Below are 72,089 nucleotides of genomic sequence, written 5' to 3' on the forward strand. Positions count from 1 at the left end.
CTGGTGTGGTAGACCTGGGATCTTGTCTGGTGTTGTAGACCTGGGATCTTGTCTGGTGTTGTAGACCTGGGATGTTGTCTGGTGTGGTAGACCTGGGATCTTGTCTGGTGTGGTACGTCTGGGATCTTGTCTGGTTTGGTAGACCTGGGATCTTGTCTGGTGTTGTAGACCTGGGATCTTGCCTGGTGTTTTTAGACCTGGGATCTTGTCTGGTGTTTTTAGACCTGGGATCTTGTGTAGTATGGTAGATCTGGGATCCTCATGACTTTGAGGAGGAAGAGAGGACGCAGCTTCTAACAACCATCAATAATTGATGGGAAAAGTAACAGGTTTCTTCTTTTAAACACGGCTGAACACACCTCTGAGGATGCTGAATGGACCCTAAACACGTCCCTCAATTCAAGGAAAGTTTAGAAGAGGCTTTTCTTTGAAATGAACCTCGAGAAAGACAAACAGAAAGAAGCAGCTGTTGCTGTTTACTCGATGCATCACAGACAGTGCTGACATATGCAATCAGTCTGGTACGGAAGCTGAAACAGGACATCTTTACACATCATAAGAACAGTATTATCACAGTCAATCTATCAGGAGAGCACTCAGCATCATCCAGGACCCCTCTCATCCTCCAGTACTGCTCTCCAGACCATGTCACCCAACAATTTAAACAAGAAGCAGATGAAAAAATGGCTTTTATCTGACTAGATATCAGAAGTTTTTATAACACTTGCAGTTTTTATACTACTGTATATGTTTTAGATTTGTGCTGCTTTATTCAGTATGACAGAGGTTGTCAACCTTCTTTCATTTGCCGTACTTCACACGAATGTCCTACACAATGAATGTCGGTATTGGACTTTATGTTGTATCACTGAGCCTTTTTACCTGAATGTTAATCAGTTTTAAGCTGTTATTTTTTCTTTAGAAAACAGAGTTTTTCTCACTTAATTTTATGTATATGTAATGACAGATAAATCTGATTCTGGTGTATTTATGCTAAAATCATGATGATTGTTGCTGGATCTGCGCTCATGTCACACTCAGAAACAGAGAATTTATGAATAACAACTTACAGATCAGCAGCTAGCTTAACCCAGCTTCAGGTTTCTGGTCCACTGAGGGCTACCAGTACCAGCAAATAACTTTAAAAGGCTGATATTTTTGTTCAGGCTGCTTTCCTGTGTGTTTTCCATCATGAAAGGAAAGAGTTAACAGTTGGTGCGTTCACACTCGCCGTCCTTACTTTATTGTGTGTGTATGTGTGTGTGTGTCTGTGCGTGTGTGTGTGTGTGTGTGTGTGTAACGGTACATGCAAGCTAATCCAGTCTGTCTGAAACTATTGTGAAATTGGCTCAGCATTCTTTTAAAATGAAGAAGTGAAAGAGGAGCACACACACACACACACACACACACACACACACACACACACACACACACACACACATGCAGGGTGTTTATTAAAACTGCAGCTATCCACCCTGGGGACATGTGTGGTCTTAGATTGCCTGTTGTTTTTCAACAGGAGAACATGTGCAGCTACTGATAAGCAAATCCTCTCAATGCTATCACAGACTTCTTACAGCTGTAGAGAAGCAGCTTCCACGCCATTCAACAGGCATGGGGTCAGGGGTCAGTTTGAAGAAACTACACTGCATAAAAAAAAATCAAGGACCACGGATTTATAAACTCATCTTCAGTCTTATACTTCAGTCAGCAGTCAGACATTGAACTGACCTGCATCACAACAATGAAAAGTCCTTTTTTTTTTTTTTTACATTCAATCAATTTAGTGACCATTATAAATGGCATTATTACATTGGCATTATTTTGATTCATACATTTCTCCCATTAACATCTGGTCATTACTCATCACACAGCTTTTGGGCAGCATGGCGGCGTAGTGGTTAGCACTGTGCCCTCACAGCAAGAAGGTCCCTGGTTTGCACTGCGGCTGGGGGTGTAGAACAGTGTGGAGTTTGCATGTTCTCACCGTGGGTTCTCTCCAGGTACTCTGGAGACGTGTGTGTGTTAGGTTAATTAAAAAGATCACTTCTCACATGTAAGTCGCTTTGGATAAAAGCCTCTGCCAAAAAGAACTAGAATAGCTCAGAAGATGCAAGCAAAACACTAAAGCACATAAAAAGTTCAGACTCGTTGGGAGAAGAGAAGAGTGCTGCACGCCGTTTACAAAAGTTGGAAAAGAATTCCACTTAATTTCGCCCATGAATGGTGTTTGAAACTCATGAATCAAGCCCACGTTGGAGCCCAAACTCAGGCACGACTTCATGGAGAAATTTCATTCCAAGTTTAAATATGTCATGAAACATAAAACTTTTACTTACTGAGGAGACATTTTTATATCTTTTACAGTTTTGACACAGTTGGCGTTGTAGGCTCATATCACTGTGGGAGAACATTCACCTCACAAAGGTCAACCTCCTCGACTCCAGATGTTTACTGTTGGTAAAAGAAGAGGATAATGCATGTGGGCTACAGTGGGACAAGTTTCCAGCCCCAAAGATCAGTTTCCAAAAACCATTCATTCAACTGCATTCAGTTCTGTTTGATTGGCTTTAGACAAACCCTGGATCACTTCCATGGATAGTAAGGATACATTCACGCTGTGAACTGTGAATGCACAACCAAGCTCTGATTCGGATCAGACAAGCAGACCCGGCCTTCCGACAAACATCTCAGTCTGCTTCAAATGGAACAAATACAGGAAGCAGACTACAAAGCAAAGTGTATTGTTGGTTCAGTGCATCATGGGTAGACACAACTGAAATAGGCGGCTCTAGACAGGAGAAATATCTTGCAGTCAGATGTGTAAGAACTGGGTCGAAATTCTGATAGAAACCTGATCAACCCCAGACCACTGATCCATTTAACTCTGATGGAAACACAAGTTATTCTGCATAAACCAACAGATGTACCAGTTTTCTACTTCATTTGTGCAAGCCTCTTCTGGTGGAGAGTGGAACTTGCTATTGTCTGGTGTGGTAGACCTGGGATCTTGTCTGGTGTGGTAGACCTGGGATCTTGTCTGGTGTTGTAGACCTTGGATCTTGTCTGGTGTGGTAGACCTGGGATCTTGTCTGGTGTGGTAGACCTTGGATCTTGTCTGGTGTGGTAGACCTGGGATCTTGTCTGGTGTGGTAGACCTGGGATCTTGTCTGGTGTTGTAGACCTGGGATCTTGTCTGGTGTGGTAGACTTGGGATCTTGTCTGGTTTGGTAGACCTGGGATCTTGTCTGGTTTGGTAGACCTGGAATCAGGTCTGGTGTTGTAGACCTGGGATCTTGTCTGGTGTGGTAGACCTTGGATCTTGTCTGGTGTGGTAGACCTGGAATCAGGTCTGGTGTTGTAGACCTGGGATCTTGTCTGGTGTGGTAGACCTGGAATCGGGTCTGGTGTGGTAGACCTGGGATCTTGTCTGGTGTGGTAGACCTGGGATCTTGTCTAGTTTGGTAGACCTGGGATCTTGTCTAGTGTGGTAGACCTGGGATCTTGTCTGGTGTGGTAGACCTTGGATCTTGTCTAGTTTGGTAGACCTGGGATCTTGTCTGGTGTGGTAGACCGTGGATCTTGTCTAGTTTGGTAGACCTGGGATCTTGTCTGGTGTTGTAGACCTGGGATCTTGTCTGGTGTGGTAGACTTGGGATCTTGTCTGGTTTGGTAGACCTGGGATCTTGTCTGGTTTGGTAGACCTGGAATCAGGTCTGGTGTTGTAGACCTGGGATCTTGTCTGGTGTGGTAGACCTTGGATCTTGTCTGGTGTGGTAGACCTGGAATCAGGTCTGGTGTTGTAGACCTGGGATCTTGTCTGGTGTGGTAGACCTGGAATCGGGTCTGGTGTGGTAGACCTGGGATCTTGTCTGGTGTGGTAGACCTGGGATCTTGTCTAGTTTGGTAGACCTGGGATCTTGTCTGGTGTGGTAGACCTGGGATCTTGTCTGGTGTGGTAGACCTTGGATCTTGTCTAGTTTGGTAGACCTGGGATCTTGTCTGGTGTGGTAGACCGTGGATCTTGTCTAGTTTGGTAGACCTGGGATCTTGTCTGGTGTGGTAGACCTGGGATCTTGTCTGGTGTGGTAGACCTGGGATCTTGTCTGGTGTTGTAGACCTTGGATCTTGTCTGGTGTTGTAGACCTGGGATCTTGTCTGGTGTTGTAGACCTGGGATCTTGTCTGGTGTGGTAGACCTGGGACCTTGTCTGGTGTGGTAGACCTGGAATCGGGTCTGGTGTGGTAGACCTGCGAACTTGTCTGGTGTGGTAGACCTGGGATCTTGTCTGGTGTGGTAGACCTGGGATCTTGTCTGGTGTTGTAGACCTTGGATCTTGTCTGGTGTTGTAGACCTTGGATCTTGTCTGGTGTGGTAGACCTGGGATCTTGTCTGGTGTGGTAGACCTGGGATCTTGCCTGGTGTGGTAGACCTGGGATCTTGTCTGGTGTGGTAGACCTTGGATCTTGTCTGGTGTTGTAGACCTTGGATCTTGTCTGGTGTTGTAGACCTGGGATCTTGTCTGGTGTGGTAGACCTGGGATCTTGTCTGGTGTGGTAGACCTGGGATCTTGTCTGGTGATGTAGACCTGGGATCTTGTCTGGTGTTGTAGACCTGGGATCTTGTCTGGTGTGGTAGACCTGGGATCTTGTCTGGTGTGGTAGACCTGGGATCTTGCCTGGTGTCTCACACTTTGGACGCATTCTGGTAAAAATCTTGTCAGGTCTAAAACCAGAAACCAGGTCTGAGAGAATGAGCTACAGAGGAGCTTTTCTGTCTGTAAAACTACCGACGTGAATTCTTAGTGAAAATACTTATGTTTAACTCGGGTCTATTTCCATTTAATGTGAGCTCATCATGACATCAGATGATTCCTTCTGTCTTAAATGCTCTTTTTCCTCCATCTGACATGTGGAATTTTCTTTATTATCCCTGTATGAATATGAGGATGTGTTGCCAACGTGCTGCCTTTGAACTTTTATCCTTGTCCAACATCCTCCACATATCCCAGAAACCCCCCCCAGCATTCTTCACCTATTAATGTCCTTTCCTGTCTGTGTGGCCATCGCTGTTTTCACAGTCCTGCAGCGGAAACCAAACAAATTAACGCTGCATTGTTCTGGCCAGTCACATTAAAGCTGGAAACATCAGCACAGCAATAGCTTCCTGAAATCCTGTATTAACATCCAAAGCCCAGCAATCAGTCGAGTGTGCGCGTGTGTGTCCAGTTTCAGCTCAGATTGAAACATGCTTTGAAATGGGTGTGGAATTGCAGACCTGAAACCTCATCAGTTCTTTTCTTAATCCTGAACTAAGAATGAGCGTATAAGATGGATCTGGTTAACTGGACTTATTCTGAACATAAAAGATTTAATTTTGTGTCAGACATTTTATTGAAATGACTAAAGCCGTCCAGTGATTTTAATTCACTTTACAAACATTTTCTCAAATAAATGTAGGATTAAATTTAAACATTGAATGTGGAATTGAATTTTTAGAACAAAAATAAAAACAAAAAACCTTTCAGCTTGAACAGATCAGGTCATGAAAACTGTGGGGTGAGTGAATTTCTTTATAACTCATTCCTTTAGAAGTAATTTAATTTTGAAATTTAGCATAATTAGGGGCGTGTCCTTTTGATTGACAGGTATATGATATCCTGCTGCAAGAGTGTAGTACATCTGAGGTTTTCAGCCGGCTAACAGGATGACTTAGCTTTAAACCGCCTAGGTGTGTTAGCTGGTTAGCTCCCGTTGGCGCCAGGTTAGCTCTGTTAGCTCTTAGCTTATAGCATAGAAGTTCACTTCTATGCTTCCAAGCATGTACTTTGTATGATAAGAGTCTGACACTAAATATTGTCGTATCAGCTGTGTTTTAACCTCTGATCTGTTCCTGTCAGTCACATGGCAACAATACAGTGAAAATGACAATGTTTGCCACTTCCAGGCAGGGTTCACATTGCTAAGTTGAGGGTAGAGAATCATCATCTTAGGACTCAAACGGGACTGTTTGGTAAAACCTGATCTCTGCTGCCACAGCAACCACACGCTTAACTGGTAGAGGTACCGATGGATAGCATACGTAACAGTAGCTGCGTTTCCCTTACAGTTTTTTGCTAAATAAAAGTGACTAAAGTTTCGACAAACTACAGTTGTAATCTGCAGGTTTTAGGGTTGAATGGTCTTTAGCACATCAGCAGCGGTTCTCATGAGATCTTTGCCAGGTTGCCATGTTGTAGTGTTGTTTCACGGTTTTCCAGTTGTTGTGGAGGATTTTCTACAGCTTATCAAAGCCCTTCGCCCTCATTTTTCTTTGTAATTCATCATAAAATTCTGCATTTTGCTGTTGCTTTCTACCAAGGATGGACGTTATATTTTTCTTTTCAATCATTTCTGAAAATATTCCATCTCCTCCTACGTTCATACATACCATGAACTGGTCACATGACCCCGACGTCACATCCAGGGATATATGAATGTGAAAAACTGTTTATTTTACGTTTTAGCGATATATTTCTATGCAAAACGTCTAACAAAACCGCACTTCTTTAGAGCGTAAAAACTCTTTTGGGATATTTGAGGTTTTTTTGCAAATGTAGTTGTTTCCATTACTTTTTAATTGTGATATCTACATTTTGCACAGATGTAGTGATAGTGAAGCTAGCTAATGTGACTTAAACCGGCACAACCAACACCTTCCTTTTAATTTAAGTATAGAATGTGACCCAGTACCAGAGGCGGACAGTAGTTCAAATGTCTTCTTTTATCTTGTCACATGACTTTTACGTCAATAAATCTAACATATATTTAAACATGGAGCTGTTCCTGCTTTTTTCTTCACAGAAAATGATGATTCTTTCAACTAATCAGTGGGTTGCAGTGTGTCAAGCGCCAACCTTTAGGTGGGATTTCTTAGATTAGTACCCCAGTGGAAAGATCCCAAAAAAGTAGGATGGGTCACATGAATTATTCTGACATCCTTCTTAATTTCCGCCTGTACTGACCTGTCCTGTAACCAGCCGGATCCATTGGTGAAAACGGGATAGTCTAAACAGATAAAATGAAATCTTTTGTACGTTGTTCATGACTGACACAGACAGCAGCCAACAGGAAAAAACCAGAAGGAGGGTGCAAGGAAAGTTCATATAAAACCCAGTGTACCATAATATGTCTGATTATGTCTGCAAAAAAAGAAGCATCCAACAGCAGGAACTCTGGAAGTCAGGTGACATCCTGTATTAAACTTCCCTTGATGCAGAGTTTTTGTGGAGTTTTTACAGTTGCATGCAGGCAGTTGCTGGTCTGGAAAAGTCTTCAATTTCAGGATCAGCAATTAAATTGATGTAATGACTAGATGTTCATGTTGTCATGTTGCCTTATTATTATCACACATTGAAATATCATACAATATCATACTGGCAGCTGCAGCCCCGAGGAGGATTGTTTTCTGAGGGCTGGTCCCAAGCCCAGGTAAATGCAGAAGGTTGCATCAGGAAGGGCACAAAAACATGTGACAATTTAACCGAGCAATGATTCGCTGTGGCGACCCTTCAGAGCGACAAGCCTAAAGGGAAACAACAATATCATCCTGGCAACTTTAAGAACTCTACTTAGCTTTGTTGTTTTTTTTTCTTTTTTTATGAAAAACATTTTACAATATTAATTTCTTTGTATGTTATTTGATTTAGTCACCAATAAAATCAATTTAAATATATATATATACATATATATATATATGTGTGTGTGTGTGTGTGTGTGTGTGTGTGTGTGTGTGTGTGTGTGTGTGTGTGTGTGTGTGGATGTTATTTGATTTAGTCACCAATAAAATCAATTTAAACATATATATATATATATATATATATATATGTGTGTGTGTGTGTGTGTGTGTGTGTGTGTGTGTGTGTGTGTGTGTGTGTGTGTGTGTAGTTTTAAAAAGAAGAAAAAGCCGAGGATGTACTTGTTCATGAGAATGGAAAAATCTACTGCAGCTTGACCTGCAGCCAGCCTTTCACAGTGTTCCTGAAATGTCACTTGTCCTCTAATAGCCCCTTAATTCATTTGGCCAATAACTATTTATTATGGGTGGATGTGCTCTGCCGGGGCAGCTTGTTTGAGCAGCTAATTGTTCAGATGGACTCCGTCTAAATTGGATGGTGAGGCAGAAAATCCTGTACTCTTTAAACTATCATGGGAATACTTTTAAAACCTCCCTATCTCCCATTTGGTTATGGCCTAATTGAAAAGCAAATAGCACACTTGACTGCACCCATGAATCAGTGAGCAACATCTCCTTAGCTGCCAGAGGAATGAGTCTCTCAGAAAGCCTCCTTGTGCCGTTGCTGTTTTCCATTGCTTCAGATGGCGTCTCTCACACATCATCTATTGGATTATTGTTTGGGAGAATTAATGTCGGGACGTTGATCCTTTTCACACACAGTAAGTGGTTTCTGGGACAACTCCAGACCTCAACAGATGGGATCAGGACCCAGATGAGTTTACAGCTACAGGTGAATGTGAAGTCATTCTTTAGTTGGAAATCTCTTCTAAATGTGGTTAATGTGGTTGTGATAGGGGGCTAATTCAGTAGAAGGTGTTTGTTTTAGATGAGCAGCGTGTTACAGTATGTTCTCGATGTTTTCCTGGAGCCAAGGCCAGATGTATGACAAAACTGAAATAAAGAAACTGCAGACTGTAGATATTACAAATAAATCCTTTTCAAGTTTAAAAACAACCAGAAATGTGATGGTTTTCTGATAAAAGAGATGATGATTTTATGACAAAGGTCTAGTAAATAGTGTGCAACAAGATAAAATGTCATTTATTATTAAAGCTCTTTTTCTGTTGTTATCTAAAGACTTTACTTAGGTAACTAATGTTAGCATGCAAGTGTTTGTCCTGATGTTTCACTTCTTTATTTTCAGCCCCGGTCAGCACTGACTTCTTCAGAAGTTTGTCCACTCAGCTTTCAGTCAAACTGTTTCACATTTACACATATAAAGAGTATTACCCACTTTGTGAAATGGCTTTGTATCCTTTAATGCGGTCATTAGATGACATCAGCGTTACTGTAACTCAGCGTCAGCTATCAGACAAAATCAGTAACGCTGGAGGAAGTTGGAGAATGTGGACACTTTTCAGGCACAAAGACAAAGGAAGCTTATATATATATATATATATATATATATATATATATATATATATATATATATATATATATATATATATATATATATATATATATATATATATATATATATATAAATGTATGTATGGTTTTAGAAACATGTTAATCCCAGATTTACAATGATGTGGTAATATGGAGCAACATCAGATCAATAACATGGCTGCCAGGGATCAGATTATGGAAAAAGGTGTAAAAATTGTCCATAAATCACTGAGCCTGAATCTGAATAAGTAAAAACTGAATAACCCAGAGGGGGGAAAGGTGCTCCCTTTGGAATAAACACAATCTGTCCACATAGTCAAACTGCATTTAAAGCTTAGAATTACAATGAGTTTTTTCAGAGACCGGGATCCAGAGAGTGTTGGTTTGACACAGCGATCCTGCTCCGTACGCTCCACTGATGCTCCTTGTAAACTGGGTTTATACTGGTGTGGCGTCTTGTAGGGCTGGCTGACATGAGCTCCTGCATAATTACCATGCCATGACGGCGTGCACATGGAGCCGAGGCGGGCCTACACTCACCATACGGCTGTGACTGACCTTACAGAGGCTGCGTGAGGATGACCAGCTTTACTCCATATTTGTTTTTAATGATTTGCATCATGTAAACAACAGTAATTCAACACTGACTTCTTGGTGTCTGACCAGCAGCATGACCTACAAACAACACGGCTGGTGCTGACGGCGTTTTTTCACCATGGAAGGGGTTTGACAGGAAGTTGGCCTCGCCTGGTGGACTGGTTTCCGTCCGACCAAAGGGAGGTTGTAAATACTCCAGGTCTGTTGAACTGAACTGGTACACGCAGACTGGAGCATGCTGACTGACACATGAGAACCGGACTGAGTCGCGTTGAAGGGTTTTCACCAACAGAGACGTAAAACTTTTACTCCGATGACGGGGTGGCTCACACATCGAGACCAGATCCACCTCATCTGGTTCCTCTGGATGTGAACGTGGTCCAGTCCGGCTGAACGTGGTCCAGTCCGGCTGAAGGTGGTCCAGTCCGGCTGAAGGTGGTCCAGTCCGGCTGAAGGTGGTCCAGTCCGGCTGAAGGTGGTCCAGTCCGGCTGAACGTGGTCCAGTCCGGCTGAAGGTGGTCCAGTCCGGCTGAAGGTGGTCCAGTCCGGCTGAACGTGGTCCAGTCCGGCTGAACGTGGTCCAGTCCGGCTGAACGTGGTCCAGTCCGACTGAAGGTGGTCCAGTCCGGCTGAACGTGGTCCAGTCCGGCTGAAGGTGGTCCAGTCCGGCTGAACGTGGTCCAGTCCGGCTGAAGGTGGTCCAGTCCGGCTGAAGGTGGTCCAGTCCAGCTGAACGTGGTCCAGTCCGGCTGAAGGTGGTCCAGTCCGGCTGAACGTGGTCCAGTCCGGCTGAAGGTGGTCCAGTCCAGCTGAACGTGGTCCAGTCCGGCTGAAGGTGGTCCAGTCCGGCTGAAGGTGGTCCAGTCCGGCTGAAGGTGGTCCAGTCCAGCTGAACGTGGTCCAGTCCGACTGAAGGTGGTCCAGTCCGGCTGAACGTGGTCCAGTCCGGCTGAACGTGGTCCAGTCCGGCTGAACGTGGTCCAGTCCGGCTGAAGGTGGTCCAGTCCGGCTGAACGTGGTCCAGTCCGGCTGAAGGTGGTCCAGTCTGACTGAATGTGGTCCAGTCCGGCTGAGTCCAGATTAACTTTGGTTTCGACCTGGAGGAAAGATGAATTAGAACAACAAGGGCTCGACAAGCTTTTGCTTCTTCTTCCTTTTCCGACAGGAATAAAAAACCTAAAACACCATCACTGAAATCATACAATCACTAGAATCATACACTTCCCAATTTCTCTGGAAGAATAAACCACCCCGGATTAGTTTAAAAACATTACAAAAACCTAAAGATCAGGGAGGCTTAGACTTCCCTAACTTTCACCGTTATTTCTTAACAAATAGGCTGCAATATATCTTAAAATGGCTTAAACGGAGTCCATTAGATGAACCATGGACAGACTTAGAACAAACATTCTGTGGAAATCTCTAATCTTCCATTCTTCAGCTTCAGTGTAAAAAAGTTAAAGTGCTTCAAAAGCGTCAACATTAGCACCTCTCTGACAGCTTGGTGGGAATTTCTTAAAAAAAACAATTCATCAATAATCCCATGTAAACTCACACCTATCTGGAACAACCCTGACATTCTTCTAAACAAAAATATGATCAACTTTAAACAATGGATTAATAAAGGAATTAATTATTTAGAGCAAATTATCCATAACAGAAGAATTTTATCTTTTGACACTCTATCATCACAATATGGAATTAATAGTAGCAGATTTCTAGAATATCAGCAACTCAAATCCATTATACTTACGAAATTCCCCCTTCATCAAATAGACTTGGAACTTCCTCCCACAGTAGCAGAATTTATGGAACTTTGTAGCCTTTCAAAAATATACAGGTCGATGTCAAAAAAATGGGAGGCAGACCTATCTATCAGTCTCAGTCAACCTTCTTGGCTGCAAATATGTCTAAATGCTTTTAATATGACAGACAGTTCAAATCTACAACTCATCCAATACAAAATTCTTCATAGAACACATTACACAGGACAAAGAATGTTCAAGATGGGTCTAAATCACTCAGAGATCTGCACACAGTGCACATGTAACGCAGTAGATAATTATTTACATGCTCTATGGCTCTGTCCACCTGTTCAAAATGTCTGGAATAAGGTTTGTGGGGAATTATCAACATGGCTCAGATGCAGCATTCCTGCATGCCCCAAACTTTGCTGACTGGGAGACCTTAGTGACATCAACATGGACCCCAACAACACACACACTATCCTTGTGGCCCTATGTATAGCAAAAAAAAAACTATCCTATTAAACTGGAAGTCCAAAAGAAGTCTAAGTATTAATCACTACAAAAATCTCCTCTTGGAACACATAAGTCTCCAGATCACATCTGCTTCCATCAAAAATTAATCGGCCAATGCTCGCAATGGGCGGGGTGGCCGGGTTGCTGTTCTGCAGGCTGAGTGGGAGGCCAGGGCCCCTGGGTTTCGGGGCTGCCTTCCTGGGACTGGGCCTGGGGGGGCCTTGGTCGCCTGGAGTATGCCCTCGGGGACGTGCTACTATGGTACCCGGCGGGTTCCCTGGGTATTATGATGTGTCCATAGAGGAATGGGGTTTGGTGCGGGTTGGAAGGGAGAGGGACGGGAGGAGGGGGGGTGGGCAGCAGAGGAGGGGGTGGACGGAGGGATGGTTGGGAATGGGTGGGGTAGGAATAGGGTCCAAAGGGATCCTCCCTCTGGCTCTGTCTCCTCCCGTCGGCGGCAGTCTTGGCGTTGCTGGTGGCACCGGGCCCCGGACCTGGATGGATGTCTGGGTGGGAGCCGGGGACTCTCCGGCCCCTGGAGTGCTGGCACTGGGCCGCCGGGGATGGGGGGACGACCGAGGTGCTGCCTCCTTCAACGCCTGGCGGGCTGGGACTTGCCCCTCTGCCCAGGGATCGTCCCGGTGAGGTGGGGGCACCTACTGCAACCAGCTGAGGAGTTGGTCGCTCAGGGGAGCAGTCCTTCTCCCCTGGTTGTGCCCCTCCCCATGCCCCCCTCCTCTTTCCGCCACCCGACATCATACATACAGCATATAGGGCACGGTGGGTCGGGGGAAGTCGGTGGTCCCGGGAACCCTAAGGGGCATTTTCCGATGGACCCCTGCGGCCACCTGCCCCACTAAATTTTAATTGCAACATAGACACCAATATGGGAAGGGGGGGATGGGAAGCAGAGGGAGGTTTGTGGGGAGGGGTTGTTGGGGGGATGGTCTACGGACGTGTCCTTGTCCTTGGGGATCCCGCCCCTGGTATCGTGGTGGCGCCGGCCCGCGATGGTTTTGCTCTGGGTGGGCGGGGCCCGCTGGGTCTTGGCCGGGGCTCTGCCGGGGGGTACGGGTGGTCCTGGGGCCTGTAGGCTGCCGGCTCTCTGTGCGGCCCGCGCTTCAGCACCCGGCGCCCGCCGGGCCGGCTTGCCGTCGCCCTGTGCTACCCGGTGCCCCTGCCTCGTGGAGCCGGGTGGCGCCTGCCTGGGGGCTTCCACTGCTCTGGGCTCGGGGGACGGAGGCTCTCTCTGCTTTGCCTGCCCGGGCTCTGTGTGCGGTGGGCTTTCCGGGCCCTGGGGGCCTTGGCTTCCTCCTCTACACCTCGGGTCGTGGTCGTGCTCCCCTACAAGCACTCAGCTGATCTTTGATTGCATGATCACAGGTTGAACACTCACACGTGCACGCCCACAAAGCGCTCATCTTCCCATCTGCTTCCTACTAAATGTTGCTGATGACTCTCTGTAGGTATGTTTAATAACGGTTGGTATTGTAATTGTTATTTTATTAATTCATTTACTTTTTTTACTTTTTACTTTTTTTTTTGGGTCTATTTTTGAATATTGTCATTATCCTACTTATGTCTTGTTGTATTTTTTCAGTACTTTATATTGTTTTGCAAATACTGTAACTTTAGCAGCTTAGACACGCCTTTCTTTTCTCTCTCTCTTTTTCTCCCTTCATCTTCTTTTTTCCTCTTCCCCTGCCAGGTCCAGTTCGGCCATATCAAGACTGACGATGACTGCAAAATAAAAAAAGAAAAAAATTTAAATAATTATCATAATAATAAAAATATTCAGATTATCAACGGCAGCTATATACATGAGATGTCTCCCTTGACAGAGCAAATCTGCCTGGCAAAAATATGACACGCAGATTGTTGTTCTGTACGCTGAGATGCTGGACAGGACAGGTTAAAAAAAAAAGAAAAAGGAATAAAACGTCAGGTCAGGAATAAAAGATCTGGTCAGGAATAAGACATCAGGTCAGGAATAAAACATCTGGTCAGGAATAAAACATCAGGTCGGGAATAAAAGACCTGGTCAGGAATAAAACATCAGGTCATGAATAAAACATCTGGTCAGGAATAAAACATCTGGTCAGGAATAAAACACCTGGTCAGGAATAAAACATCTGGTCAGGAATAAAACATCAGGTCAGGAATAAAACACCTGGTCAGGAATAAAACACATGGTCAGGAATGAAACATCTGGTCAGGAATAAAACATCTGGTCAGGAATAAAACACATGGTCAGGAATGAAACATCTGGTCAGGAATAAAACATCAGGCCAGGAATAAAAGATCTGGTCAGGAATAAAACAGCAGGTCAGGAATAAAAGATCTGGTCAGGAATAAAAGATCTGGTCAGGAATAAAACAGCAGGTTAGGAATAAAAGATCTGGTCAGGAATGAAAGATCTGGTCAGGAATAAAACACCTGGTCAGGAATAAAACAGCAGGTCAGGAATAAAAGATCTGGTCAGGAATAAAACATCTGGTCAGGAATAAAACAGCAGGTCAGGAATAAAAGATCTGGTCAGGAATAAAAGATCTGGTCAGGAATAAAACACCTGGTCAGGAATAAAACATCTGGTCAGGAATAAAACATCAGGTCATGAATAAAACATCTGGTCATGAATAAAACATCTGGTCAGGAATAAAACATCAGGCCAGGAATAAAAGATCTGGTCAGGAATAAAACAGCAGGTCAGGAATGAAAAGATCTGGTCAGGAATAAAAGATCTGGTCAGGAATAAAACAGCAGGTTAGGAATAAAAGATCTGGTCAGGAATGAAAGATCTGGTCAGGAATAAAACACCTGGTCAGGAATAAAACAGCAGGTCAGGAATAAAAGATCTGGTCAGGAATAAAACATCTGGTCAGGAATAAAACAGCAGGTCAGGAATAAAAGATCTGGTCAGGAATAAAAGATCTGGTCAGGAATAAAACACCTGGTCAGGAATAAAACATCTGGTCAGGAATAAAACATCAGGTCATGAATAAAACATCTGGTCAGGAATAAAAGACCTGGTCAGGAATAAAACATCTGGTCAGGAATAAAACACCTGGTCAGGAATAAAACATCAGGTCATGAATAAAACATCTGGTCAGGAATAAAACATCTGGTCATGAATAAAACACCTGGTCAGGAATAAAACATCTGGTCAGGAATAAAACATCAGGTCATGAATAAAACACCTGGTCAGGAATAAAACATCTGGTCAGGAATAAAACATCAGGTCATGAATAAAACATCTGGTCAGGAATAAAACATCAGGTCATGAATAAAACATCTGGTCAGGAATAAAACACCTGGTCAGGAATAAAACAGCAGGTCAGGAATAAAAGATCTGGTCAGGAATAAAACATCAGGCCAGGAATAAAACATCAGGTCAGGAATAAAACAGCAGGTCATGAATAAAACATCAGATCATGAATAAAACATCTGGTCAGGAATAAAACATCTGGTCAGGAATAAAACATCTGGTCAGGAATAAAACATCTGGTCATGAATAAAACATCAGGTCATGAATAAAACATCAGGTCAGGAATAAAACATCAGGTCATGAATAAAACATTAGGTCATGAATAAAACATCAGGTCATGAATAAAACATCTGGTCAGGAATAAAACACCTGGTCAGGAATAAAACATCAGGTCATGAATAAAACATTAGGTCATGAATAAAACATCTGGTCAGGAATAAAACACCTGGTCAGGAATAAAACATCAGGTCATGAATAAAACATTAGGTCATGAATGAAACATCTGGTCAGGAATAAAACATCTGGTCAGGAATAAAGCACGTGGTCAGGAATAAAACACCTGGTCATGAATAAAACATCAGGTCATGAATAAAACATCAAGTCAGGAATAAAACATCTGGTCAGGAATAAAACATCTGGTCAGGAATAAAACACCTGGTCAGGAATAAAACATCAGGTCATGAATAAAACATCTGGTCAGGAATAAAACACCTGGTCAGGAATAAAACATCAGGTCATGAATAAAACACCTGGTCAGGAATAAAAGATCTGGTCAGGAATAAAACATCAGGTCATGAATAAAACACCTGGTCATGAATAAAATACCTGGTCAGGAATAAAACATCAGGTCATGAATAAAACATCTGGTCAGGAATAAAACATCTGGTCAGGAATAAAACACCTGGTCAGGAATAAAACATCAGGTCATGAATAAAACATTAGGTCAGGAATAAAACATCTGGTCAGGAATAAAACACCTGGTCAGGAATAAAACATCAGGTCATGAATAAAACATTAGGTCATGAATAAAACATCTGGTCAGGAATAAAACATCAGGTCATGAATAAAACATCTGGTCAGGAATAAAACATCAGGTCATGAATAAAACACCTGGTCAGGGATAAAACATCAGGTCATGAATAAAACATTAGGTCATGAATAAAACATCTGGTCAGGAATAAAACATCTGGTCAGGAATAAAACACCTGGTCAGGAATAAAACATCTGGTCAGGAATAAAACATCAGGTCAGGAATAAAACACCTGGTCAGGAATAAAACACATGGTCAGGAATAAAACACATGGTCAGGAATGAAACATCTGGTCAGGAATAAAACATCTGGTCAGGAATAAAACACATGGTCAGGAATGAAACATCTGGTCAGGAATAAAACATCAGGCCAGGAATAAAACATCTGGTCAGGAATAAAACAGCAGGTCAGGAATAAAAGATCTGGTCAGGAATAAAACACCTGGTCAGGAATAAAACAGCAGGTCAGGAATAAAAGATCTGGTCAGGAATGAAAGATCTGGTCAGGAATAAAACACCTGGTCAGGAATAAAACAGCAGGTCAGGAATAAAACATCTGGTCAGGAATAAAACATCTGGTCAGGAATAAAACAGCAGGTCAGGAATAAAAGATCTGGTCAGGAATAAAAGATCTGGTCAGGAATAAAACACCTGGTCAGGAATAAAACATCTGGTCAGGAATAAAACATCAGGTCATGAATAAAACATCTGGTCAGGAATAAAAGACCTGGTCAGGAATAAAACATCTGGTCAGGAATAAAACACCTGGTCAGGAATAAAACATCAGGTCATGAATAAAACATCTGGTCAGGAATAAAACATCTGGTCATGAATAAAACACCTGGTCAGGAATAAAACATCTGGTCAGGAGTAAAACATCAGGTCATGAATAAAACATCTGGTCAGGAATAAAACACCTGGTCAGGAATAAAACATCTGGTCAGGAATAAAACATCAGGTCATGAATAAAACATCTGGTCAGGAATAAAACACCTGGTCAGGAATAAAACAGCAGGTCAGGAATAAAAGATCTGGTCAGGAATAAAACATCAGGCCAGGAATAAAACATCAGGTCAGGAATAAAACAGCAGGTCATGAATAAAACATCAGGTCATGAATAAAACACCTGGTCAGGAATAAAACATCTGGTCAGGAATGAAAGATCTGGTCATGAATAAAACATCAGGTCATGAATAAAACATCAGGTCAGGAATAAAACATCAGGTCATGAATAAAACATTAGGTCATGAATAAAACATCAGGTCATGAATAAAACATCTGGTCAGGAATAAAACACCTGGTCAGGAATAAAACATCAGGTCATGAATAAAACATTAGGTCATGAATAAAACATCTGGTCAGGAATAAAACATCTGGTCAGGAATAAAGCACGTGGTCAGGAATAAAACACCTGGTCATGAATAAAACATCAGGTCATGAATAAAACATCAGGTCATGAATAAAACATCAAGTCAGGAATAAAACATCTGGTCAGGAATAAAACATCTGGTCAGGAATAAAACACCTGGTCAGGAATAAAACATCAGGTCAGGAATAAAACATCTGGTCAGGAATAAAACACCTGGTCAGGAATAAAACATCAGGTCATGAATAAAACACCTGGTCAGGAATAAAACATCTGGTCAGGAATAAAACATCAGGTCATGATTAAAACACCTGGTCATGAATAAAATACCTGGTCAGGAATAAAACATCAGGTCATGAATAAAACATCTGGTCAGGAATAAAACATCTGGTCAGGAATAAAACACCTGGTCAGGAATAAAACATTAGGTCATGAATAAAACATCTGGTCAGGAATAAAACATCTGGTCAGGAATAAAGCACCTGGTCAGGAATAAAACACCTGGTCATGAATAAAACATCAGGTCATGAATAAAACATCAGGTCATGAATAAAACATCTGATCAGGAATAAAACATCTGGTCAGGAATAAAACACCTGGTCAGGAATAAAACATCAGGTCAGGAATAAAACATCTGGTCAGGAATAAAACACCTGGTCAGGAATAAAACATCAGGTCATGAATAAAACACCTGGTCATGAATAAAACACCTGGTCAGGAATAAAACATCAGGTCATGAATAAAACACCTGGTCATGAATAAAATACCTGGTCAGGAATAAAACATCAGGTCATGAATAAAACATCTGGTCAGGAATAAAACATCTGGTCAGGAATAAAACACCTGGTCAGGAATAAAACATCAGGTCATGAATAAAACATTAGGTCATGAATAAAACATTAGGTCATGAATAAAACATCTGGTCAGGAATAAAACATCAGGTCATGAATAAAACATTAGGTCATGAATAAAACATTAGGTCATGAATAAAACATCAGGTCATGAATAAAACACCTGGTCAGGGATAAAACATCAGGTCATGAATAAAACACCTGGTCAGGAATAAAACACCTGGTCAGTCATATTGTTGCCTCTGGATCGTGTCCACAGAGGATTATCTGTAGAATCAGGCAGAGCCGTGCTGCTCTGATCGTGTGCCTGACTTTGTGTTTGGTTGGTCTGACTTCCTTCCTTTGTCTTCATCAGTTGAAGGGCAACTCCTCGGTTTGGTGTTCCAGACCTCTTCCTCGGTGTTCCGGTTTGGGGTCCATTCCTCTAGGAAATCTCAGATGTTCCCGCTTTTGTTTATTCATTTGGTCTGATCTGGTTTTTTTTTATCCATTTTCATGCCAGTTATCTGATCTTTGTTTATTATAAAACTTTCTTCTTGAGTAACGTCAGATTTATTATTCAGTGTTTTTCATACTGAAACAGCTGATGCAGAAATGTTGGAGTAAATAAACAAAGCTGTTGTTCTTCATGTCACTTGTTTGAGTCTCAGCAGTGAGTTTGTTTCACTAATATTCGCGTCTCCTCCCTCCATGTCTCCGCTGGCGACACCAGTATCGATGCAAGTAATGTCCTCTCTCATTAATTTATCAGCTTTGCAGAGGAGGTGGGCTTCAGCAGGGGAGATAATGACTTCCATTTGGCCAAGGTCAACAGTCAACACATTCCTCAGTCGTTCAAATATAGCCACACATTAACTCGTGTCCATCAATACCACGCGCACACACACACACACACACACACACACACACACACACACACACACACACACACACACACACAGAGCTCACAGATTATTGGTGTGCTGCAGTAAGATTGTACTGTTCTTTGTTTCTCTCTCTGATATGACTCACATGACTGTTTCCACCCTGGAAAAGCTTTTTTTTTCAGGACGAAGACTTTTCACTTCAGAGTTAGCATTTAGCAACACGCCGCCATGTCTGCCACTTCCTGGTTGACTTCACTGTTCAGCTGGAATAAATCTGGTCAACGTTAACGTGCATCTTTCCTGGCTTTCCTGCCAAAACACCAACTTTTCCTGCTTGTGTTTAGATGATTAAATAACTCGTTTCTGCTTGGTTTTTGTTTAAATGGAACAGATCCCGCCATGCCACCGTGTCATTCACTGCATGTGCTGTTGATTTAGGCAACATACAAACAGATACGTTAAAATAAGTAAATAAATATAAAGTCAGGGCTTTGTTAGTGCCTATGACCAGGGCCGGAGCTAGAGGAGGGGGTGGGGTGCCAGGTCTGAATCAGATTGGATGCCTCGGATGGAGGAAACGCTGTTCCAGACCTGCAGGGTTCACCTAAAGCATGAAAGTAGTTTTCATATCTAAAAATATCACCATTTGTCTGCTTACATGGTCATTTTTCATCTCTTTAAAGTGGATTTAACTTCATTTGGAATTAAAACTCTGATGTAAACAAGGCCATGGAGACCTGAACATGAAGGCGGTAACAGAGCTCTACCTGATCTGCTTGTTTCTGCTCTGTTTAGTTGTTTTTCCAGTGAGAAACTCTCCCAGTCTCCCTGTGCTCGCCGCCCTCTCCACATACATGTGAGAACACACACATCTCAAATCCGTGCACGATTCTCCAGTGGAAACTCACGTCTTCCAGTGAATTTGGGGTGAAATGGGGTGGGATTAAATCAGTTTTCTTCCTCCACACCTTTTAGGCAAAAACATTTTTTTCTTTTTTCTCCCTGTTTTTTTTTTTTTCATTAATTGTTTGAAAAAATTACTTGCACGCTTTCGCTGTAAATACTAGAAGAAATTAAAAAAAATTTTTTTTAAATGTGCAAAACTACAGTTTAGTTTGCAGGTAAATGACTTTTTTTCTATTAAATCCTAGCTTTCCCTTTTTACAAGACCTGTCATACATGTCATTACCCTGAGACAGCAATTAGCAGAGAAGCTACTTAGCATTAGCATTTATTCATTTTCCGAACCGCTTAGTCCAGTTCAGGGAAGCTGCAGTCCATCCCAGCAATCGTTTGGCGAGAGGCAGGTTCACCTGGACAGGTCACCAGTCCATCACAGGTACTTAGTATTAGCAGCTTCCCCAAACTAAAAAGGCCAGGACTCTACATTATAGAGCCAGACTTCCGCCACACTTACTCAATTGTCTTGGTGACATCAAGGCCTGGTTTGCTCAAAACTTTTTGAAATTAAATGAGGAAAAGTCTGAGATCCTGCTGGTGGGAAACTCCCCCGTTGACTTGAGACCACTTCAAAATTTTGAGCGTCTGAAGGTCACCAGGTCACCGTCACAATGGACGGTGATTGATAAACAGGTCAATGCCGTTTAAAATCAAGTTTTTATCACCTTCGTCTTTTATCAAAAGTGAAAGCTTTTTTATCTTTTCATGTTCTGGAACAAGTTGTGCTTTTATTTCATCTCGACTGGACGACTGCATCGGTCCTCATGTAGGAATCGGCCAACACGCTCTTTCACGCTCCCAGTTAGTCCAGAATGCTGCTGCACGACTTTTAACTGGGACCAGAAAACATGAAGACATCACAGCAGTTTCAGCTTCTCTCCACCGGCTGCCTGGACGTTTTCTGGACGTTTTAGAATTGGTTTAAGATCTTATTGTTTGTTTTTAAAGCTTCACATGGACTGGGCCCTCAATACATGACCGAATGCCTCCAAATTTACTCCCCAGTTTGCACCTTGAGGTCTCAGGACCAGTCCCAGCTTGTGGTGCCGAAGACGAGACTTAAGGCCAGAGGGGACGGGGTTCTCTGTAGGCGGTCCGGGACTCTGGACTCTGCCCCTCCATGTCCCAGCTGCCTCCACAGTGGAGTCTCGTCTAAAGGCCCACTTTTATTCTTTGGCTTTTAACACTATGTGAGTTGTGTGTCTTTTATTTTTCCTTTTAATTATTCTATTAGGTATTTATTTATTTTTATTTGTCCATCCATCCATCCATCTTCAGCCGCTTATCCGGGGTCGGGTCGCGGGGGCAGCAGCCTAAGCAGGGAAGCCCAGACTTCCCTCTCCCCAGACACATTTGCCAACTCTGCGGGGGGATCCCGGGGCGTTCCCAGGCCAGCCGAGAGATATAATCCCTCCAGCGTGTCCTGGGTCTTCCCTGGGGTCTCCTCCCCGAGGGACGTGCCTGGAACACCTCACCAGGGAGGCGTCCAGGAGGCATCCTGACCAGATGCCCGAGCCACCTCAACTGGTTCCTCTCGATGTGGAGGAGCAGCGGCTCTACTCTGATCTCCTCCCGGATGACTGAGCTCCTCACCCTATCTCTAAGGGAGAGCCCGGCCACCCTGCGGAGGAAACTCATTTCAGCCGCCTGTATACGAGATCTCCTTCTTTCGGTCACGACCCACAGCTCATGACCATAGGTGAGGGTAGGAACGTTTATTTTTATTTGTTTTACCTGTTTTTATTAACTTAAGATTACTATTTCATGTAATTTTTATTTTGTGATATTCGACTTTGTGCAGCACTTTGGCAACATTCTGTTTTTAAGAATGTGCTTTATGAATAAAGTGGATTGGATTATTTAAAATAGTTTTTTTTAATAAAATGACCCCTTTTACCATCAATTTTCTAGACAAGATTGAAATAAAAATCGAGTATAGTTCCTTTAAAAGCAGCAATAATATCTTAAAGACAATGACAAGTATTTTACACTAAATAAAGATCATGCATGTATAACTGGTGTTTTGGTCCCTTTTTCTAACCGTCTGATGAAACAAACCACAACGTAAACAAATGAAAAGATGAATCTGTCTTTATTTTTAGAGTCATTCATATTCTGTCGTGATTATGCTGAATTCTCAGTCAGAACAGTTTCTTTCCATCTAAGTAAAAACTGCATGAAGCGTGTCAGTCCCTCTGCTTTTACATCATTTCCTTTTCACACCAAAACTAAACATCTGGGAGAAAATTATTGAACAATTTATGAATACTGATCATCTCTTCCAGACAGTTTCATCATCTGAAGCTCACAAGCCGTCGTCTGTGTCAGACTCGACAGTCACGCCTCCTCAGCCACCCAGCGGCTCTTTGACTGACACTCAGTGAGGATGATGATGGGTATTGGATTGTCAGTCTCACCAGTACACACAGAACAGCACAAACATGACGACTGTTCTGCTTCAGCAGGTTGTTGACGTTTCAGACATTCATTGTTTGACAGGACAGTGAAATATAATAGATTTAACTCGTACTTACAACAGAACTTGTTCTGTTTACTGCCTGTTTCCGGGTGTTACACAGCTTTTCACGGCTGCTTGAACACAATTTAAAACTGCTATTTTTATCAGCCAGGCCAAACACACACCTGGGTGGCAGAACCGCCCAGATCATACAGCGCTAATTCATAAAACTGATTCTGTCAATACGTCAAACACACAAAGGATTTTTCAACCAGACACACTGATGGGATGAATCTAAAACACTTTGAGTTCTTTAAATGACCTCATGACCCCCAATGGGGACGCTTCCAGAGAAATGACCGAGGGACCGAGCCGCTCCTGCGGGGACCGGCCGCTCCTAGGGACCAGCCGCTCCTGCAGGGACCGAGCCGCTCCTAGGGACCAGCCACTCCTGTGGGGACCGAGCCGCTCCTAGGGACCAGCCACTCCTGCGGGGACCGAGCCGCTCCTAGGGACCGCCACTCCTGTGGGGACAGAGCCGCTCCTAGGGACCAGCTGCTCCTGTGGGGACCAGTCGTTCCTAGGGACCAGCCGCTCCTAGGGACCAGCTGCTCCTGTGGGGACAGAGCCGCTCCTAGGGACCGCCGCTCCTGTGGGGACCGGTCGTTCCTAAGGACCAGCCGCTCCTGCGGGGACCAGCCGCTCCTAGGGACCAGCCGCTCCTGCAGGGACCGAGCCGCTCCTAGGGACCAGCCGCTCCTGTGGGGACCGAGCCGCTCCTAGGGACCAGCCGCTCCTGTGGGGACCGAGCCGCTCCTAGGGACCAGCCGCTCCTGCAGGGACCGAGCCGCTCCTAGGGACCAGCCGCTCCTGTGGGGACCGAGCCGCTCCTAGGGACCAGCCGCTCCTGCGGGGACAGAGCCGCTCCTGCGGGGGCCAAGCTACTCCTAGGGACCGAGCCGCTCCTGCAGGGACCGAGCCGCTCCTAGGGACCAGCCGCTCCTGTGGGGACAGAGCTGCTCCTAGGGACCAGCCACTCCTGTGGGGACAGAGCCGCTCCTAGGGACCAGCCGCTCCTAGGGACCAGCCGCTCCTGCAGGGACCGAGCCGCTCCTAGGGACCAGCCACTCCTGTGGGGACAGAGCTGCTCCTAGGGACCAGCCACTCCTGTGGGGACAGAGCCGCTCCTAGGGACCAGCCGCTCCTGCGGGGACCAGCCGCTCCTAGGGACCAGCCGCTCCTAGGGACCAGCCGCTCCTGCAGGGACCGGGCCGCTCCTAGGGACCAGCCGCTCCTGCGGGGACAGAGCTGCTCCTAGGGACCAGCCGCTCCTGTGGGGACCGAGCCGCTCCTGCGGGGGATGAGCCGCTCCGAGGCCAAGGGCCCAGAGGAAGCTCAGGAACTTCTGGAAGGCTGCTCGCCAGCACATGGCACATTTCAGGCTCCTGCACCGTTAAAACTTGTCTCTAAACACATTTTTACTGTTCAGCTTCAGCCTCAGAGAGACTTTTTGTTCATCTGATCGTTTTTGTTCTCATTGATCTTATTGTGATTAATTTTAGTTCTTGACATATCATGTTTACACATATGTGTGATGTTTTATGACTTTTATATTATTCAGTAATGCTGCTGCGCTTTGTGACTATTTTTAATAAAGTTTGTGTTTAAATCAGGTTTTCACTGTGGAATCACCTCATTTTAGTGGATGAGTGATAAAAAACAACATTTCTCTGCTCACTTCCTGCTTTTTCATCAACGTTCTGCAGTGTGTGTGTGTGTGTGTGTGTGTGTGTGTGTGTGTGTGTGTGTGTGTAAACTGAATTGATTAGATGGGCACTTTGGAATCGGCCTGCTATCTGCTAAACATTTCACCCTGCGACTGTGTGCACTATTCCTTTACATGTTGACTTTACGCTGCACGATTTGTGAAGCATTACACAATACAGCAGCGGATCGATGAGTGTACTCCTGGCTGGAGAATAGTCCTGGATGAGGAGGAGGCCGTTGAACCTTGTTAATGTTACACAAACAAGGTTATGAGAAAGATGAACTTTAATCCATCAAAATATCAAACATGCTTAGAAAGGATTCCTGTTTCACCAGATTCAGGTTTTCCCTCCATTTTCTGTTTTATTCATTCATGTTTTTCTGTGTCCCACATCTAGTTTGTGTGTGTGTGTGTGTGTGTGTGTGTGTAGGATGCCTATCAATCTAACTCCCCTGCTATCTGTTGTCTCTGTTCCTCTGAGGTTCACTCAATCATTAACCTAATCTCCTCACTAACATCTCCCTCTCGCCGTGTTTGTATGAGAGATTGAGGAACTATTTGAAGTTGAATGATGGGACAACAGTTGACATGGCTGTTTGATAATCTGCGAAACAGAAGGAAGAGCAGTGATTTGATTTTAATTTTAAGCAGCAGAAGGTCTCAGCTTCCAGCATGGAGACAGAGAAGAGCTCAGGAGAGTTGTCTGCTTATCTGCAACAAGCAACAAGCAGATCCCAGTCGTTTCCAGCTTTTAGGCGGTGGTCGTGTTATCAGATCTGAAACAGAGGAGTCAGATCAGCCGCAGGGAAGTTTGCATTTCCAGATGACGCATCGTCAGAGCAGGAAGGTGTGGAAGCAGAGAGGGAACATTCAGACTCGTGTTAAACAGCCTTCATGTTTAACACACACGCTGCATTGTGTACATCATCGTACTGGGAACTCTGGCTGGTTTTTAACCTTACTGGGAAGCAAACTCAGAAAACTCCTGTTCAGTAGCTGTTCCTGGGACTGATCTGTCCTGGAAGTGTCTCCAGGTATCTGTTGGAGCCACTTCTCCAGCGTGGTGGGGGGGCATGGCCCCCAGTGCTCCAAGTAGTCTACCGCTACCGCTGCTGTTTCCACCTCCCCAGCTTCTCCAGGTCCTCCTGGAGTCCCTGGTATTCCTGCAGTTTTGTCTCGTGTTTTTCTGCACATTTAATTGTAGAAAATGACAGAAAATTTAAAAAAAAAAAAAAAACAGCAGAATTATAGTTTAGCTTCATCCAAAAATGTCAGATTTATTTGTATCAACAAAACTGTCGTTATTCATCAGACATGAGCAGACAGGTGATGATTCAGGAGAATAACGCGGTGAAAATTTTGCTCTAAATCCTGCGGAGCACATCTTCTGCCCCTCGATGGAAACCAGAGAGCAGAAGATTTCACGACATATCACATGGTAATAAGTGGTAAATACCCCTAAAGGATGTTCTGACTTGTTAAAAGGGACAAATAAAGGCCGGACATTGATTGTTTCATGCGCGTCAGTGACAAACATCATTGCTACTGTACAAAACAAGTCGTCTATAAGAAAACCATCTATTTACAGTAAAATCAGAACAAACTCAGTGTTTTATTTACGATCTCCAGCAATCTGAGGAGCAGACGGCGCTGGTGAGCGGGGAGGGAGCGTCTCATGTGAGTCTTATCTGAATAAATGTGGATGGAAGGAAACCAGGACCAGGACAGAAAGCAGCCGGCGGTCCGTCTTCCAGACAGTTTTCATCTCACTGAGAGGCGAGGAGAGCAGGTTCAGCTGGTCTGGACTAAAACCTGAAGCCTGATCCAGTCCCTCCACATTCAGGCGTTTAGTGTGAAGTCATCTTCTATATCCAGCTCCTGGTCGGAATCATCTGACACGTCAGAGTCCAGGTCTGTGTGGGGCATTGGGTGCATGCTGAGGCCCGTCTGGGAGGAAGAGCCCGTCTTCCTCTGGTCCAGGTTCTGGATCCCGACCTGCTCCATCATCTTGTCTCCTTTAGTACTCCTTCCTGCAGCGCAGTCGTCCTCCACCTCCCTCTTTCCTCCCTGAGGGTTCTCCTAGAAGCGACGACATGGTGAAGGAGAAGACCTGAACACCTGACAACACATGCGCTGTTTGTTTGTTTGTTTACTGAAAGAAATGCAGCACCAGTAAATAAAAACCTTTTACCTGCTTCAGCCGTCTCCACTTGGCTCGACGATTCTGAAACCAGGTTTTAACCTAAAAGATAGATCGATAAATAAATAAATAAATAAAAAAATTTTTTGCTGTAATTAAAAAAGTATGGATTTTACACAACAGCAACAATAATTTTGTTTATTATTGCTGTTTGTATCGTCATGACTGGCAGCAATAATAGTAATAATAAGAATAATAATAATAAGGAGAAGAATATAATAATAATAATAATAATAATAATAAATTATCTTTATATGTTGTTGTTTTGTTTTTCTGTTTAATTTTTGTATTCTTATTTTATTTTTACCTGTTGTATTTAGGTTAGATATTCATGTAGAAAAACTAAACTAAACTAAACTAAACGAAACTAAACAGCTGAGCCTTCTTGGGGGAAATGATTTAGTAGGAATTTAACTAAAACATTTTATTTCTGACTCATGTGGACTTTGATGAAGCTGAGAGAAGGGTTTGTTTCTACAGTGGAACCACGAGCAAAAAGTAGCACAAATAAAATATAGATTACTAAATACAATTTTATAATCAATAATTATTTCCTAAAAAGATCAATTTGCAAAGTGTTTACATTTATTTTAAATGGAAAAAAGAAACTAAAATTTGAAATATAAATTTATTATTTAAAACTGGTTTAAAATGTTTTTTTTTTCAAAAAGGAGAAATAAATTAATTAATTTCTACATATGTTTAGAAATACCTTTTCATTTTTATATGAAAAAGGTGGCATCGTCGCCAGCTTTACGTGACATTTTACATTTTACCGCTTAAAACGTGAATCTTTTCTTTTCGTTCCGTTTGTTCCGCTGTTGTGATTTCTGTGGTATAATTCAGACAAATCAATGTCTTTATTTTCAGATTTTCTGGCTGGGTTGGAAATCTTTCAACATATTTCAGCAGCAAAATGTGTAAAAATATCGTTTATTTTTCTGCGTGTTTCTGTCTCCATGGTAACAGACCACAGTAACACGTCGGCTTCCGTCCCTTCTGACAGCAGAAGTTTGATTAACAGATTTCTACTTTTATTATTTATTATTATTTATTGTGGTGGTTTTAACTTGCAGGTTCATGTCCGGAGGAAAGAGAAGGATTTGTTCTTCTGGTTAAAATCATCAACTTTCTCTTTAATCTTTCATCGTCAGAAACGCGAACATCTGGATTTCATGCTGAGTCTGCGCGAGCCGCATAAAATAATCTAAAAAAGAATTTATTCCATATTTCCTCTGCAGATCGTTTTACAGAATATTCGATGCTTTACATTTTTATAATCATCAATCGACAAAGATTCATCATCATTATCAGTTTCTGTAACTAAATATATATTTAAGAAATTAAGCTGCTTCACCCGCTAACCTCTTTTAATATTACTAATAAAAACAGCTGTATATTATTATTATTATTATTATTATTATTATTATTATTATTGACGTTGTTGTTGTTGTTATAATAATTATTATTAGTACTAGTATTATTAAGTCGGATCCATGCAGCAGATTCGCTGCAGTCTGCCTGGATTTCCGTGTCTGAGCAGCTCAGGATTATTTCTCCTGGATTATAAAATTATTCTGATATTCCAGAAATTTATCAGCGGTTTTTAAATCATCACGTGATCCCCGCAGTCCTGCTGTTTGTTCCGATGCGCCAAAGCGCGTGCATGTTCCGCGCGCTGGTTTAACATTAGTAAATATAAACAAAATCAATCAAATGTTTTTTTCGTTATTTAGGACAATTAAAAAGAAAATTCTGGAATTTCATCGCTTTTAAAACCGTCTGGGATTTCCCAGCTGCTGGGAAACTGGGACAAACTGCGATAAACTGGGACAAACTGCGATAAACTGGGACAAACTGGGATAAACTGGGACAAACTGGGATAAACTGGGACAAACTGGGATAAACTGGAAACATAAGGACTAGTTTTCTGTAAGCGTGAAGCATATTATTATAAGCTGATGTAAAACCAATCAATACTTATAAGGAAAGTGCGCGTGCAGCAGGACTTGACCGGACGCTGCTGGACTCTGTGATAAACCAGCACGGCTCCCAGTCCCAGCGCTGGTCCCAGCATCCAAGCATGTCCGGCTGCCAGAGGACAGCAGGACCAAATTGTCACCTCAGACACGCGCGCAGGCAGGTGACAATTTGGTGCGCGTGACTGTTTTATTCCTGAGCAACAATAAATCTGAAAGAACCAAAAAGAGCTGAAATGTTTCTGCTCCAACAACATCACGTGACGACTGACCTTTCCTCTGATTGGCTGATTAATCATCCTGCACAGCGATATATAAAACAACTAGTTTAGTTTAGTTTAGTTTAGTTTAGTTTAAATTAGTTTAGTTTAGTTTAGTTTAGTTTAGTTTAAATTAGTTTAGTTTAGTTTAGTTTTAAGATGATAAATGGAAATATTAAATAAAAATTTAAAGATCAAACAGACAGATAAACATTGTAATTATTATTATTATTATTATTATTATTATTACATAATATAATATAATATAATATAATATAATATAATATAATATAATATAATATAATATAATAACAGGCTTTATTTATTAAGACGGGGTCCGGGGGTTTGATCCCCGCGAAGGGGCCTCCATGGCGGACGGACGTTCACCTGTCTCTCGCTGAGCTGCAGCATCTTGGCCAGGCGTTTCCTCTCCGGGGGGGACAGATATTTCTGCGTTTCAAACTTCTTCTCCAGCTCGACCGTCTGGTCGTTGGAGAACCGGACCTGCCCCCCTTTCCTCTTATGGAGGGGCCGCTGGATGAAGGGGGTCCAGAGCAGGGGCTTCCCTGCAGACACACGGCCCACTCCGTCAGAACCAGACACCCACATGACACATTCAGGCAAACTTCTGAGAATATAAAATATAAACTATCATCTCTGATCATCACGGAGACAAATAATCAATGACTGTAATGAGGAAGAAAATAATGTTTGTCTGCAGAATGAATTAGAACCCGGATGTAGGATTAAGAACTGAAGATATTTCAGTTGCGCGCGCGCCGCGTGTGTGTGTGTGTGAGAGAGAGAGAGAGAGGGGGGGGGGGGGGTAATGGAAGAAACAGCCTGCAGCTTGTTGACTGTCTTTTCAGGAAGGTCGTGACAGAGTGAAAACTATGGCCAAATATCCGCTTCACGCGCTTCCTGCTTTGTGGTGTGATTGTAGACGGTGTATCTACTGACACACACACACACACACACACACACACACACACACTCCTGTCCTCACTGACACACAAACCCGTTCCATCCAAGCTGCTCTTTCTTTTATTCCTGACACTGAAATCAGACAAAGGGATGAAAAAAACGACCATTTTCTCCGTTTCTTGCTTCACGCGCGCATCTGACAAACATGTCAACAACAACAGAAGGCTTTCAGGACTGCCATTTCCTTTAGCTTGTAAACATGTAAACACGAGACAGAACAAGGCTTTAACGGGAGGAAACTTCTGGAATGGAAGTAAAAAGTAGTCCGACATGGAAAAGTGTGTTAAATCAGGAGGAAATGTTTTTATTAGCAACTAAAGATTTATTTTAAACTGCTGGTTTTAGGAGAAAGCTGGAGAAAATTGGACAAATGTTGGCTTATAAAGCTTGTCTTAATGAAAGCTGCTGGTGCGTTGAGGTCCCATCGGGCCTGATGTGCTGCTGTGTTTGCCTTACTTTCCTCCCTCCGACCAGCAGAAAGAAAGTCCGCCACATCCTCACAGGCCGCCACAGGAAGGGGAACAATATGTGAAAAACGGATCCCGGGCTATCAGAGGCCGAGTGTTTCCTGAATATGTCTGTATTGAGGATGTCGATAAAATAATCAGCAGCGTGCAGCGGGCTCGCGAGGAAGCGGCTGGTCGGTTGGGTGGGGGGGGGGGGGGTGGGGGGGGGCAGGAAGGCATTTAACAGCTTCTGAAACCAGATTTACTCCTATCGACAGGCTCGCGGCTTCCGCCATGAACGGAAAAGGGCCCGGCTTGTTCAGCAGCCGGTTGTACTTCTGAGGGCCAACACACACACACACACACACACACACACACACACACACACACACACACACACACACACACAGGGCCTCCAGCCTGAAAACAGTCTGGAAGAGACTGAAATGCAGTTTGGAACAAAGACATGTGCAGGAATTACACCAGTTTATGTAGAAATTATTTACAACATTATAAAGCTCATTTAGCAGCAGAAGGAAAAATATTCATCACTTTAAAATAAACTCTTAGAAAATAAATCATAATTCACACGAGCACACACACACACATATATATAGGCCTACCTATCTATCTATCTATCTATCTATCTATCTATCTATCTATCTATCTATCTATCTAATTATATATATAATTAGATAGATACAGATATTAATACATATGTAGATAAATATATGTATATATATATATAGATAGATAGATAGATAGATAGATAGATAGATAGATAGATAGATAGATAGATAGATAGGTAGATAGATATAGAACTAAATAAATATATAGATGTAAAGAGGTAAATCTATATCTATATTTATATCTATAGATATATAGATATAAATCTATATCTATCTATCTATCTATCTATCTATATAAATATATATATAATTATATAGATAGATATAGATATTTAGACACATATAGATAAATATATATATATATATATATATATATACATACATATATATATATATATATATATATATATATATATAGATAGATAGATAGATAGATAGATAGATAGATAGATAGATAGGTAGATAGATATAGAACTAAATAAATATATAGATGTAAAGAGGTAAATCTATATCTATATTTATATCTATAGATATATAGATATAAATCTATATCTATCTATCTATCTATCTATCTATCTATCTATCTATATAAATATATATATATATACATATATATATATATATATATATATATATATATATATATATCTATATATATATATATATATATATATATACATGTATGTACATATGTACATGTATATATATATATATATATATATATATATATATATATATATATATATGTATATATATATATATATATATATATATGTATATATATATATATATATATATATATATATATATATATATATATATATATATATATATATATATATTTACATATCTATCTATCTATCTCGTCCCTTCAGATAGATAGATAGATAGATAGATAGATAGATAGATAGATAGATAGATAGATAGATAGATAGATAGATAGATATGAACACCATAAGCTGTTTGTCTGACATGTTGTTTAGAAAGAAGAAGTGATTTAAGGCGACTTGCTCCTCTGATGTTTCAGAACAATGGGACTCAGGAAAGGAGTCAGGCTGGCCTGCACCCCCCCATACCTCCCCTTCACCACCGTCCAGGCACACTGAATATGACTGGAGCTGTTGTGAGCAAACATCAGACAGAAAGCAGAGACTCTTGGGCCGCTTGGTTTAGCTGCTTGCCTCTCGCGCTGCCACGCGTGACGGAGCGTGATCCGCATGCAAACCTGGTTTCGTTCGCACTGAAACAGACCTGTTGATGCTGCTTTTTCATCTAAAGCTGCGTGATAGCTCCACATCTGCGGGGTGGAGGAGGAACCAGCAGGCAGCTGCGGCTGGATCTCCTCGTGTTTCAGAAACCAGTTTAATTTAAACTAAAGTCCCACAAAAAGCAGAAAAACCAAATAAAACTTGTCCTAAACGGAGTCAGGAATGACAGAAACGTTTTATGTCGCTGCAGAAAAGCAACAATCCCCCCAAACAAACCCGCACACCAGTCCCCAGACTGGAGGAGAAGACTCACCCAGAGAGTCGGGCCTCAGCAGCGCCTGCGCGTACTCCCCCACGGAGCGGGGGTGCTGCGGGGGGAACGGGTACATGGAGCCGCTGAACGGGCCCCCGGGGCCGTACGTGGCTGTCAGAGCAGCGTGGGACAGAGCTGGGTGGATCGGCGTGGGCTCGTAAATGGGAGTCCGGTACTGGGAGATCAGACTGGTGAAGGAGGAGTTGGGCGACGGGAGAGTCGGAATGGGGAGCACCGGGGTGGAGCAGGAGGACGACGAGATGGAGGGAGAGGAGGTGGAGGTGCTGCCATTCCTCCCCAGAATGTCCTCGATGTAGAAGGGTGTCAGGTGAGCCGACTGGACGGGGGTCGGGGCGTAAACCGGGACGCTCATGGTGCCGCTGCGCGCGCTCCAACCGTCCCTTCAGTCTCTCTGGACTCCTCTAGACCTCCTCTGGACTCCTCTAGACCTCCTCTGGATTCCTTTAGACCTCCTCTAGACTCCTCCGGACCTCCTCTGGACTCCTCTCGACCTCCTCTGGACTCCTTAAGACCTCCTCCGGACCTCCTCTAGACTCCTCTGGACCTCCTCTGGACCTCCGGGTCTCACGGGAACCTCTTCCAGCCTGGGGCTCCCCGTCCTGCGCAGAAGCAGACCGCTACAGGACTGCAGGGTCCATCAGGTCCTCCAGCTGGAGGGGCTGTAATCTGACTGCACGCGCATCCAGCTGTGGGGTGTTATCTGGCTGCACGCGCAGGAGGAGGAGGAGATAAACGGCCGGCCAACTTCCTGCAGGTGGCCTGTGGCTCATTCTGATTGGCACTGCAGGTCCGAGATCCTTTCAGCTCAGCCTGATCTGGAAGCAGCGCGATGATGTGATGATGTTTCCTGACAGGAAGTGGTCGTGATGTAATTATTCTGGACCTGCTTCGTGTTTTTGTCTCATTCTGAACGTGACGTCACCAGCAGGTCAATAAGAAGAAATGAAAAACACCAAACATTTACATTAAAACCGTCTTTTATCACCCAGAGAGGATCTCCTCCTTTCCATGACTTAAATCCTGTCTGTTGTGTTTCTCAGTGTTTCCCTGCTCCAAATGAAATGGATCCAACACCCTATGAGGTCACAGTGACCTGTTGACGTGCAGGCGTGTTGAAATCCACGGAAACTGCCGAACTGGGACTGACAACAAGGCCTCGACCTGGTGGTCTGGACCTGGTTGGTCTGGACCTGATGGTCTGGACCTGGTGGTGTGGACCTGATGGTCTGGACCTGGTGGTGTGGACCTGGTGGTCTGGACCTGGTTGGTCTGGACCTGGTGGTCTGGACCTGGGTGGTCTGGACCTGGTGGTGTGGACCTGGTGGTGTGGACCTGGTGGTCTGGACCTGGTTGGTCTGGACCTGATGGTCTGGACCTGGTGGTGTGGACCTGGTGGTGTGGACCTGGTTGGTCTGGACCTGGTTGGTCTGGACCTGATGGTCTGGACCTGGTGGTCTGGACCTGGTGGTGTGGACCTGGTGGTCTGGACCTGGTTGGTCTGGACCTGGTTGGTCTGGACCTGGTGGTCTGGACCTGGTTGGTCTGGACCTGATGGTCTGGACCTGGTGGTGTGGACCTGGTGGTCTGGACCTGGTTGGTCTGGACCTGGTGGTCTGGACCTGGGTGGTCTGGACCTGGTGGTGTGGACCTGGTGGTCTGGACCTGGTGGTCTGGACCTGGGTGGTCTGGACCTGGTGGTGTGGACCTGGTGGTGTGGACCTGGTGGTCTGGACCTGATGGTCTGGACCTGGTGGTGTGGACCTGATGGTCTGGACCTGGTGGTGTGGACCTGGTGGTCTGGACCTGGTTGGTCTGGACCTGGTGGTCTGGACCTGGTTGGTCTGGACCTGATGGTCTGGACCTGGTGGTGTGGACCTGGTGGTCTGGACCTGGTTGGTCTGGACCTGGTGGTCTGGACCTGGGTGGTCTGGACCTGGTGGTGTGGACCTGGTGGTCTGGACCTGGTTGGTCTGGACCTGATGGTCTGGACCTGGTGGTGTGGACCTGGTGGTGTGGACCTGGTTGGTCTGGACCTGGTTGGTCTGGACCTGATGGTCTGGACCTGGTGGTGTGGACCTGGTGGTCTGGACCTGGTTGGTCTGGACCTGGTGGTGTGGACCTGGTGGTCTGGACCTGGTTGGTCTGGACCTGGTGGTCTGGACCTGGTTGGTCTGGACCTGATGGTCTGGACCTGGTGGTGTGGACCTGGTGGTCTGGACCTGGTTGGTCTGGACCTGGTGGTCTGGACCTGGGTGGTCTGGACCTGGTGGTCTGGACCTGGTGGTGTGGACCTGGTTGGTCTGGACCTGGTTGGTCTGGACCTGATGGTCTGGACCTGGTGGTGTGGACCTGGTGGTCTGGACCTGGTTGGTCTGGACCTGGTGGTCTGGACCTGGTTGGTCTGGACCTGATGGTCTGGACCTGGTGGTGTGGACCTGGTTGGTCTGGACCTGGTTGGTCTGGACCTGATGGTCTGGACCTGGTGGTCTGGACCTGGTTGGTCTGGACCTGGTGGTCTGGACCTGGTGGTCTGGACCTGGTTGGTCTGGACCTGGTTGGTCTGGACCTGGTGGTCTGGACCTGGTGGTCTGGACCTGGTTGGTCTGGACCTGATGGTCTGGACCTGGTGGTCTGGACCTGATGGTCTGGACCTGGTGGTGTGGACCTGGTGGTCTGGACCTGGTTGGTCTGGACCTGGTTGGTCTGGACCTGGTGGTACCGCTGAGGCGTCATCTGGACCGTTTACAGGAGAGTTTTATTCATTTAGATTTTCAGTTTTTAGATCTATTTATTTATTTTCTTTTATATTTATTTAAGTTTTAAGTTTTAATATAAATGTGTTTTTGTTTGTTTTCGTCTCTCGGACTGAGAAACTGTTCTTCAGCAAATTCCACTGTTCTCAGTTTGGACTGGTATTTTTTTTTCCTTTATGTTCCCAGTTTGGACTGGTATTTTTTCCTTTATGTTCTCAGTTTGGACTGGTTATTTTTTCCTTTATGTTCCCAGTTTGGACTGGTATTTTTTCCTTTATGTTCCCAGTTTGGACTGGTATTTTTTTCCTTTATGTTCCCAGTTTGGACTGGTATTTTTTCCTTTATGTTCCCAATTTGGACTGGTATTTTTTCCTTTATGTTCCCAGTTTGGACTGGTATTTTTTCCTTTATGTTCCCAGTTTGAACTGGTATTTTTTCCTTTATGTTCTCAGTTTGGACTGGTATTTTTTCCTTTATGTTCTCAGTTTGGACTGGTATTTTTTTCCTTTATGTTCCCAGTTTGGACTGGTATTTTTTCCTTTATGTTCCCAATTTGGACTGGTATTTTTTCCTTTATGTTCCCAGTTTGGACTGGTATTTTTTCCTTTATGTTCCCAGTTTGAACTGGTATTTTTTCCTTTATGTTCCCAGTTTGGACTGGTATTTTTTTTCCTTTATGTTCCCAGTTTGGACTGGTATTTTTTCCTTTATGTTCCCAGTTTGAACTGGTATTTTTTCCTTTATGTTCCCAGTTTGGACTGGTATTTTTTTTCCTTTATGTTCCCAGTTTGGACTGGTATTTTTTCCTTTATGTTCCCAGTTTGAACTGGTATTTTTTCCTTTATGTTCCCAGTTTGGACTGGTATTTTTTTTCCTTTATGTTCCCAGTTTGGACTGGTATTTTTTCCTTTATGTTCCCAGTTTGAACTGGTATTTTTTTCAGATGATGGTGAAATCCTTTTAGGAATAAAACCCGGCCTCCCGATGGGTGCACTCGTTTTCCTGCACAGCGTCTCTTCACGACAACGCAAATATTTTCAGAACTTTTCTTGCTTGTTATAAACGAACACGTTGCTTTGTTTGTGTGTGTGTGTGTGTGTGTGTGTGTGTGTGTGTGTGTGTGTGTGTGTGTGTGTGTGTGTGTGTGTGTGTGTGTGTGTGTGTGTGGTTATTTCATGGTCTACATGTGTAAAATGTAAAAACATGATTAGTAACATGATGGACTATCTAAAGTCTGCTTTCTCCAAACTGCAAGTAGAACATGGAAACGTTCCTGCTCATGGCATCAATCAGTCAAATTTTATATAAAGCACTTTTCATACATGAGGAGCACAAGCTGCTTCACATAATAAAACAAGACTTTGCATGATGCAACATAATGTGACGTGACACATGATGAATATAAATAAACATTTAGTCATCCTGCAGCTTGCTTCTGTCTCCTGCATCAGCAGGACCTGCGTGCTTCAGACCATACATAACATAAACTAAGTGTCTCCTAATGAACTTTCAATCCTTGCGCTGATTTCAGATTTAGGCCTACATTTTATATTCTCTTGCATCTTTCTTATTTGTCAGTAAAGTTCTTTCGATGTAATTTTATGCAGTGCAGATTTATTTATAACCCAATTAAAAAATCAAGAAGTGAACCAAAGCGCCACAATTTGGAGTAAAATATAGAATTAATAACATCAAAATGTAAATGACCAGACATAAAAGTAAAATAATCCAAATAAAATCAGAGTAAAATGTCAGTTTGGATATAAAGCAGCAGAAGAGTCTTCAGCAGAAACAGAGGAAGCATCGCAAATGTCCCTCTGAGCTTCCATCAGGAGAAGCTGGTCAGCCGACCTGGCAACCCGGGCGAGTGCAGGATGGAGGAGCTCAGGGAGGTGCAGCGGCTCCATTCAAACATCTAAACGCAAATAAAAGCAACTTGGATTGATCCTAACGTGCAGACAGACACTGAAGCAGAGGTGGTAATTCCTGGTCCAGAAAGTAGAAGTCCTGCCATGTTTCTGGATCTACCTGTAGAACAGGTGTTTCACCAACAGGCTTGTTTACCTGGAAAATAAACTCTGCTCATTAAATTCAGCTGGTTTGGTGACTGGTCGGAGCAGCTGCAGGACTTTTACTGTCTGGACCAGGAATCTCCACCTCTGCACTGAAGAGAAGATAAAATTCTTCATATTTACACACAAGCTGCAGCCGACTCACCCCGAAATCAAGTCCGTTGCAGCAACACAGCATGGTATACTGTCTCAGAATGCAGAGGTGCTAGAAAGAGCCTAAATAATTTAAATTTACAAATATGATCATATTACAGGTGCAGTTCATTTTTATGCCCTGGAAGCAAAAAGAAGTAGTCATTGTCATTATTGTTATTATTATTATTATTATTATTATTATTATTATTATTATTATTATTATTATTATTATTATTATTATTGATAATAATAATAATAATAATAATAATATTGTCATTATTTATCTTTATCTTTATCATTGTCATTATTATTATTATTATTATTATTATTGTTATTATTAATAATAATAATAATAATAATAATAATAATAATAATAACAATAATAATATTGTCATTATTTATCTTTATCATTGTCATTATTATTATTATTAGTAGTAGTAGTAGGAAGAAGAAGAAACAGAGGAAGAGGGGGTGGTGTTTGAGCTCATTTTGATTTTTATTCTACAAAAGGTGCTTCTTTTATTATTATTATTATTATCATTATTATTATTATTATTATTATTATTATTATTATTATTATTATTAATAATAATAATAATAATAATAATAATAAATATTTAACATGCATCTGCTTCCTGCGTCCCAGCCATAGACTGTGTGGTCCCAGCAGACCTGAAGAAGCCTCTGTCTGTAGGGGTGTGTGTGTGTGTGTGTGTGGGGGGGGGGGGGGGGGGGGTCCAGCTGGCTGTAAAACATCATTCATCACGTAGTTTTAAGGAAGGAACGGAAACTAAGATGTATTGATCTGTGGAGTCGCTAACGGCTTATTGATCACCACGATAAACATCTGAACATGGATCATCTCTGTGCGCGCGAAGCGGAGTTTGGGTGTGCGCGTGCTCTGTTGACTGAACCAACAACCCACCCCTCATTGTCCTTATATCTGAGCTTCGTCTGGAGGACTGAACCAGACTGGAACCAGGTTCTGGTTCGGGTGAGACGTGCTGGACTGATGATGATGATGATGATGATGATGATTTGAATGTTTCCAGCGCGGGACAGATGAAACGACAGAGACCATATATGCAAATCTCTTTAATGCATCTAACTGGATCTTTAACTGGTCAAACTGGTTTCCGCAAAGCGTTACAGAATAACTGATAAGTTCATTTCTCCCCCAGACCTGCACCTGCTGTCCGCGTGCGAGCAGGTGAGTCCACGCGTGTACCAGGTGGACCTGCCAGAACCCAGGTGAGTCCACGCCGTACCAGGTGGACCTGCCAGAACCCAGTGGCTCGATACGCGCGTGCCGCAGCATGCCGACTCCCCAACGGTCTCATTTAGATTAAAGGAGCAAACAGGTGGAGCGGCCTTGAAGACATGAAAGAAACCACCTGACAGCCAATATTTGCAGCGCATTGATCTGCAGCTCCTCGTGGCGTCAGACTGCGCCCCCCACCTCTAACACACCTCTAACACCCCCACCCCCCCCCCCCCCCCCCCCCCCCTCCATCTCCTGACAGCTGGCGCCATGCTCCCAGCCCGCTTACTGGACGGTTTTATAACTGGACCAGTTTGAGCTGTAAAGACCCTCCTGATGCTGGTCCCAGTGACCCGACATGTCACACACATCCAGCTGGTTAATGGTAAAAACTCCAGACCCTGCAGTGTGTGTGTGTGTGTGTGTGTGAGAGAGAGAGAGAGAGAGAGAGAGAGATGGGGGTCTTCTGCCCCCTGGTGGAGACATTTGGCATTACAACGACCCGGACGTCACGCGACAATAAAACACATCAGATGGGAATTATTTTTACTTTCTGTTCCATTCTGTTAAAGAACAAAATAAAGACTTTAGATAAAACAAAAATGATGTGTGTAACTGCTGGGTTTGGGTGTTGGAAAGGAGACGTGTCGTGGAAGTGGGAAAAGAGGCTCGTGGAGGATTTTCACAAATTAGAAACCGAGTATTCAGACGTGGTTTTGTCTCTTTGACAGAAAGTCTCATCCTGCCTCTTCTATGTTTACAGTTTTAAGAAGACGACGACATTAGATCTGCCTGAACATCAGCTTCTCCTCCTCATCATGATCCGGCCTCTGTGGTGCAGTCCGGGGTACATGGAGCCTTTTCTGAGCCTTCTTCGAGAGTCTTTTCCTTCTTTAATGAAAGGGGATGAATAAATATGAGCACAACTTTATATATGTCTATTATTAGCTTGTCTCTCACTGGTCTGTGTGCCAGTCCTGGTTTAGTCATTTCCCAACTCTTCTGAGAGTAAAAGAAGAGAGATGTAGGGGGAAACTAAACGTCGTAACCTTTCTGAAACAGGGCTACCTTTTTTTTTTCCTGTTTTCTTTTAATTTTTTTAAAAGGCAAAAAAGAGTAAGAGTTTAAGCATATACCCACCTCATGGGGGCTCACAACAGCCCTGTCCAGCCTCTAACCACAGACCAGTCCATGAACTTTGACCTCCCCTGTGGGTGGAAGACTGTGGCCTTTTCTGCAGCCGGATCAGAGGAGAAAAACCAAACAGATAAGCAGTCTGCTCATGTTAAAGTGGCCGACAGCAGTGATGCTTCAGGAGAGCCTCAAAGCAGGAGGCAGGTCAGGTTTGGTTCAAGCCTCAGCTGGGGGGGGGGTCTGTCTGTTTGCATTGTCTCCCTGCCAGGGCCGTCTCATGCTTTCTGGGGGCCCGTGGCACGATGTAGTTTGTCAAACTGTGATGAAGACATTCCTACCATTTAGATGGTCTACTAAGATGTCACCATCAGAACAGCTAGTATAGTTAGTATAAGAACAGTTCCTGAAAATAGGCTGCTAGTAAAAGTAAAAATCTTTAAGCCATTCAGAAGTTAAACTGTTTAAAAAAACTACGGGTTAAAATATTTCATATAATGCTGTTTAACTAAGACATAAGGCAGCTAGAATATAAATAAATGCATTCATGAATTCGATACTAACATGCTTTATTGTTTATTGATGCATTTAGATTTATTAATCTATTTTTATCTGGTTAAATAAATTATTATTCAACCTTATGAAATGTAATTCCACACGATGCTTTCAATATTTCACCTGTTATTTCAGCCGTATGCTGAAGAAAATACGGGAATAATCGCTGCTTTTCTCTTGACTGCGGTTCACTCTTCCTTTTAATATTTTATAAATATAGAGATACAGTTGTACAAAGTCTGAAAATAAAGTATCAAAACTGTACGAATCAAAAGTTAACAATGGAATGTGAACAAAATCAGAAAGAAAGAAGAAGAGACCCACATAAAACTCTAAAACTCCCCACTGCACATCACCACTCCTGAACAGCGGGACGCGGACAGGTTGGAGAATAAGCAGCTTCTCCACATTTAATGCAACAACCTGATGTTGCCATTAAATAAAAGAGCAGCCACTGCTTTCTGTTGCAGTTCCTTTTATTTAGGTCAATGTTTATTTTGAAGCCGATAAGGGGAGTCATAAACACACAAGATAGCTACAGATAAAAAGACATTTTAATTCTCCAGAAGGAGAAGCTGAAGATGCAGCTTCGGGGCCTCCTGATTGCTTGGGGCCCCCTAGGCATCTGCCTCGTTCGCCTATAGCAAGACACGGCTCTGCTCCCTGTGTTTGTGTGGGCTCTCTCCAGCTTCTCCGGGTTCTCCGGTTCTCCAGTTTCCTCCCACCGTCCAAAGTCGAGTTCATAGCAATAGCTGATTCAGCCCTTCTCATATATTAGTCGCTTCGGATAAAAGTGTCTGAAGAATAGAATAGAATAGAATAGAATAGAATAGAATAGAATAGAATAGAGAGCAAACTGTTATTATTTCATGTAAGAAAAACAGAATTACATAATACTTATTGCATAAAGCAAGTGCTTACTTATCTTGTTATTAACTACAAATATGATATAATATAATACAATGTAATATAATGTAATATAACAAAACATAACACAATATAATATAATATAATATAATATAATATAATATAATATAATATAATATAATATAATATAATATAATATAATATAATGTAATGTAATATAATATATTTTAATATGTTATAATATGTTATAATATAATATAATATAATATAATGTAATGTAATATAATATATTTTAATATGTTATAATATGTTATAATATAATATAATATAATATAATATAATATAATATAATATAATATAATATAATATATTGTAATATAATATAATATAATATAATATAATATAATATAATATAATATAATATAATATAATATAATATAATATAATATAATATAATATAATATAATATAATATAATATAATATAATATATTGTCATGTGACGTGACGTGACGTGACGTAATGTAATATAACATAATATATTATAAATGGTCTGTTTATGTGTAAAACAGCTGAAAGCAGAACGAGGGAACCGAGTCAGTGCAGGAAGATCCTCCATAGTTGACCTGTGACCTGCTCCGAGTTAAGCAGGGGACCCACATAGCCTACACAGCATCCACGGCAGCTGGGCTGTTTCTGGGAACTTTGCTTGAAGTTAATGTGTTTTTTTTTTCCAGAAGGGGAAGGAGAGCTGGACCAGATGGATGTTCAGTTATCTCACATACCGACGGGTCACTAAAAGAGGAAGCTTCTGGGAGGGATTTGAAAGTAGCAGCAGACCAGTGTGTCTGAGTTCAGTGGGTAAAGCGTTCCCCAAACTGGAACAAACTGGCCTGTGAACAGCTGTAAGGGCTCCGTGTGTGCATCTCAGTGGTCAGAGAGATAAATTTGGTTCAAAGCAGGTAGGTTTTAAAACCAGTGTGTGATGTGTTCATGCCTTTTCGTATAGGAGTCCAGGTGCATCAGCTGCAGGTGGAGGACAAGTCCTGAAGGAAGAAGTACCGGAGTCACGGTGAGAACTTGGATACGGATAAATATCCCTCCTGATTCCAGCAGCCTGGTTGATCCCTAAAAGGACCAGAATAGGTGAGAGTCATCAGTAGAAGCGAGAGTCAGTAGAGGCGAGAGTCATCAGTAGAAGCGAGAGTCATCAGTAGAAGCGAGAGTCATCAGTAGAAGCGAGTCATCAGTAGAGGCGAGAGTCATCAGTAGAAGCGAGAGTCATCAGTAGAAGCGAGTCATCAGTAGAAGCGAGAGTCATCAGTAGAAGCGAGAGTCATCAGTAGAAGCGAGAGTCATCAGTAGAAGCGAGTCATCAGTAGAAGCGAGAGTCATCAGTAGAAGCGAGAGTCATCAGTAGAAGCGAGTCATCAGTAGAGGCGAGAGTCATCAGTAGAAGCGAGAGTCATCAGTAGAAGCGAGTCATCAGTAGAGGCGAGAGTCATCAGTAGAAGGGAGAGTCATCAGTAGAAGCGAGTCATCAGTAGAGGCGAGAGTCATCAGTAGAAGGGAGAGTCATCAGTAGAAGCGAGTCATCAGTAGAGGCGAGAGTCATCAGTAGAAGCGAGTCATCAGTAGAAGCGAGAGTCATCAGTAGAAGCGAGTCATCAGTAGAGGCGAGAGTCATCAGTAGAAGCGAGAGTCATCAGTAGAGGCGAGATTCATCAGTAGAAGCGAGAGTCAATAGAGGCGAGAGTCATCAGTAGAGGTGAGAGTCATCAGTAGAAACGAGTCATCAGTAGAAGCGAGAGTCATCAGTACAAACGAGAGTCATCAGTAGAACCGAGTCATCAGTAGAAGAGAGACTCATCAGTAGAAGCGAGTCAGTAGAGGCGAGAGTCATCAGTAGAAATGAGTCATCAGTAGAGGCGAGAGTCATCAGTAGAAGCGAGAGTCATCAGTAGAAACGAGAGTCATCAGTAGAACCGAGTCATCAGTAGAACCGAGAGTCATCAGTAGAAGCGAGAGTCACCAGTAGAAGCGAGAGTCATCAGTAGAACCGAGAGTCATCAGTAGAAGCGAGAGTCATCAGTAGAACCGAGTCATCAGTAGAGGCAAGAGTCATCAGTAGAAGCGAGAGTCATCAGTAGAAGCGAGAGTCATCAGTAGAGGTGAGATTCATCAGTAGAAGCGAGAGTCATCAGTAGAAGCGAGAGTCAGTAGAGGCGAGAGTCATCAGTAGAAACGAGTCATCAGTAGAAGCAAGAGTCATCAGTAGAGGCGAGGGTCATCAGTACAAACGAGAGTCATCAGTAGAACCGAGTCATCAGTAGAAGCGAGACTCATCAGTAGAAGCGAGAGTCAGTAGAGGCGAGAGTCATCAGTAGAAATGAGTCATCAGTAAAAGCGAGAGTCATCAGTAGAAACGAGAGTCATCAGTAGAAGAGAGTCATCAGTAGAAGCGAGAGTCAGTAGAGGCGAGACTCATCAGTAGAAGCGAGTCATCAGTGGAACCGAGAGTCATCAGCAGAGGCGAGAGTCATCAGTAGAACCGAGTCATCAGTAGAACCGAGAGTCATCAGTAGAAGCGAGAGTCATCAGTAGAAGCGAGAGTCAGTAGAGGCGAGAGTCATCAGTAGAAGCGAGAGTCATCAGTAGAAACGAGAGTCATCAGTAGAACCGAGTCATCAGTAGAAGAGAGACTCATCAGTAGAAGCGAGTCAGTAGAGGCGAGAGTCATCAGTAGAAATGAGTCATCAGTAGAGGCGAGAGTCATCAGTAGAAGCGAGAGTCATCAGTAGAAGCGAGTCATCAGTAGAGGCGAGAGTCATCAGTAGAAGCGAGAGTCATCAGTAGAGGCGAGATTCATCAGTAGAAGCGAGAGTCAATAGAGGCGAGAGTCATCAGTAGAGGTGAGAGTCATCAGTAGAAACGAGTCATCAGTAGAAGCAAGAGTCATCAGTAGAGGCGAGAGTCATCAGTACAAACGAGAGTCATCAGTAGAACCGAGTCATCAGTAGAAGAGAGACTCATCAGTAGAAGCGAGTCAGTAGAGGCGAGAGTCATCAGTAGAAATGAGTCATCAGTAGAGGCGAGAGTCATCAGTAGAAGCGAGAGTCATCAGTAGAAACGAGAGTCATCAGTAGAACCGAGTCATCAGTAGAACCGAGAGTCATCAGTAGAAGCGAGAGTCACCAGTAGAAGCGAGAGTCATCAGTAGAAGCGAGAGTCATCAGTAGAAGCGAGAGTCATCAGTAGAACCGAGTCATCAGTAGAGGCAAGAGTCATCAGTAGAAGCGAGAGTCATCAGTAGAAGCGAGAGTCATCAGTAGAGGTGAGATTCATCAGTAGAAGCGAGAGTCATCAGTAGAAGCGAGAGTCAGTAGAGGCGAGAGTCATCAGTAGAAACGAGTCATCAGTAGAAGCAAGAGTCATCAGTAGAGGCGAGAGTCATCAGTACAAACGAGAGTCATCAGTAGAACCGAGTCATCAGTAGAAGCAAGAGTCATCAGTAGAGGCAAGAGTCATCAGTAGAAGCGAGAGTCATCAGTAGAAGCGAGAGTCATCAGTAGAGGCAAGAGTCATCAGTAGAAGCGAGACTCATCAGTAGAAGCGAGAGTCAGTAGAGGCGAGAGTCATCAGTAGAAATGAGTCATCAGTAGAAGCGAGAGTCAGTAGAGGCGAGACTCATCAGTAGAAGCGAGTCATCAGTAGAACCGAGAGTCATCAGCAGAGGCGAGAGTCATCAGTAGAACCGAGTCATCAGTAGAACCGAGAGTCATCAGTAGAAGCGAGAGTCATCAGTAGAAGCGAGAGTCAGTAGAGGCGAGAGTCATCAGTAGAAGCGAGAGTCATCAGTAGAGGCAAGAGTCATCAGTAGAAACGAGAGTCATCAGTAGAGGCGAGAGTCATCAGTAGAAGCGAGAGTCATCAGTAGAAACGAGAGTCATCAGTAGAACCGAGTCATCAGTAGAAGCAAGTCATCAGTAGAAGCGAGAGTCATCAGTAGAAACGAGAGTCATCAGTAGAACCGAGTCATCAGTAGAAGCAAGTCATCAGTAGAAGCGAGAGTCAGTAGAGGCGAGAGTCATCAGTAGAAGCAAGTCATCAGTAGAAGCGAGAGTCATCAGTAGAAGCGAGTCATCAGTAGAAGCGAGAGTCATCAGTAGAGGCGAGAGTCATCAGTAGACGCGAGTCATCAGTAGAAGCGAGTCATCAGTAGAGGCGAGAGTCATCAGTAGAAGCGAGAATCATCAGTAGAAGCGAGAGTCATCAGTAGAGGCGAGAGTCATCAGTAGACGCGAGTCATCAGTAGAAGCGAGTCATCAGTAGAGGCGAGAGTCATCAGTAGAAGCGAGAATCATCAGTAGAGGCGAGAGTCATTAGTAGAAGCGAGAGTCATCAGTAGAAGCGAGAGTCATCAGTAGAGGCGAGAGTCATCAGTAGACGCGAGTCATCAGTAGAAGCGAGTCATCAGTAGAGGCGAGAGTCATCAGTAGAAGCGAGAATCATCAGTAGAAGCGAGAGTCATCAGTAGAAGCGAGAATCATCAGTAGAAGCGAGAATCATCAGTAGAAGCGAGAGTCATCAGTAGAGGCGAGAGTCATCAGTAGAAGCGAGTCATCAGTAGAGGCTAGAGTCATCAGTAGAAGCGAGAGTCATCAGTAGAAGCGAGAGTCAGTAGAGGCGAGAGTCATCAGTAGAAGCGAGAGTCATCAGTAGAAACGAGAGTCATCAGTAGAGGCGAGAGTCATCAGTAGAAGCGAGAGTCATCAGTAGAGGCGAGAGTCATCAGTAGAAGCGAGTCATCAGTAGAGGCGAGAGTCATCAGTAGAAGCGAGTCATCAGTAGAAGCGAGAGTCATCAGTAGAAGCGAGTCATCAGTAGAGGCGAGAGTCATCAGTAGAAGCGAGAGTCATCAGTAGAGGCGAGATTCATCAGTAGAAGCGAGAGTCAATAGAGGCGAGAGTCATCAGTAGAAGCGAGAGTCATCAGTAGAGGCGAGAGTCATCAGTAGAAGCGAGAGTCATCAGTGGAAGCGAGAGTCATCAGTAGAAGCAAGAGTCATCAGTAGAGGCGAGAGTCATCAGTAGAAGCGAGTCATCACCATGACAACCATTCTTCATATGATGGCTGAGAATAACGTGAACTGTGGAGAAAAGTTCCAGTTTGGGAAAACATGCATCTTCTCAGGTTTTATTAGACTTTTTAGTATTTAATGAAACACGGTGGCGTAGTGGTTCACACTGCTGTGTCACAACAAAAAGGTTGCAGGTTTGAACCCCAGCTCTGGGGGGAGGTTAGAACAGCATGCACCTGTGGGTTTTCCTTCCTCCCACCCACAAGATACACCTCTATAAGGTTCATTGATTCCTTATCACATGCAGAGGTGCCATAAAGTCCGCTGAACCTGCTGAACGTACTCAGCTCCTCTGCAGGTAAACCAGCCTGTTACTGAAAACACCTGGTCTAAACCAGTTTTTCATCATTTTTAGAGCCAAGGCACACTTTTATCCCACTGAAAAATCACTGAAAAAGCTAAATGTTTGTTTTTTTAAAGTCCATATTATTTATATAAAGTCCATCAAATCAAAGCCTCTTAAACTGAAATCAGATAAACACAAGAAGAAGGAATTTTTTTATCTTTCACCGCCTGTTTGGATGAACACAGAGCTGCTTTTTAGACCAAAAAGGGGAAATTAGGTAATTTCTCAGCACGCACCTGATAATCTGTCACGGCACACTAGTGTCCCACGGCATAGTGGTGGAAAAACACCTGTTCTAAACGACAGGTAGACCCCAAATCACGGCAGATTTCTGCTTTATGGCTTCTGGATCGTACACCTCTGGTCACATGTAAGCTGCTTTGGATAAACTGCAGAATGAGAAACACTGGCGTGTTTAATAAAACTATATGCAGCAGAAATACAGAAACTGGATCTAAAGATTGGTTTTGTTGGTTTTTATATTGGTGTTCAAACCAACATTCCCAGTATTCCAGGGACACAGAAGGAAACATCCTGATCTGCTGTAAGTCTGTACAGGTAGATGGAGATATTAGAGAGGGTGGGGGAGGAAAGGTGGAGGTGTTGCAGCAGATGGCTCCATGTCTGTACAGGAGAAGGTCTGCTGCTGGGAGAACTGGGAGTTTTCCTCCCTTTTAGCCACCAGGAGGCCCCAAAGCTGCATCTTCAGCTTCTCCTTCTGGAGAATTAAAATGTCTTTTTATCTGTAGCTATCTTGTGTGTTTATGACTCCCCTTATCGGCTTCAAAATAAACATTGACCTAAATAAAAGGAACTGCAACAGAAAGCAGTGGCTGCTCTTTTATTTAATGGCTACATCAGGTCATTTGTACAGTTTTGATACTTTATTTTCAGACTAAGTACAACTGTATCTCTATATTTATAAAATAATAAAAGGAAGAGTGAACCGCAGTCAAGAGAAAAGCAGCGATTATTCCCGTATTTTCTTCAGCATACGGCTGAAATAACAGGTGAAATATTGAAAGCATCGTGTGGAATTACATTTCATAAGGTTGAATAATAATTTATTTAACCAGATAAAAATAGATAAATAAATCTAAATGCATCAATAAACAATAAAACATGTTAGTATCGAATTCATGAATGCATTTATTTATATTCTAGCTGCCTTATGTCTTAGTTAAACAGCATTATATTAAATATTTTAACCCGTAGTTTTTTTAAACAGTTTAACTTCTGAATGGCTTAAAGATTTTTACTTTTACCTGGAAGTTAAGATTAAATTTTAAATTAAATTAAAGATTTTACTTTTATCTTTACTTTTACTTATATCTTTTATCTTTACAGTTTTTCAGGAACTGTAAGAGACGGTGACATCTTAGTAGACCATCTAAATGGTTGGAATGTCTTTATCACTTTGACAAACTAGGGGCCCCTAAACTACATCGTGCCTCGGGCCCCCACAAAGCATGAGACGGCCCTGCAACACAGACGCATCTAGAAGGAAGGACAGATGTTTCATCAGTCGGCTCTGCAGCCGGAACCAGAACCACACAGACCCAAAGAGAAGTTCTGATCTGGATCCTGGAGCTGAGGGTCCAGAGAGGAAGGATGGACTGATGGATCGTTCATCCGTTGGTCTGATGACGTGACATGGAGCTGACTGGGAGCATTCAGACTGGGACCAGCTGACTGGACCAGCTGACTGGACCGGGTGACTGGGAACGGCTGACTGGGAGCATTCAGACCCTTCCTGGTTCTGGTCCTGATGGAGGTTTTCCTTTTTGGTCCAAATTGGCCTGAAGTAGATCACATGATGGTTTTGTTCTAATTGGAGTAAAAGGAACTGGACTGAACTGGACTGAACTGGACAGAACTGGACTGAACTGAGTCTGACATGACCTGAGAACTTTGTCGTTAATGAGAGCTGTATAAATAAAGCTTGATTGAAATGATACTTGACTGTTTGTCAGTTAAATTAAATCCTTTTTCATTGTTTTGTTTCATCATGACGTATAAATAAAACATTTTCATGTTTTACAAACCAGACATGAAGGAATAAAGATCATTTTATTGTGATCAGAGTATTGATCTGTTTGTGCCTCAGTCTCCAGCTGGAGCCTGAAACGTCCCGTCTGCGGCGTCTCGTCTTGTCTACTGCGTCTCGTCTGCGGCGTCTCGTCTGCGGCGTCCCGTCTGCGGCGTCTCGTCTTGTCTACTGCGTCTCGTCTGCTGCGTCTCGTCTGCGGCGTCCCGTCTGCGGCGTCTCGTCTACGGCGTCTCGTCCCGTCTGCTGCATCTCGTCTCGTCTGCTGCGTCTCGTCTCGTCTGCGGCGTCTCGTCCCGTCTGCTGCGTCTCGTCTCGTCTGCTGCGTCTCGTCCCGTCTGCTGCGTCTCGTCTCGTCTGCTGCGTCTCGTCCCGTCTGCTGCGTCTCGTCTGCGGCGTCCCGTCTGCGGCGTCCCGTCTGCGGCGTCCCGTCTGCGGCGTCTCGTCTCGTCTGCTGCGTCTCGTCTCGTCTGCTGCGTCTCGTCTCGTCTGCTGCGTCTCGTCCCGTCTGCTGCGTCTCGTCCCGTCTGCTGCGTCTCGTCCCGTCTGCTGCGTCTCGTCTGCGGCGTCCCGTCTGCGGCGTCTCGTCTTGTCTACTGCGTCTCGTCTGCTGCGTCTCGTCTCGTCTGCGGCGTCTCGTCCCGTCTGCGGCGTCTCGTCCCGTCTGCGGCGTCCCGTCTGTGGCGTCTCGTCTTGTCTACTGCGTCTCGTCTGCTGCGTCTCGTCTCGTCTGCTGCGTCTCGTCTCGTCTGCTGCGTCTCGTCTCGTCTGCTGCGTCTCGTCTGCTGCGTCTCGTCTCGTCTGCTGCGTCTCGTCTCGTCTGCTGCGTCTCGTCTCGTCTGCGGCGTCTCGTCTGCGGCGTCTCGTCTGCGGCGTCTCGTCTGCGGCGTCTCGTCTGCGGCGTCTCGTCTGCGGCGTCTCGTCTCGTCTGCTGCGTCTCGTCTCGTCTGCTGCGTCTCGTCTCGTCTGCTGCGTCTCGTCTCGTCTGCTGCGTCTCGTCTCGTCTGCTGCGTCTCGTCTCGTCTGCTGCGTCTCGTCTCGTCTACGGCGTCCCGTCTGCTGCGTCTCGTCTCGTCTGCTGCGTCTCGTCTTGTCTACTGCGTCTCGTCTGCTGCGTCTCGTCTCGTCTGCTGCGTCTCGTCTCGTCTCGTCTGCGGCGTCCCGTCTGCGGCGTCCCGTCTGCTGCGTCTCGTCTGCTGCGTCTCGTCTCGTCTGCTGCGTCTCGTCTCGTCTGCTGCGTCTCGTCTGCTGCGTCTCGTCTCGTCTGCTGCGTCTCGTCTGCGGCGTCTCGTCTGCGGCGTCTCGTCTGCGGCGTCTCGTCTGCGGCGTCCCGTCTGCGGCGTCCCGTCTGCGGCGTCTCGTCTTGTCTACTGCGTCTCGTCTACGGCGTCCCGTCTGCTGCGTCTCGTCCCGTCTGCTGCATCTCGTCTCGTCTGCGGCGTCTCGTCTGCGGCGTCTCGTCTTGTCTGCGGCGTCTCGTCTTGTCTACGGCGTCTCGTCTTGTCTACGGCGTCTCGTCTGCGGCGTCTCGTCTGCTGCGTCTCGTCTCGTCTGCGGCGTCTCGTCTCGTCTACGGCGTCTCGTCTCGTCTGCGGCGTCTCGTCTCGTCTACGGCGTCTCGTCTTGTCTACGGCGTCTCGTCTGCGGCGTCCCGTCTGCTGCGTCTCGTCCCGTCTGCTGCGTCTCGTCTGCGGCGTCCCGTCTGCTGCGTCTCGTCCCGTCTGCTGCGTCTCGTCTGCTGCGTCTCGTCTGCGGCGTCCTGTCTGCTGCGTCTCGTCTGCTGCGTCTCGTCTGCTGCGTCTCGTCTGCTGCGTCTCGTCTGCTGCGTCTCGTCTGCTGCGTCTCGTCTCGTCTGCGGCGTCTCGTCCCGTCTGCGGCGTCCCGTCTCGTCTGCGGCGTCCCTTCTCGTCTGCTGCGTCTCGTCTCGTCTGCTGCGTCTCGTCTGCGGCGTCTCGTCCCGTCTGCGGCGTCTCGTCTCGTCTGCGGCGTCCCGTCTCGTCTGCGGCGTCCCTTCTCGTCTGCTGCGTCTCGTCTCGTCTGCTGCGTCTCGTCCCGTCTGCTGCGTCTCGTCCCGTCTGCTGCGTCTCGTCTCGTCTGCTGCGTCTCGTCTGCTGCGTCTCGTCTCGTCTGCGGCGTCTCGTCCCGTCTGCGGCGTCCCGTCTCGTCTGCGGCGTCCCTTCTCGTCTGCTGCGTCCCTTCTCGTCTGCTGCGTCTCGTCTCGTCTGCTGCGTCTCGTCTCGTCTGCGGCGTCTCGTCCCGTCTGCGGCGTCCCGTCTCGTCTGCGGCGTCCCTTCTCGTCTGCTGCGTCTCGTCTCGTCTGCTGCGTCTCGTCTGCGGCGTCTCGTCTCGTCTGCGGCGTCTCGTCTCGTCTGCGGCGTCCCTTCTCGTCTGCGGCGTCCCTTCTCGTCTGCGGCGTCCCTTCTCGTCTGCTGCGTCTCGTCCCGTCTGCTGCGTCTCGTCCCGTCTGCTGCGTCTCGTCCCGTCTGCTGCGTCTCGTCCCGTCTGCTGCGTCTCGTCCCGTCTGCTGCGTCTCGTCTCGTCTGCGGCGTCTCGTCTCGTCTGCGGCGTCCCGTCTCGTCTGCGGCGTCCCGTCTCGTCTGCGGCGTCCCTTCTCGTCTGCTGCGTCTCGTCTCGTCTGCTGCATCTCGTCTGCGGCGTCCCGTCTGCTGCGTCTCGTCCCGTCTGCTGCGTCTCGTCTGCGGCGTCCCGTCTGCTGCGTCTCGTCTGCTGCGTCTCGTCTGCGGCGTCCTGTCTGCTGCGTCTCGTCCCGTCTGCTGCGTCTCGTCCCGTCTGCTGCGTCTCGTCTCGTCTGCTGCGTCTCGTCTCGTCTGCGGCGTCCCTTCTCGTCTGCTGCGTCTCGTCTCGTCTGCTGCGTCTCGTCTCGTCTGCTGCGTCTCGTCTGCGGCGTCTCGTCTCGTCTGCGGCGTCTCGTCTCGTCTGCGGCGTCCCTTCTCGTCTGCTGCGTCTCGTCCCGTCTGCTGCGTCTCGTCTCGTCTGCGGCGCCCCGTCTCGTCTGCGGCGCCCCGTCTCGTCTGCGGCGCCCCGTCTCGTCTGCGGCGTCTCGTCTCGTCTGCGGCGTCCCTTCTCGTCTGCTGCGTCTCGTCTCGTCTGCTGCGTCTCGTCTCGTCTGCTGCGTCTCGTCTCGTCTGCTGCGTCTCGTCTCGTCTGCTGCGTCTCGTCTCGTCTGCTGCGTCTCGTCTCGTCTGCGGCGCCCCGTCTCGTCTGCGGCGCCCCGTCTCGTCTGCTGCGTCTCGTCTCGTCTGCGGCGCCCCGTCTCGTCTGCGGCGCCCCGTCTCGTCTGCGGCGCCCCGTCTCGTCTGCGGCGCCCCGTCTCGTCTGCTGCGTCTCGTCTCGTCTGCTGCGTCTCGTCTCGTCTGCGGCGCCCCGTCTCGTCTGCTGCGTCTCGTCTCGTCTGCGGCGCCCCGTCTCGTCTGCGGCGCCCCGTCTCGTCTGCGGCGCCCCGTCTCGTCTGCGGCGCCCCGTCTCGTCTGCGGCGCCCCGTCTCGTCTGCGGCGCCCCGTCTCGTCTGCGGCGCCCCGTCTCGTCTGCGGCGCCCCGTCTCGTCTGCGGCGCCCCGTCTCGTCTGCTGCGTCTCGTCTCGTCTGCGGCGCCCCGTCTCGTCTGCGGCGCCCCGTCTCGTCTGCTGCGTCTCGTCTCGTCTGCGGCGCCCCGTCTCGTCTGCGGCGCCCCGTCTCGTCTGCGGCGCCCCGTCTCGTCTGCGGCGCCCCGTCTCGTCTGCGGCGCCCCGTCTCGTCTGCGGCGCCCCGTCTCGTCTGCGGCGCCCCGTCTCGTCTGCGGCGCCCCGTCTCGTCTGCGGCGCCCCGTCTCGTCTGCGGCGCCCCGTCTCGTCTGCGGCGCCCCGTCTCGTCTGCGGCGTCTCGTCTGCACATCCGTTGCGTAGTAAAACTACCATGTGACATTGTGCTCCTGCAGGCCGAGGCTTCCAGCAGCACCAGTCAGTCTGGTAAATGTTCATCTGCAGCTGACCACAACCAGTCTCGAGCCGCATGACGACTTTACTGGTTCTAAAACTTGTTCCAGACGTCAGAATCAGCTTCCACACATGAAAAACAGCAAATGAAAACAGATTGTGTGGGTTCATCAGCGTAAGCTGCAGATGGTTCTGCAGGTCAAATCCTTCACATGGGAAGGATTTCTCCAGCGTTGCTACTAAGTGAAACAGAAGACCACCTCCATGATGAAGGTAAGTATCTGGGGGAGGAGGAGAGGTGGAACTGGGGATCAGGGTCGCTGACTTCCAGAAGAATCGTGATCTGATGTTCCATTCCCCATCAGCCCAGTCTGGATCCTGGTGCTCCTACGTGGACCTCTGCTGGTCTAGGTGGTCCCCATCCGAGCAGGGCTGCAGCGAGCGACGGATGTGCTCCAGGGTCCACTGATGCTGGTGCAAAGCGTGCTCCTGCAGGGTGAAAGGACCTTGCTTCGTCCTGGTCAGCTCTTTCACATGAGCACACGACGACAGCGCTGCAGCACATAAACTCTGGTTAGTCACAACCGAAGCACGAGAGACCCCACAAACAACTGAACACCTGAAGGAGGTCACGCCACCTTTTCCCAGGTCGTCCACCAAGCTCCGGACATAGAATCCACCACCACACTCGATGTCTGGGGGAGAGAGAAGGTGTCAGCTGATGGCTGCAGGTCTGGCTTTACCTGCAGGAGGTGGAAGACGTGCTGACCCAGAGTGAAGAGCGGAGGCTGGAAGTCCTGCAGGGTCAGACCGTACACCTTGACCGGACGAGCAGGTTTGGCTTCAACCTTGTGACCTTGTTTCAGCAAGACGGACAGACGCTGACCCTGAGTCTTCAGAGCGGAGTATCTGAACACAACAACACAACAACGGTAGCAGGAACTTCATGCAACGGCTGCAGTTTTCAGCATCTGACACGTCGTCTGTCTTCTCCTGGGAATAAAACCTGGACTGGTTCTGGCTTCATTCCCATTTCCCACTGAGCAACAACGTGTTACCATGGCAACATGGTCTGCAGGAGGTCAGACTCACAGTGGAGGAACCTGCATGATGTCGCCGGTGAAAGACCTCAGCTTTTCCTCCACGTCGCTTCTGGTTATGTGTTCTATGGAGGAAGAGGAGCGATGAGAACACGTCCTCCTCACAGCGCAGACCAAAGAAACTGATTCACATCATCATTACCAAAACCTTTCTCCAGAACCACGCTGCCGGTGGCGTCCAGAGTGTCTGTGGCCTTCCCCAGCTCTGCTACAGCCACATATTTCTGGAAAATGAACATAATAAAACAACATTTGCTGCACATTTCTGCAGAAACAACCTGAAAGCAAAGTTTTCCTTCAGGTCTGGGTCAGGACATCTCTGTCTATACGGACTGGAGAGGAAGTACATGAACGCCTGGGGGTTAACAGAGAATTTAGTGTGGAAATAAAGACAAATGAAGGTGGAAATATGTGAATCTTCATTTTCAGTGGAGTTAGACAAGGGGGGGGGGGGTGTAAGGGCCCCACAAAGCAGTTGAAAACATACGCAGTGAAACACTTCTGTTTAATAAGACATGACAGTAACTCACCTTCGAACCGGTCAGCATGGTGCTGAGCATCTTTGTTCCATTTCCAACACCGACAACTGAAAGAGAAGAAGATGGAGAGAGACGGGTCAGACGTTATGATGATGTGTGGTGGAACGGGAGATTCTCATCATGATGAGGTGGAACGGGAGATTCTCATCACGATGAGGTGGAACGGGAGATTCTCATCATGATGAGGTGGAACGGGAGATTCTCATGGTGATGAGGTGGAACGGGAGATTCTCATGGTGATGAGGTGGAACGGGAGATTCTCATCATGATGAGGTGGAACGGGAGATTCTCATCACGATGAGGTGGAACGGGAGATTCTCATGGTGATGAGGTGGAACGGGAGATTCTCATGGTGATGAGGTGGAACGGGAGATTCTCATCATGATGAGGTGGAACGGGAGATTCTCATGGTGATGAGGTGGAACGGGAGATTCTCATGGTGATGAGGTGGAACGGGAGATTCTCATGGTGATGAGGTGGAACGGGAGGTTCTCATGGTGATGAGGTGGAACGGGAGGTTCTCATGGTGATGAGGTGGAACGGGAGGTTCTCATGGTGATGAGGTGGAACGGGAGATTCTCATGGTGATGAGGTGGAACGGGAGATTCTCATCGTGATGAGGTGGAACGGGAGATTCTCATCATGATGAGGTGGAACGGGAGATTCTCATGGTGATGAGGTGGAACGGGAGATTCTCATGGTGATGAGGTGGAACGGGAGATTATCATGGTGATGAGGTGGAACGGGAGATTCTCATGGTGATGAGGTGGAACGGGAGATTCTCATGGTGATGAGGTGGAACGGGAGATTATCATGGTGATGAGGTGGAACGGGAGATTCTCATCATGATGAGGTGGAACGGGAGATTCTCATGGTGATGAGGTGGAACGGGAGATTCTCATCATGATGAGGTGGAACGGGAGATTCTCATCATGATGAGGTGGAACGGGAGATTCTCATGGTGATGAGGTGGAACGGGAGATTATCATGGTGATGAGGTGGAACGGGAGATTCTCATGGTGATGAGGTGGAATGGGAGATTATCATGGTGATGAGGTGGAACGGGAGATTCTCATGGTGATGAGGTGGAATGGGAGATTCTCATGGTGATGTGCAGAAACTTTATGATGCTTCTTGTCAATATGAAGCCAAACCTCTGAGGAATGTTTCCAATGACATGTTTAATCTATCACATAACGAATAAAGTTCTGAAAGGCAAAGGGGGTCTAACCTGGTAGTAGACGGTGGTCCTGATGGGGACCGCAGTACAAACATGTGGTTTCCAGCCACATGTTTAACAACAGAAACTCTTATATCAAGTTATTTCCTTTCACATTTTACTCCCAACTGTATCTAATTGTCAGATTAATGATGTGTAATCCCGTTTCTCTGACACCATGTAACACCCCTGCGGTCCTGCATCCACATGAGGGGGGGTGTCTGCAGGTTTTCTCTCACCCAACACGCCGCTGGCCGCGCTGTCCAAAGTCCCTCCGTGTCCCATCTTCAGCATCTGCTTCTTCCTCTTCCTGGGGTTGGAGTTTTCTACTCCTGCTTCTGAACAAACAAACATTTCAGCTTCAGATCAGAGCAAAAAACGCTCTGACTTCCTGGATTTTGCTCCGTTTACCTTTCAGCAAAGCTTCTTTCAGCGCATTTAAAACATCCGCGGATGTTGGTCCTGGTTTCTTATAGACAGCAAACAGTCCGTGTAGAGACTGGAGTTTGGCCAGAGAACTGGTCAGAGGAGCTGCACTGGTGCTCATGTTCCCAGCCATCGTTCATCATTCTTCTTCTTCTGTCTGTTTACGCGTAGCTTCCAGCTAACAGCAGAGCCAGAGCACCGCCTGTCGGAGCGGAGGACTGCGGGCAGTCCAGGTGCTTTCATCAAGCGCTCAAGCAGGGGTGCCCAAACTTTTAGCCTCCAAGGGCCAAACTGAAAGTGATCCAAACACTGAAGCTTTAAGGATGAAACAAGTCAAAAATCAATATGGCAATAGAACAAAGAAGTCATTCAAGGGGCAAGAAACAATAATTACAGCCACTAAACTGCAACCAAGTGCAACATGTCAACAACAAATGACAGTGAATGTTGAACAAGGCAAGTTGCTACTACTTTGTGGGATACATGAAGTTGATCTTTGGACATTACCAGCCTCTCCATGTTGGGTTGCACCTGGCTCACTGACAAGGTGAGGATGGCATGGGTCCTTCTTAGCCTGGACTCATTGAGGTTCATGACACTGATCTTGATGAGTCTTTTCATTAAGCTCAACTAGCGGGCCAAAAGCAAAGTGCTGGTGGGCCGATTTTGGCCCACAGGCCCCACTTTGGGCACCCCTGCGCTAAAGCATCTAAAAACCAGACAGAAGTGGTCTAGATTTAGTTTTACAGGGAGGAAAATAGACGGGGATAAGTGTGGCACATTTATTTAGAACGTTTTATTTCATCATCTTCTTTTATTTCCATAAACAGGGCATCATTGTAGGACAGTCGGTCAAAATTTAAAAGTGGACAAACTCGTGTCTAGTTCATACATATAACAAACGTTATAGATCGGTGGCAGAATCACGTGTGATCAGCTTCTGTGTTTTCTGCTCAGGCTTTAGTTGAAAAAGCGTGTTTTTTTTCTCGCTCAGAGTTTCATCATGCAGTTTTTCCACCAACACTCCCTCACTGAGGGCTTCTTCTGCTGCAGTAGCTTGACATTGCTCTGGTGACTGTCTACAGAGGAGGTCCTGTCCTGAGTGTAGCACCGGACCACCACCGGAGCCTTCTGGGGTTTGTAATATCAGCAGTACATGTCCTGTAGAATACCAGCTCTAGCAGTATCGCCTCGGGGGCCAAACTGCAGGTCCAAACTGGCCCACGGGCCAGAGTTTGACACATATGTGTTAGGACATAATACAGTGATCATCTAAAATGAAAATAAAAAGCCATAATATGCAGCTAGATATGAACAATTTTTTCTCATTTATCTTTTTGTTTTCTGGGAATTCCTTGCAGATGTAAAAGCTGTAAAGAGGAAGGCAGTAAACTGATGAAGTTTGTGGAGAAACAGGAGGAGACTAAATAAGCCTGAGCTCCGTTATGCAGTATGACTGCTGTTATTTAAACACATTCAAGGAAACCAGAAAAAGAAAATACAGGAGAGAAATCTCTGCTGAACAAACGTCATCCATAACTGGCTGAAATGAAAATGGTTGCTTTTTATCAGAGCTTCCTCGGTTTTATTGGCTGCTTCGCTTCGGTCCTCCCGTCTGGTGCTTTCTGACGTTTGCATCCTCCTCATCAGCTGTGGACGCTTCGGACAGATGAGCTGCTGAGGAGATGATGCTGTTTAAACTCTACTCAGGGGGAATATGAATGGAAAGTTGGCCTGTGTGTGTAGGTGTGTGTATGAGTATGTAAATGCGTTTATATAGGCGTATGTGGATGGGTGTTTAGGCATGTTTATGCAAATATCTGGGTTTTGTTTTTTTTTAATCTCTTTTCCTCTTTTGTCTTTCTGTTTCTCTTCTATCCTCTCCGGTCTGGTCCAGCAGTAGAAACTCTGTATTAGAATTATACAAAATAAACAGAGAAATAAAATAAGAATCCAGGAAATCATCATTGTAACAGTAAAGCTCCCCTTGGCAAAGTAAATGTGCTCAGCAGAGCAGCATCCAGAACATCATTCTGCTGCCTAAATGCTGGACAACACACACAGAAATAAAAATAAATAAACTCTACTCTGATCCTCGGGACAATGACTGTGTGAGTTTTAGTTCTGTACCCAGTCCCAGCCTCCTGCAGGGTCCCAGCATCGTGTAGGAACCCAGAATCCTGTCCCAGTCTAGCATCACCAACATGGACTGGGAGACTGAAGGGGAAAGAAATATAAATGTGACAAAAAAGCCGACATGATAACAGCCTTAGAGGAGAACTTTGCCTGAAGGTCACATGAGCTCAGACTGGGCTGAAGGTTCACCTTCCAACACCACACCGAGCCAAAGAACTCTGCTAGAACCGTGCAGGAGTGATTCAGGAACCGCTGACGTTCCCCATCCAAGCTTCAGAGACGCCTGCAAACTCCCGGTACCAAGAAGGAGAGGTTCGTCTGTTGTTGGGATAGCAGAATGATAGAAGTTTAAGAACCTGTGGTTCTGAGGGCTGCAGGACTTATCTGTGGGTTATACATCTTGTAAAGATTGTTGACAGGAGTTTAGAATTTTTAGTTTCACCTTTAAATGTGAATGTCTTCATCATACCGCTGTTCCTGTAAACGTAGAACTGTTTCATTTTGAGGGGGCTTTAACAGATGTTGATAACGGTAACTAACGGCAACTAAAGGATCGGCAAAGCGGTTTAGTGAACGACACAGAAGAAAAATAAACTTTAAGGAATAATGAACGGGGTGGTACCAGTAGCAGCACCAGTCGAATGTGGCAACAAGATCCAGTAAGTCACTACCTTCCGTCATATGAGAAATCAGAAATGTGTGAGTAAATGTAAAGTTTGTGTTTGTGTTTTTTAGCTCTTACGTTGGTTTATGACAAATAAAAAGCACTCCGGACCATCAGTAAAGACTGTTTATCTGACTGGGAGCTACACATCTTAGGAGTTTGCTTCATTACTCTTCCTTTTCACTGTTTACCAATGATTTGTTTTTTAAGTTTGTTCATTTTTTTGTTTGTTTTGTCTTTTTTTTTTTTTATCTTTGTAATACTCATAAATGTTTATGTTTAGCTTCATTTATTAAAGAGGACAGGCTTAAACATCAGCATCATGCTTCAGCCTTTAGGCCACTATACAATGTTATGTCTGGATTAAATACATTTGTTGTATATGATGTGATTTATTATGTGACCAATAAAACCTTGCATGTAAGGATGCACAGCTCCCGCTGCCATGTGTGTGAGCAGGAGGAGCGAGTCTGCCTGGTGCAGCTGCATCAGCACCATGTGACGACACAGTTCCAGGAAGAGAGGCTTCTCAAAGTGCCCGAGCATCCTGAATACAAGCAGCTCTTTCACTGCTATGGCTTCAGAAAACAGCAATACTCACTAAATGGAAGGATGCAAAGGATTTATTTAACGTTACTCTAAAAAAAATCATTCTGTCAAAGTTTCCTTGAAGACGAGATTTTCTTCAGATTGTTTTGCAGCAGTTTCCAAAGATTTGACATGACATTGTGATTCCATCCATCCTGCAGAATACAAACCCCCCGGTGGCCCATATTTACTCTTCATTAAGGCTCCAAGCATCTAAAAAACACTAAAATGCTGAAAAAGTCCCACTTCTTCATGAGGAAGGTGATGATTCTTACCAAGCGGACATTTTCAGCATGTGAAGCAGCTCAGAGGAGAGATGAGACACATCAGACCCAGTCAGGGAGGGGGCTCCTCGGGCTGCAGGGTGGGGGGCTCCCGCCGGAGTCGCAGCATCCTAACATGAACGCAAGCTGATAAATAGAAATCCACACAAACACAAGTTCCTGTTCTTCATTTCACTGATGGAAAGAAGCCAAATATTCCAGTTGACTTTACAGTAAACTGGTGAAAAACCAGTCTCCAGATTTTTCTTTTCCTCTGCCTGCAGGAGTCTTAAAGCTCGTCTCTGCTGATAAAAGTGCTTTTGACACCATGTCTGAATGGGAAACCAGCAGAAAGATTATTTTCTTGCTTCCAAGGAGATTAGTTCACTTTTTACAGCTTTCCTTCATCAAATGTATGAAAAAAAACCTACTTGCGAGCTGAGGACACGACTTTGGTCCTCTGCCTCGAGGCTGAGCTGCAGCTGGAAGCAGGAGTTGTGGACAACGTCTGAACCTGCAGAAAGAAAACGGGGAAACACAAAGTCTGCAAACCGCTTCACAAGACAAACGTTTTCACAAGTCAGATACCTGATTAAATGAAAAATGAATCCGCATTAATAACTGCAAAAAGAGGAGTACTAATGAGATGAATGTCTTCTATCAGCAGTTTACTTTGTGTTCCCAGAGTCTGAACTAATTCTAGCATTTAGAGAGGAAAATGACCTTTAATCAGCTGCATTTCACTACATTTAGTTGGAAACAGCAGCAGGTACCAATGCCAGAGAGGAAAGACGTTTCCAGTCAAGTATTTTATAACATGCTGCACTAAATGTCCATTAAATGATGTCAAACAGAAGCAGGAATGTTTTGGCTTCCACTGATATCAGACACATTCCGTCTCAGGACACGGAAAGAATCAAAGTAAATCTCTTTTTAAAAATCCTATTTTAGAAATACTCTGTTAATATAATGTAAGTGAGGTGAGATGGAGTGTTGTGGATCCTGCCATCAGCTGACTTTTCTCTTGGATGTGCAGTTTGGATGGACTCGGCTGAATTACTCTGCTAGAAATGTTGAAAAGGGGAAATATGGCTACAAGTTCATGTCATCAAAGCGCTGGCGGATCAGCAGAATTACACAAGCCCAGAGCGCTCGTGGTCACATGGCTGTTTTTAGAGCATTATGAGGAGATGATGGGATCATTATGTCCTTATCACGGGATAAGCAATCTTGTTATGTCGTGATAAGGAGATAATTATCCCGTGATCTGGAGATAAGGGATTATTCAGACGCAAGGCGGCGGGGGGGCTGGAGCTGTTCCTGGCCCACCACAACCAACAGAGAAATACAAACACTAAATCAGACTCACGCTCACTCCTTGGAAGGATTTCAAGACTCAAATCATTCTAAGACATGTTTGGACCAGGAGAGAGCTGGGAGAAACACAGACATGGGGGGGGGGGGGGGGGGGACTCCCCAGAGGAATCACTTGCTGCTCAGACCAATTTTAAAAAGAAGAAACTATCATTTACATGTTCATGCATTGCAGTGGATTTTATGGAGTTTACTGGGAGCGGCGCTGGTTTCCAGTCTGCAGGAATCAAGGACCTGTATGGATGCAGCAGAGTCTGGTGCTGAAGCAGCACTGCAGGGCTGTGGGGGGGTGGATGGCCTGATTGGACCGAGACCCCCCAGAAACCTTCAGCTGGCATGTCTCAGTGAAGCTGCAACCGACGTCAGACGGAGGAAAATCCTCGTCATTTCACCTGATCTGAAGTCTAGCAGGTCTGACAAAGGCTGAAATCGACACGTGTCTCGCTATTACCTTCACCAATCACTCATTCACAAAATGACACTTCTGCACGACGACTGTAGCCCCCCCTCCAGCTGTCACAGGTCAGTTTTATCCATGAAATCAGATGGAACACAGTAACTACTTTTCTGGAGAAAACAACGTTTGTTTTCTCCAGAAAACGCTCTTCCTTATCTCCACATAAGGAGAAAATTAACTCCTTTTCTCCACATAATGTTTAAAAACAAAGAATAATAGTCGAGCACGGCTGTTCTGGGCTTCCGTAGCCGAATACTACTGTATAAATATAAATATTGGATCAATAATTTAAGCTGATCAGCTTCAGTTTGATTGTTGAGCTGCAAACTGAAGAATCAGAAAAGTTTTACCGTACTCTTTGCTTTCTATGAGATCTGGAGGATTGGACAGATACAAAACAGTGCAGTGGATGGAAATGACTGAAATGCATTTTGTTCCATCCAATCAAACCATGAATGAGTGTTAATGTTGAAAAGTGGACAGGACAAGCCTAACAGCTGTGACAGCTGTGCACTGAATGGCCGACAGAAGATAAAGCTGTCTGGGATGTTTAGGAGAGCTCAGACCTTTCTCCTGATCTTCCTGCCGTAGAACGTCACCTTGTCTCTCTTTCTGAAGCCACAGTGAGGAAGACCAGCCTCCTTCTCTGCAAAAACCAAATAGTCTCTTCAAACAGGGTTGAGTTTGCTTTTAACTTGTAGAAAATCCAGCCAGACTTTCCTCAGGATAATTAGCAGTTCTACAATAAGAAGAACTCCTGCTTCATAAACTGATAAGCATCAAGGGAATGCGCTGTAATCAGCCGTACTTTTGCCCACAGGATGGTGTGGACAGAGATGAGCTGTGCAGCTCTGCAGCATGCACAGTGTGTACTGACCTGACAGGTTGGATCTTCTGCAGAGAAGCAACACGACAACTCCAGCCAATGAAACAGCCATCACAGTTCCCACCAGCAAAGAAACCCACTCTGGAAAAAACACACAAAACATTCTTCTTTAGTTAACTAAAGCCAAACTGGAGCCAGTATCGAAGCTCTTTACACTGAAGTGGAGCAGTCAGGAGAAGTTTTCAGCCCACATATCCAGAAGTGCACAGTAGTTTCCTCCGGTTGGTTGAGGAAAGTGTGCTTCCACATGAACGTTTGTGCTTTTATTGGAAGAAGTGATGTTAAAGCTAATATTGCAGTAGGAATTACACCGAGGCTGTCACTGCTCACCAAACTGGCTTGGGTCCTTTCCTCCACTCCATCTTGGCTTTGAGCTCGCTGCTGAATGGAGCTGAAATATTAAAGGCAGAAACAGAAGCAGTGGGAGGAAATCTGGACCTGAGACGGCTGTTACTGCCGTGTCAAGGAAAAGGACAAAGCTCTTTACTTGCCAGCTTTAAAAGAACTAGTAGAGTAGAATACTGACATACTGGCTAAATACTGAACTGAACTTCATCATCCTGCTCTGTCATGTCTGGTTAAAAAGATGTGGAACAAATAAACACTGAAACACTCTCATGGCAAATCTGCTATGAAAACGATGGCGAATGAGTTTGAAACTATCAGAAGCTGCTGAAAATGTTCTGAATCAGTTCTTTCTTGAGGTGTTGTTCTCATACTCTGATAGTTAACTCCAGGATGGTGACAGACTGCATCCGGCTGACTGACACGGGATCAGAGTCAGCATAAAGTCTGGCTTAAACATCACCTGCAGCTCTCAGTCCGTGTTTGAAAGCAGACACTCCTTCTTCCACTCGGAAACGTCTGAAACGCTGCATTCATTTCTGTTTTGTTACATGCACCCACCTGTTCTTTGGGAAAAGAAAAAAAAGTGCAGCTTGCTGGAACTTCAGGCTAACTCCTGTTAATGTCATGATGCTGAGCTGTTTGACCCACATGCAAATGAAGCTCAAAAGAGAAGTTAACAATGAGAAGGTTTGCTGGAAAACAATGAAGGTTTCTACGGTCCGGGAAAATCCTGGGCTCAGCACTGCTGTGTCGCTGTAGAGACAGCTTTATATGAGAGCTGGGGTTGGATGATGACACCGTGGAATGGATGGGCTTTCCTACTTGTTTTAAAGATATAGATAGTGATGACGAGGGATCTGGGAGGGAAGTTCTGGGAGGGATGCCTGGAGAATGCTGCAAGTCTGAGCCAGTCGTGGGCAAACGATGGAGGGTGGACAAGCTGCACAGCCATGACTGTTCCTGGATGGCTGCCAGCCGTGGACAGATGACCACAGGAGGTTGTTGCAGCAGAGAGGATTTCCAGAGAGGAACGTCATGGACTGGTTAGCAATGAAGTCAACAGGGCGCTCAGGGGAATCCAGTTCGGGTGCTTTCACAGGGCTCAAGGCTCAAGCAACGAGGAACTGGCAGCCGGCTCCAGATATACTCCAGGCGATGACCACAGATGCTCTGCAGGTGTGTGGAAAAGCACACCTATGGAAATCAGCCTGCAGGTACGGGCCCAATGGCCCCCTCTGGTGGAACCTGAAAAACAGCACCGATCCCCACAGAAGACAACCCAGATCCTGACAATTAAAAGAGCTGACAGGACAGATGTGCAGCTCTAGTACTGCTTTGTTGACAAGTTAACTCAGTGTTTGCACAACTCAAACAAAAGGCCAACTAAAGACGCTCAATTCTCTGCAGCTTTTGCTCTTAATCAGATCCTGTAGAATAATAATCATCATTTTACTGGCTGAAACACATTCCCTATCCGCACAAGTCCACATTAGGTTCTGCTTGGTTGGATTAAAACATCTACTTGGTGGTCAGAAAGGATCCTGTCTTGTTAATGAGACATCATGAAAGCTCACCAAAATAACAAGGCATGCTTCCATTTCATTGCATCAGCAGTGGTTGTTTATCAGGATCCAGCATTTTAAATAAAAACATATCAAGAGCAGAGTGTTTAGATGTTACTTCCAGCTGCAACTGGTAACATATCAAGCACTTTGGTGCAATAACGCCAGGCATTCCCATTCACATACTTGGTCTGACACTCATCTGGAAGATAAAAAAGAAATATGACAAATAAGATGAGGATTTCTGAGGATTTCAAATCCTCATCTGAAGAGACCAAACCTGACGGTAAAAAGCGTAAACTTGGGTGATGTGTCGGCTCCCATGGTTTCCACGTAGAAGAGAGATGCGGTCTGGCCATGTGGCTTTCAGGACCAGCAGATAGGTGAATGTCTCCAGGCTGGAAGATCCTCGCTCTACAAAGTCACCCTGCAGACAGCAGAGGCCTGTTCAAGATGCTGTGTGAAAACACTGGAACGTCAACCAGACCTCCCAGTCTGTTTATTAAAATCCGATGGTCTACTGTATCATCACTATTAACGATTATTGACTAGTTTACACACAAGCTAATGTCACTTGGTTACGCTGTTAGAATACAAAACGGCAAAGACAGTCTCATTATAATTATAATACATCTTTAGTTAACATATTTATCAAATGTTTAGTTTACCTTGAGGTCATTTTCTGGGAGATATTTACACTGTTTAGCAATCTCCGCATATTTATCTAATCTTTACTGTGTAAAGTTGTCACGCACTACGTCTTGTAACAACCGCTTTTTATTTTACCCCCGAGTCGTTTCAAACTCTTACACAAGCTGAAGTGGTTAAATAAATAAAGCAATTATTATTATTATCATTATTATTATTATTATTATTATTAATAATAATAATAATAATAATAATAATAATAATAATAATAATAATTGGATGAGTGATTATTTGAGGAACCCTGAACTGGAATAAGCGGTTCGGAAAATGAATGAATAAATGATTATTTGAGGATGACAAAAAGAAAAAAAATTGCTGCGACATCTTAATATTTTCCCCTGGAATTAAAGGAAGTATAACTACTCTGGTCATAAAGAATCCACGCTTCTTACTGATGCATACTTTTCTTTATTCCATAACCACAAAACACTGTGAAAACTGAAAGACAAAAATGTCTTTTCAAGGCTCAAATATTCTTTTCCAATCACAAATATTAGAATATATTTACGTTTTAAATATCCAATTTAAACCTTGTTTACAATATATCCATAAACAAAAGAAATACCTCATCAAACATACCGTGTTCGCCTTTCAGACCAGCAGTAGAATTATTAAGCGCATAAAACTCCTCCCGAAGTCTCTATTACTTTACTCTTGTTGGCGCTTAGTGAACAGCTTCCGGGGCGCAGTCACATGACTCAAAACGCAAACCTATTCTCACAGAAACAGCAGCACAGCAATCAAATAATGGCCAAAATCATCAGAGCATTTCCACAATAATACAATCAGACACTCCGAAACTGTGTTAAAAAAAAAAAAAAAAGGAATTCAATTTATATAAAAACCCACAAAGAAAAAACAGCGCGAATGCCGACTTCCGGCGTTACCATGGCAACACATAAACATTGTGCCGAATATGCTGCCAGCTACACTCCCACCAAATTATCTTTGATTAACTAATTCAATGAGAAACACACAAATTTTCTGAATGATTAAATCAATGGTAATTTCCACTTGCTATTACATTTGACAGAATAACAACTGTTTCAAGGAGAATAACACTTTTATAGACATAAGCTTCTTAAACTGTCAATCACTAATGTATATAATAAACCTTAACTGCTTTTCACAAGAACAACCAGTTTCTGTATGGGTCGTTCAAGAACGGATGGTTTTCCAGTGCGTTCACCACCTTTTCCTAAACTCCTCTCTCCCAGCTGAATGAGGGCCTTTCTAACTAGTCCATCATCATCCCGATGTGCTTCAAGAACCTTGGCAAGTTTCCATCTGTTACGAGGAACATCTTCTTCATTGACAATCACAATATCGCCAACTTGCACATTTCGTCGAGGTGTATGCCATCGTTGCCTTAGAATGATATTGGCAAGATATTCCTTTCTCCATCAACTCCAAAATTGCTCAGAAAGGTATTGAACTCGTCTCCATCTCTTTCTGACGTACAAGTCTTCCTCAATAAATCTGCCAGGAGGTGGTAGTGGAACAGAAGATTTCATGGTGAGGAGATGATTAGGTGTTACTGGCTCTAGACTGTTGGGATCACTAATAGTGCTGACTGTAAGAGGTCGGTTGTTTACAATGGACATTGCTTCATAGAAAAATGTCCTAAGAGATGAGTCGTCCAACCTTCCAGCACTCCGGGCAAGAACGGAAGCAAGTACACTCCGGACTGTTCTGATCTGGCGTTCCCATATGCCTCCAACGTGACTAGACTCTGGCGCAGTCATGCGGAAGTCACACTGTTTGTTTGCCAAAAAGGCAGCTATTCTCTCTTGATCCATCTCCTTTAGAGCTCTTTGCATTTCCCTTGGTCTGACCTGATATGTCTAACTGCTCCACGGATAGCTATGAAACATCGTAAAGCATTGATGAAGGCACCTGTAGTCATATCTTCCAACATCTCGATGTGAATTGCTCTGGAACATAGACATGTAAAGAGAATACCATAACATTTTTGTTCCTTACAACCTTGCTTTGTGTGGAATGGACCAAAACAGTCCATACCACAGTAGGTGAATGGTGGCGAGGGCTCAACACGATCATGTGGAAGATCTGCCATGAGTTGTTCTTCAGACAGGCCACGAGCTCTTTTACATGGAACACATTGCCGTATATACTGAGCCTTGCTTCCACCAACAATCCAATAACCACTGGCTCGAAGTTCATTGAGTGTCTGCCCCCTGCCTTGGTGCTGAATTTTGTTGTGATGATGTGCAAGAATGAGGCTTGTGACAAAACTATTTCTTGGGAGGATCGCGGGATGTCGTAGGTCAAAGGGCACGGAGGCTCTCTTCATCCTTCCTCCCACCCTCATCACACCATGATGAAGAAAAGGATCCAGTTGGTTTAGCCTATGGTTACATGGCAGCGTTTCAGATTTTTTTGCTCAGTATGTTCAGTTCTTCTTTAAAGGCTTCCTGCTGTACCAGCCTGATAAGAGTATAGGTGGCATTCATTCTTTGTTCCACGTTTATGAGATCTGACCTTTTAGTTTTATTTAATAGCCGCTGGATCCTGGTGAATGTGATCCATCACATTCACCAGGGTGGTCCATTTTGATATTCTTGTGAGACACTGAAGAAAATCGCCTTGTTTGGTCACTTCGGTTTTTAGCACTTGAGCCGTTTTGACCTCAGGATCTCCCACAAGTAGTTCAGAACTTCCTTCAGTAGCAGCTACCTTCATTTCCCACAGAAACTTGGGTCCTGAGAACCAGTTTGACTCCACCAGCTCTGCTAACTTCAGACCTCTAGAGGCATGATCTGCCGGGTTGTCTTCTGTGTCAACATAGTGCCACTGTTTTGGGTTTGTGGTCTCTCGAATCCTCTGGACACGGTTGGCAACGAAGACATGAAATCTTCGCGCGTCGTTGTTGATGTAGCCTAGGACCACCTGTGAATCTGTCCAGAAGTATTCTCTGTCGATCTTGAGTTCCAGCTCATTCCTCAAGATATTGCTTACAGCTGCTGAGACTACTGCTGCAGTTAACTCAAGTCTAGGAATAGTAACTATCTTTGTAGGTGCAATTCTTGCTTTCCCAATGATTACTGTGCAGTGAACTTTATCTTCACCTACCAATCTGATATAAGAACACTGTCCATAGCCAAGATTGCTTGCGTCTGAAAAGTGATGCAACTCAACTTTCACAACCTTTCCAAAGTTTTTGGGCAGGAAGCATCTTGGAATCTGAATCATTTCCAGGTTCTTTAAGTCACTCAGCCAACTTTCCCACCTTGGTTTCAAGTCATGTGGTAATGGCTCATCCCAACTGACTCCCCTTTGACACATTTACTGTAGCACTCTTTTTCCCTGAAGGAGGAACGGGGCTAAAAAACCTAATGGGTCATACACAGAAGCTACAGCTGAAAGATTTCCACGTCGTGTTGCTGGTTTCTCATCCAGTGCAACTTTGAAGAAGAAGAAGGTGTCACTTTCAACATTCCAGCTTACTCCGAGTGCACCTTGAATTGGAAGGTCATTGCGATTGAGATCCACGTCCTTCACGCCAGCAGCAAGTTCAGTAGGATATATGGATTCAAGCACCTCTCGACTGTTGGATATGAATTTGTGTAGGCGCAGTTTTCCTTTAGCACAGACCAGTTGTGTTTCTTTGACCAAGTCAATTGTATCATTTACAGAATCCACACTGATAAGGCCATCATCTACATAGAAATGTTTTTTAATGAAGTTAGCTGCAGCAGGGTGCTGGCTTTCGTTTTGGCTAGCTAGATGCTTTAAACCATAGTTAGCACAGCCTGGAGATAATGAGGCTCCGAAAAGGTGGACCTTCATACGGTACTCTTTGGGTTCTGATTCTGTATCTCCATTTTCCCACCACAAGAAACGCAAATGGTCCCTGTCTTCCTCTTTAACATGGAATCTGTGAAACATTTTTTCCACGTCGCACATGACAGCTACTGGATGTTCGCGAAACCTGCAGAGGACCCCAGTAAGTCCATTTGTCAGATCAGGCCCTGCCAAAAGATGATCATTCAGGGCAGTGCCTTCATACTTTGCAGAACAGTCAAATACTACCCTGATCTTCTCTGGTTTTTTAGGGTGGTAAACTCCTTGATGCGGGATGTACCATGAACATCCCACCTTTGGTTCTTCCTCTGCTCTTTCAGCTTCCCCATCTTTGAAAACAGTTTCCATGAACTTTACGTAATCATTCCTAAATTTAGGATTTTTCTCCATTTTCCCTTTAAGGTGCCTTAATCGCACCAGAGCCAGTCTTTTATTGTCTGGAAGATTGGGGCGTGCCTTGAAGGGAAGGGGCATCTCAATGTGGCCACTCTCATTTTCACGTATACTCTCCTTTAGGATTTGCAGAAATCGTATGTCCTCCTGGGATACACTTTTTTCATTAGGAGAAGTTTCAGCAAAGTCTGCCTCGAGTGCTTTAATAACAGCCGTTGGTGTTACAGGTGGAATCTCCTTCACAGATATGCGATGACAAAGGCCCGTTACTTCTTTGGAGTTAATTCGCTGTGGTGTGCTTCCAACTATGCTCCAGCCCAAGTCAGTTTTTATGGCATATGGCTCTGTGTCTTGCCCTGTAATGACCTTTCGAGGTGCGAGAGCTCTGGAGCAATCATAGCCAACAAGAAGTCCAACTCCACAATCCATTAGTGAGGGCATCTCATGAGCAATGACAGTGAGGTGCTTCCATCTGTTAGCTGTATCACAGGTGGGAATGTGTGAACGTTCGAGTGGTATGAAATCCCTTGTATAGGCAGGAGGCAACTCTATGGTGTTTCCTGTTGAGAAAGCTCTGACTCTGAGTCCACTGACTCTCTGACTCTGTACAATTGAGTCTTTTCCCATCATTGTGGAAAGTTTTAATTTAACTGGGTCAGACACCACTTGCAACTTTGCACATATTTCCTCATCAACAAATGTGTTACTGCTCTGAGTGTCTAATAAGGCGTATGCCAGGACTTCGGAATCAGGAGCATTGGATGGTGAGATCCATACTGGAACAATCATTGATGTGCTTTCACCCTCTCCTCCAGTTGCACTACACGACAGTGATGACATGCACGCCTCTATTGCTGGACACTTTGTGAAGCAGATTTCTCTGTTAGAAGACGGTCTTCATGCAATGGAGTGGGATGGCGACCTTTGCTTATGCCGCACATAGCCCTGTTCTTACAGCTTTTGGAGTTGTGCCCTCTAGGCATGCAAAACAAAGTTTATTTTCTTGAATGAACTTTTTCTTTTGTTCTACAGTCTTTTCTGTCAGTCTTTGACATTTATGCATGGAGTGCTTGTCGCCACAGCAAAGACACACTACAGGATTTGAGGCTTGAGTCAATCTACTAGTAGTCTCTTGTCTGTCTGAGTCTTTCATCGTTTCAGTAACTTTGCTTTGTTTTGCTACCTCACTGAAAACATCAGAGGACTTTACACTGGTAGCAAAATTGTTAGCCTTCGAACGCTTTATTTCTCTTGGTGACCTCTCCTCTGAGGCCTTTAAAGCAAGAAGCGATGATACTGGGTTGCATGCAATGCGTGCTTCCTTTGATACAAATGCAGCAAACTCTTCGAAGGTTGGGTAATCTTTGGCTTGATCAAGCTTCTCTGTAACAAAACGATTCCAGCTAGCTGTTACCCAGTCTGGAAGTTTGGCTAGCATCTTCTGATTTTCTTCATTTAACACATTTAACACATGAAGACCTTTGACATGAGGCATGGCATTGCTACATGTTTGCAGAAAATCACTGAATTCTATTAGCCTGACATATTCTCTTGTGCCAATTTTTGGCCACTTATTAAGCTTTTCCCTGAAGGCCCGTTGCACAACAAACGAATGTCCATACCTGGCATTAAGCTTGTCCCAGGCATGCTGGGACATTCTTCATCTTTTCTGTAAAAACTACCCTCCAAAGCTGACCTGGCTTCCCCAGTAACATACCTTTGAATGTAGAATAACCTGTCAGCAGGATTTGAGCATCGTCTTTCTATGAGTGCCTTGAAGCTGATGCTCCACTCAGTGAACTTCAGTGGGTCACCTGAGAAAACAGGGGGTTCTGGAACTGGAAGCCGAGTGAGGGCTATGGACTCATGTAATGTTTGCACTAAGCTTGCTTCATTCTTAATGAGTTGCTCGTTCTGATTTGTTAGCTTTGAATTAGTGGAGGGAGGGCTTCTCTCTTCATTGTACAAACAACCATCCCTATCAACCTTTTCCTTTAGCTCTTCCTCAGTGTACACTCTAAGTTTTGCTTCTATTACCTCAACATCTCTCTGATTTTCAAGCCGTTTTAGTTGTTGGCGTTGTGCTTCAATAGCAGCTTCCATTTCAATTTCAGCCCTCTTTGCAGCTAGCTGTGCAGCAGTCTCTGCTCTCTTAACTGACATACTTGGTGACTCAGATGAATACTTAGAGCAATCACTTTTAACAGTGGCTCTTGAAACTGTGGAGCCATATATAGATTTAGCGTAGTCATTATCAAGGAGCATGCATAGCCTTGCATTTTCTGCTTCAGCATCAAAATCATCTTCATCTTCAATTGCTCGAACCTTCATGAGCCCCAGCAAGTCAGCAGTAACAGCTGAGCATGTATCAACTTTCCGTCTAATGTCTTGACTTGGTGTAACTTGGAGTCGTATTTTGTTATATAGTTCTTTCAGCTCGGATTCAAGCTTCTCAATCACATCCATCATGTTAAATAAGTCAGTTTCCGAACACTCTATCTTTAGCCTTTTCCGAGTCTCCTTTACATGACATTTCCATTTCTCATAAACTGACAGAAACTTTCTTTCCCGCTGAGCCAGCTCTTGCTCTTTTAACTCCTGCATCTTAGGTGTAAGGCGTACTTCACGTGAAGATTTTCGGATATTTGTATTACAGTCCTCATGTAGCTGTTTTGATGTCTCACCTCTAATGCCATCATTATCCAGGGCACAGCTTCCTTTGTCTGTTTCAGCTTCAAC

The 72,089-nt window shown here is 44.8% G+C and overlaps 2 protein-coding genes across 2 annotated transcripts; both read right to left on the reverse strand.

Annotated features, from left to right (window-relative positions):
* Positions 1-26,425: 26,425 nt before the first annotated feature.
* Positions 26,426-33,097, reverse strand: hhex (hematopoietically expressed homeobox; the record flags this gene model as incomplete). The annotated part of the gene is made up of 4 exons (XM_079260644.1): positions 32,606-33,097; positions 29,413-29,591; positions 26,778-26,828; positions 26,426-26,665 (listed from the first exon to the last, which is right to left on the reverse strand). The coding sequence occupies exons 1-4, from the start codon at positions 32,976-32,978 to the stop codon at positions 26,426-26,428; spliced, it is 843 nt and encodes a 280-aa protein (XP_079116770.1). The 5' UTR covers positions 32,979-33,097.
* A 19,797-nt stretch (positions 33,098-52,894) lies between these two features.
* Positions 52,895-56,279, reverse strand: trub1 (TruB pseudouridine (psi) synthase family member 1; the record flags this gene model as incomplete). The annotated part of the gene is made up of 8 exons (XM_079261455.1): positions 52,895-53,416; positions 53,501-53,557; positions 53,632-53,771; positions 53,955-54,027; positions 54,105-54,186; positions 54,493-54,548; positions 55,960-56,058; positions 56,132-56,279. The coding sequence occupies 8 exons, from the start codon at positions 56,277-56,279 to the stop codon at positions 53,250-53,252; spliced, it is 822 nt and encodes a 273-aa protein (XP_079117581.1). The 3' UTR covers positions 52,895-53,249.
* Positions 56,280-72,089: the final 15,810 nt, after the last annotated feature.

Source organism: Telmatherina bonti (genome assembly GCF_933228915.1).
Source record: "Telmatherina bonti genome assembly, chromosome: 21".
Taxonomy (NCBI): domain Eukaryota; kingdom Metazoa; phylum Chordata; class Actinopteri; order Atheriniformes; family Telmatherinidae; genus Telmatherina; species Telmatherina bonti.